This window comes from Thunnus thynnus, chromosome 6 (assembly GCF_963924715.1).
Source record: "Thunnus thynnus chromosome 6, fThuThy2.1, whole genome shotgun sequence".
Classification (NCBI taxonomy): domain Eukaryota; kingdom Metazoa; phylum Chordata; class Actinopteri; order Scombriformes; family Scombridae; genus Thunnus; species Thunnus thynnus.
The window spans coordinates 24,418,433-24,481,170 of NC_089522.1; the positions used below are offsets into that span (position 1 = coordinate 24,418,433).

General features: G+C 37.9%; 1 protein-coding gene across 1 annotated transcript; it reads left to right on the forward strand.

The window, feature by feature from the left end:
• The first annotated feature begins 12,544 nt into the window (after positions 1-12,544).
• Positions 12,545-59,176, forward strand: LOC137185274 (metabotropic glutamate receptor 4-like). The gene is made up of 10 exons (XM_067593621.1): positions 12,545-12,613; positions 12,724-12,814; positions 24,448-24,583; positions 27,518-27,672; positions 28,804-28,944; positions 38,972-39,172; positions 46,968-47,104; positions 48,792-49,727; positions 54,487-54,733; positions 58,039-59,176. The coding sequence occupies exons 1-10, from the start codon at positions 12,545-12,547 to the stop codon at positions 58,086-58,088; spliced, it is 2,163 nt and encodes a 720-aa protein (XP_067449722.1). The 3' UTR covers positions 58,089-59,176.
• Positions 59,177-62,738: the final 3,562 nt, after the last annotated feature.

The window sequence follows — 62,738 nt, forward strand, 5'->3', positions numbered from 1 at the left end:
TGTTGACATTTGATATGGTTTGTAGAAACTCTAGGGACACAACAGAAGAAGACGTTTTGGCCAAGCTCTTGTTTTTTTTTTTTTTTTTTTTAGCTGCTTCTCAAATTTCACTGTCACTTGGTTTAACTACATGACAGTAAAAGGCAGCATGTCAGGCTAAAACTGTCAACCACACAATAAAAATTTCATATTTTACAGACAAACACTGCACTCTTGTCACTGCCTCTCAACAATGAACAAGAATTGAGACAAAATATCTGTCAAATCAGCCCCTCTACAGCTCCTTTAAGTCAGACAACTGGAGTGTTTTTGGTCTTTTTTTTGCCAAACATGTACATGTATGTACTTGTCTGTTTTCCCCATGCTTAAGTATTGTTTGATTCCCATGTCCTTTCCTCCAATTCAGGCTTTGATTAATTATACACGAGAGACACCGTCGACAAGCAGGCAGCTCTGTCAAAATCAAAGCCACAGGTATTTGGCTGCTTAATGGGATCTGCAGTTGTCTGCTCACATAATAAAACAGCCAGATCAGAAATGGCCAAATGTTCTATCTCATTAACCAGCCAAAGGCCATACTGAGCAGCAGTCTCACCCACCTCATGTCACAGTGGCCCTATTTTCACTGTGGTGCTTTGTGTGGAGGAAAGCTGATTTTAGCTTTGCATGGCAGATTTGGGCCTATTGAAGTAGGCTGAAAATACAATAGATTCTCTGGCTTTATTGAACAAAATCACACATTTTTTTGCTTGAATATATTTATTGTTTTTTATATATATATATAGACAGTAAAAACATACAAAGTAAAACAAGACAGGGAAGACATAACAAAAACAGAGCATAAAAGAGCAAGCAAGAAAAAAAAAGAAAAATTAGGTCAGCATGTTATACATAAACTTCATTTCTTAATCAGTTCATCAGAAAGTACAAAGTTGGTGGGGTAACTTAGTCTCCAGATAGTGCATAAAGTGTCCCCATATTATTTGGAATGTTTGCAAGTGACCTTTTGCAGCATATGTCAGCTTTTCCATGGAGAGGCGGCATGAAAGGCTTTTTAGCCATTGAGTAACAGTTGGTGCTTCAGTTTTTTTCCATTGAAGTGCAATGCATTATTTTGCCTGTAGAGAACAGAGGCTGGTCATTTTTGCCTTAGATTTTGACAATTTCATATCATCAGGAAATCTCACTGTGTAAATATTATGTGAAAGCATCAATAGTCATCCCTACAATAATGTCGCAATATCGATAGAGGTATTTGGTCAAAGTTATTGTGATATTTGATTTTGTCCATATCGCCCAACCTTAATGCCAGCTATCCCCTCCACCAGTTCATTATGACGGTTTAAACACTCAGTCTTTAGGGATTTGATGGCTTTTAGTATCACTTCCTGGGTTTACTCAAAAACTGTGCAACATGTCTTGGTGGCTGTGTTGCTCAGGAGAAACGGTTTAAGATTTCATGCCAGCTACGTTACCACTATCCAGATACTGTTGCTAGGTTGCGCTGATCTTGTAACCAGTGGTGTGTCTAATTTCCCTCTTCTCAAAATCACACATTTATTTCTTTTGTGTTCAGCACTGCTGTAAAAACACTATGTGACAACAACTATGGTGCTTTCAGAGAGCGAGCTGTTGCCAAGCAGCTACCTCTGATCCTTCCAGCCTGGAGGTTATGCCACAAACTGCTGTTATTCACTTCGTATAATCTCATTATGCTGCTACATAGAGGGAAAATTAACAATATCACACGATTAATAAAGTAAGTTTTGCTTACTAGGTTGGTATCATAAACATTGTTTATTGTCCAAAACTGGATTATCTGACTTTGATGCTGATGTTGCTCCACTACCGTTCCTCTTCATAAGGAAACTCAGGCGCATGTAAAATCAGCTCCTGTATTGTGTTTTTTGTAGTAACGTTGGCTAAGAAAACAATTTATATACCTTGGTGTTTGTCTTTGATTTGTGTAGTTATCTACAAAGTTGTCATTTGATTGGTGAAACATCTGTGTTGACAGACACTGAAAGTAGTTTGTAATGTCACTTCACTTGCACAATAGCTGTAGTATCATTAGTTTCATCAGTTTATTTTTCTTTATGGCGACTTCCACAAAAAGCAAAGAGAAATCAGATTTTAGTTTAACTTAAATGACTATATTTGAGATGAGTACTATATTTGTTCTTGAGAAAGACCTTTTAGCCATGATGCTAGGACTAAAAAGAAAGAAATAGCTGTGTTGACCCTCAGATGTCCATCAACACACTGCAGTCGGTGTTTCTGTGATGAGATTCAGTTATATTTCCAGCATAGTCCACAGCTCATAAATGGATATAATAACATTTTTAATTTGGCCTTTTCTTCTCCGCGCTCCACAATTTAATGTTTTTGTTTAAGAGTAGCTGGAGGGCAAATGTTAAAAAAAATTCTCCCATAATGTGACGAAAAAGACAGAAAAATCCATCTACCAAAAGTATTCCGGCCATTCAAATATCCATTTAATTATACTATATGTCCCTTTGCTTCCTGGCAAAAGGAAATTGAACAAAATAAAGGCATGATGTTTGACATTAAACAGAGAGCAGACTCATAGCCTGGTTGTTTTTAATGTTCAATTTTAGAGAAAGAAACTTTTTCACCAAGTATGTTAGTATGTGTGCATGAGGAAGTGATTTTTTGGGGGAGCAGAAGTGTAGGTGTTAAGGTGTTGTGTTAGATGTTAGATGACACAAACTCCTGCTGGCAGGAGAATCTGATGTACTTGATCAAAGCTCACTGTGCTTTCAAGTGAAAGCAATATTAAACTGGAAACTCACACAGCATTTGATCAGACTATCACAAATGACAACAGGGCAGACAGATAGAGGACCCAAATGCAGACTCGGCAGACAGGTTGAATGAGGAAGTTTTAATGCTCAAAATACAAACGACAGGTTTATAGTTAGTCAGCGGGGAATGAGTCTGAGATCAGGTAAACAAAGTCCAAAGGGGGAAAAGGCAGGCAGGCAGGCAGGTCAAAAACAGGCTCAGGGACTAAACCACAGGGTCAGGCAGGAACAGGAAACAAAAGGAACAGGAACAGACGGGAACAGGATCAGGAACAGGCAAAATCAGAATGAGAATCAGGGTCAGGTTGGCAAGAATGAAAAAAAAACTGACAAACTGGCAGAGAATGGGTAATTGAGATTGGTATAAGTACTGAGGAGCTGATGAGGAAACGGGCAGCAGGTGCGGAAAAATTACTGCGTAGGAACAGGTGAGCAGGTGGGTGTAGTAAACAGGAAGGAACGTCTGGGGGCATCTGGTGGACAGGTGGAGAAATGGCAAAGACCAGAGAAAAAAATGATGAAGGACTGAAGGCAGGGACAGAGACAGAAAGGGAAACACACACACACAGGGCCTTAGCAGGAATCGTGACAGACTTGCTGGACATGAGTATCGGTACTGTGGAGTGGAAACAGTTTGACACCGGGGCAGTCGATATCTCAGAGGAGGGTTGCAAATAACCTTTACTGTTTGACAATAGGTCTTCACAGCCTACTACTGTACTGTAAGTAGAGGAATGTTGAATCGTTGAGTCACTCTCACTTGTTCAGTCACTTCATTCCTGACAACTGGTTACATAACGATGTGTGAGTCTCTTAAATACCACTGTAACCGCTTTTTCACAAATCTGTGCTTCAGCAGTGACAGATCAGAGGATAACAATGCACTTATATGAATCAACATATGTTGTTCTGAAATTAAATCATGATTCCATTTTATTTGCAAGCTTTTCACTGGATTTCTTTTTTGAATGTTGCCAATAACTTTCTTGAATCCCACTAACCTCAACATTTATCTTGAATAAGAAAGATTTTTTTTTTTTAATAAAACAGCATGACTCCTGTCGATATTTTGTCTGCAGGAAGTGAAGTGTTTGAAATTTAAACTCATGTAAGATGTGCATTCTGCAAAGATGAGAAAATAACTTAATTTGTACTGTGTGTGTTGCCATATTCAGCTGCCAACTAAAATCAAAACAAAATGCTGACAAGCTACTGCTCTTTTTCTCTTGTTTTATAGGAAGATTTGTCTCATTATTTGTGTTGTCTGTGAAGGTGATAGTGGTATCATTTTAGGGTATTATAGTATCGTACCTGATGGTATCACAGTGAGTACTTACATCATAGGTGATGTCAACCATAAAATGATAAATTGTAAAATAAGGTGTTGGCTTAAACTGCAATTCAATGGATTGAGTAGGTATAAGAACTAAGAGTCTATAGTGTTATGGTTCTGTCATAGTCTGGCTCTGTGTCCCTCCACCAGATGCCCTCAGACTTTTTCCATGATTGTTGAACTGGACTGAGTGGAGGGACAAATAAGATATGTTGCAGATTATATTAAAGGACCACCTGAGATCCTGCACTGATCCTTTGTCCAGACTTTTTGCTGCCTAGTTCATAATACATGTGCTCGACTGGAGGAGCATACGCAACTCGAGTGAAATCCGAAATACTTTTGCCTTCACCTGGTTCAGAATGAGTTTGTTTGTTTTACAACCAGTGAATGAGTTTTGGGCTAGTTTCTCTGAACTTCCAGGTTTAACGCTTTTCATGCAATTCACACTCTCTGTTTTTTGTTTGCATTTGGCCTGCTGACGTTTAAGGCTTTCTTCAGCCTACTTGTGTTTTTGGTTGTCTGTTTGCACTGTTTCCCTCCTGTGTTTCTGTGCTCCTCCCCAGCTTGCGTTTCTCTCACACTCTCCCTACACACCTGCCCTGCATTAGTTTTGTTAGCCCTGCCCTGTTCCCTGTGTCTCCCCCAGCCAATCACCTCCCAGCCTGCCTTTGTGCCCTGCCACCTGTTCCACGTTGTTTCATTAGTTCAGTTTGTATTCAAGTCCTGGTTTTCAGTTTTTTCAGTCTTTGTTGGATCTTTGGTATTGTTTAGTTAGTTCAGTTTGTTCTGCTCTGCGTTCAGTTCTGCTTTTGACCTGCTAGCTTTGATTTTGCCTGCACAAGCCTTTAATAAAGGAGTTTTTTTCTTCAGCCTCCCGTCTCCTGCTTTTGGGTCAGTCTCCTGCTACTCCCTCAGCTCTGTGAGGCTCTAATGCTTATTGTAAACCCAACTATTACATACATAAGCCAAAATATTGGACAAACAATGAGGGGATCACCAAAATTCACTAAACTACATGCAGTCCATCAAAAAGCTGTCAGCATAGTATATTTTACGAATGTCAACTTGCCGGTGTCGCTACATGAAGAGTCAGTGGATCACCAAAGCCAGTAGGCTTCATCCTCTGAAAACCATGAATATCTGTAGAAAATTTCATGGCAATGCAACCAATAGTTGTTGAGATAATTCAGTCTGGTCGAAGTGGTGGACCAACCAATCGACTGAGCCACAAGTCATACTGTCATAGTGGACCAGTGTCAAAATTGGCTAGTTGCCATGGTGATTTGAAAATGTATGTGCACAATTTCAAAATTGTGTGAACACATTTCTGAATTTCATTGCAATATAAAGCATCTAATTGGTTATTTTCTGAACAAAGTATTAAATATGATTCACAGCGTATACACCGGAAGTCATGCAGTTAATGTTTTTGTCATACCGAGGAAGAAAGCTTTTGCTTATTCACCAGTTTCACTGGAAGAGGAAAAAGTGGATCCAGTAAAAGAATTCTCCACAGTCGACATGCAGAAGAGAGAAGCATAAATGTTTAATGTTAGACCATACAAACTTCACAAAACCTGTTTGCATGGGTCTCCCAAGTGTGTCAGTTCCACAATTTAGGCTGAATAGTGTCACCATCAGCACACAGTGGCAGTTTTTCAAATGGTAATATGTCAGACATCATTTCATCTGCAGCTGCTGGATTGTTACTGAAACGTTCAACCGTCTTCAACATGCGGAACTGTTTTCAAAAAAACTGTATTTTCATTTGGGTGTTTCCCATTGTATCAATCAAATCCTCCCTTGGGATTAAAGCTTGAGTGTCATTATGGAAGATGATTATAAGAGACGAGGGATAAAACTGTTTTTCTGTATGATGCCTTGCTGTTGTCACCCTTGAAATGCAAGACTGTCCTTGATGCATAAGTCTTTGCTCCCTCAGTAGATTTCTTTCTGTTTGCGCTTCTCTCTGAAAAGCTGCTGTGCCTCCAGTGTCCTTATTAGAGTGTACGGTCCTCTGCAGTAATGGAGGCTGACACTCCATGTCATTTTATTCTCACCTGGTGAAATGTAGAGTGATTTTCTTCCAGTGGATATTGTACACCTTCCCATTATTTCCCTTTATGTAATCAAATTTAGTGGATTTTACGGTGTCAGGGGGTGACACTCGTTGAAATGAAAGTATTAGAAGAATTTCTCTCAGGTAGGCCTATAGAATGAAATTTCAAAATGTATGTATGCCAATCTTCAATTTTGTTTCTTGGTGTGTTTTTCATGATATTGTGATCCAAGATTAGGTGGGTAGATAATTTCAAATTGTAATTAATCAGATTTTGTTTCTTGAATGACAGTTGAAGTAGAGGAGGAGGGCAAAGATAGCACACAGCATCACAGGAATGACAGGGAGATTATGCAAATGTTAGAAATGAGGGATGCGCACTGCGCCCTTTGTCATGAGGGAAATGTCAAGAGGAATGATTTGAATACTCATTAACCTGAAACGCCTAGTGAAAAATATGCTCTGAAGAAGGATTTTCAGCAACATTTTTAAATGTTTTGTATGGACAATACAAACAGGATACTACTTACTATGTAAATGCACCTTATGAGAAAAAAATATTGTAGCTATTACAACAATCAAGAACTGATTTCATGTTTAAGGTCTTATTCTGCCATGATAAAAGTATTTACCACTGCCCAGCTATTCAATAAATTAGGTATTAGCATTATGTAAACATATGTGGGTTAGGAAGGAAGGAAGGAAAGAAGGAAGGAAGGAAGGAAGGAACAGGTTAATCTCCCCTTAGCTCAACATGTCAAACACAGGAAATCCCTGTCAGCTGCTCCTCCTGCTTCAGGCTTCATTGAGAACAGATGACTGCTGGGCTTTTGAGGGTTAAAAACGAGATTAGGTGAATTTACTTTCACCGTGCATCCACCAGTATCCTTGGAATTTCATGGTTACATTACTGGTACTACTATATGGCCATCCAGTGGGGGAAAAAACATCAGGTAGAGGGATGCGCAATGTGGGAAAATTGCTGTACATAAGTAGGCCACAGAGCAGCTTATATGAGCTGCTACATATCATTAAAGTGGCCAAAAAGGTAATAATTCAGACACTATACGTACACTTGGTATATGGTATACACTTACTTCAACAAATATAGAAGAGAAAGGGTCATTTACAAAATCCAACCACTAACATTTTGATTGAATATCCTCTATCTTTCCTGTATAACTTTAATTACCTTCAATTACATTCTTAAGCTGCTCTGCCCATTAGAACTTTTCTATTTTCCACTGTTCATTACCTTGTTTGATTAGCAGTTTGCAGCATTTCGCAAATGGTTTCAAGTCTTTAAAACTGTCACAGCTACACGTCCGAGAGTTGCTTTATGGTATTTTCAACCACCTGGAACTTGGTTCCTCAGACAGTTTGAAAACCAATGAAGGGTTTTAGCTGCAGGTGTGCAGAGAGAGAGCGAGCGATTGTCAAGACTCTCACAGAGCCTCTATTTGCATAATGTCAGAGACTTGCCAACAGTGCATGACAGAGTATCCAAAACTTTCCACTCAGAACACAAAACTCAAATCTGTGGATTTAGTTAATCTAGCTTCACGTTTCTCAGTTATCATATATAATCCTTTGTTTGTATTAAATATCCAGCTGACATTTTCACAACAAACTAAAGTCTAGTCTAGCTAGTCTGTCAGTCATGTCTCTGTAGTTAAACAATTAATATAATCATGTTTTAAATTTGCCATTTGTTCCTGGAAACACTTAACCTTGTCCACTGTGAGGCCAGGATAGTAACAATTCAACAAAATGGAGAATTAATTTGAGGATTATTCATTCATGTATCTTAGAGCCTATGCAGAAGGCTGTCCTGGGGTTTGCCAGAAGCAATACAAAAGGTGAAGACACTTTATCACAAAATGGATGAACCTTCAGGTAGCTGGATCTTGCTGCAACTTAGGGGGCATTTGTGAAACTCAGTGCAGCCTGATGGCGCAGCACATTTTGGAGAGAAGCAGGGATGAGCAGTGTTTCTGTCACACTTGAAACAAGTACTTGAAATACCAGTACAGAAACAACATTTTGATATCACTTTGCATTGGTGTACTTTTGGTGTTCCTGGTTAGAACGCTTTTGCACAAACCACTAGAAATCTAGTTTTCCACTGTTTAATATAATCCGTAGCATAAATTAAAGTGAAGTCTCTACATATTGGCTCTTAAGTCATCCAAAGACATCATCATACTTATAATATATCAGAGTTTTAGAGTAAAATCATTAAGATTAGTGTCACACTTCTTTGTGTTTTTAGAAAAAGAAAACTTAATTGCAAATATAAAACCCTGTTACTTGCACAAATTTAAAGTCTAATCTTTTAGTACCACTGTATACAATTAATTAATAGGACTTTCTGTGGCTCTTAACAAAAACATGATGAATGATGAATAAAGTCATATGCAGTAGTAGTAGTAATGATCATAACTGACTAGTAAGCATATTCACAAAGCATATTCACAAAACCAAAAAGGACCCCTGACCATTCATATTGCTGCAGCTCTTTGTCTGTGATCACACAGAGCTTGCTTCTGGCAGTATCAGCAGGTTACAATGAAGAATGCTTGCGATGCCAAAAAGCTATTTATCACATCTGAAGCACTGATAAAGAAACTATTGTGATCTGCCAGGAGATGGGTAAAAAAAGATTTAAATTCAGAATGTCAACCATTATTTTACTCATCTGATGTCAGAAATGTACGGTAACATAAGATAGAACCTGACAGTCTAACATAAAATGTAGTTGCAGGGAAGTTTTCAACAGCTCTTTGACAATGTGAGAATGTGCACCTCAAGGTCTGCTGCAGCTAGCTCTTCATCCGTGCCCACGCCTGATTAGACAGCACCATTAATGTTTGCTTTCCCTCATGAGAGGAGGCAGTACACACTTTAAACTCTTCAGTTAAGGTTTAACAACATTTTCATCATAAGAACCTTGCTATGTTGATTCTCCTTGGTAAGAGGGAAGTCCCATGGTTGTCAGGTGAGTCATTTTACCACAGTGCAGGAAAGCTCATTTCACAGTGCTTACGGGCCTGTCTTTGATTTATATATCATTTGCACTGAGAAGGAAAATGTCATTCAGTCATTTTGAAATCTAATTTATAGTTGCCCCAGACCCTGTTGTCATGTATTTATTTTAACATTCAGGTTCTGGGAACTGAATAAGACCACATGCTTTCCTGCAAAACTGCTCAATGGTTGACAATGACATGGAGTGAGTATTCTTTCCTGAAGACTACAAAATGCATCAAAATGCCTGTATATGAAGTGTATTGCCTCGGGTCAAATTGCAACATTGGTATAAAAACTTGAGAACTTAACAGCTGCTGAAAAATAGGACAGTGTTGGATTTCTCAAGCTTCTGCCGACGCAGACGAATCATTTTTGCTTACACCACTAAGTTGAAATAATCGTTTTTTTGATGTAACGTCATGGTAGTCAATAAAGTGTGCTCATCCCTGCTTTAGGCAGCAGCAATGTTTCAACGTTTATATGTGAAGACATAGTTGTACTGAGAACAACAATTCATATAAAGATGTGTATTTTACTCATGGTTTGACAGATTCTTTATATTAAAGTGCCAAACAGATAACATCTGGTGCTGAAATTCAGTGTTTTTATACTGAATTGTTACTTCTTTTAAAGGTGCAGTGTGTAGAATTTAGTGGCATTTAGCGGAACATACATGGCAGAAATTGAGTATAACATTCATAAGTATGTTTTAATTAGTGTATAATCACCTGAAAATAAGAATCATTGTGTTTGTTACCTTAGAATAAGCCCTTTATATCTACACAGGGAGTAGGTTCCCTTCCACAGAGCCTGCCATGTTTCTACAGTAGCCCAGAATGGACAAACCAAACACTGGCAACATCACCGCAAGATGCCACTAAATCCTACACACTGGTCCTTTAAATCTTAAAAGAGTGCCTAATTAATACAGATACATACATGTCTCTAAAAACACAATTTTAGACCATGGTACTTCATTTAATATTCACTGTAAAAACACGATAACAATATTCTGTAGTATCCATTCAGACTGTTGCAAGGGAATCCATTTTGGTTAAGGACCTCTCTCAAAATGATGTCAATCATTTATGCACAACAATGAACGCAATCAAGGTTCATCATATTAGTCATTCTGGAGGTTGAAAATATCTACTTTTTAAGAGTCAACATTCCCTTAACCATAATCTCAAACCTCCCTCACAATGATTATGTGCTTTCTGTAAAAATACATTGCAGTGAAGGCATTGCATGTTCATGCATGCACATGTGTGGGAACACTGTAGGATGAATAATATGTGCTAAATAACATGCTCTGTCACTGCTGCCCTCCTGCCCTCCATGAGCTTCCCAGGCACAGTGGGGATAAATAGTGAGTGGGTCCATTTCCCTCCGGGGCTTACAGCGTGCTGCTATCAGAGCAGAGTTGCTGACAGATGTAATACACGGACTGGTTACCATTTGGCTTTAGAAAATAGCCATGCCAACAAATACTTTCAGTTGATCCATCAACTTTGAGGCCAGAGTGTAACTACACTTTCACCTTGTTGTAGTCTCATATATACTTTCACAGATTGTTAGAGGAGTCATCAATACAAGCTTGAGTGGATTATTTTTTAGTTTCAGAGACCAAAGATTAGACCCAAGCAGTTCATAACACTCAATTTAAAACTAGTCCAGAGAGTACAGCACCTGTTGTAGCATTGCAATTGCTTTATTGCCCCCTTTCTTTATGTCAACTCCAATAAAGGTAAATTGTCAGTCAGTTGCCTCAGCTCTTGCATGCAGCTAGTATGCCATTAAATCACCAATCTGCAGTCAAAAATGTTCTAATTCTGCACATGCTGTAGTGGCATTAGCTTGTATTGCTGAATGAGCTAACAAACAAATGTTCACATAGCAAGTAATGAACTCCCTAATATTGTTAGGTTGGCTAGAAAATGGTGAGCTGTTGCAGTTTGAATATCTAAATCAACATCTAACAACAAGATCGCTCTTTTAAATGCTTAATGGTTTGGTAAAGTCACATCAGATAGGGTCACTTCTTTAGTATCACTAACACAAATCGTTATTTTTTAAATTAGTTTGTTAACATCCCAGGTTGTCTTTAGACCGACTTTAGCCCTGTGTTAAAAAATTCACCCTCCTCGCAGCTCATTTTCACATGTAAGCGCACATTCCTGTTAAGAATACTTTGTAACATGAACACCATTTTTCTACCGCTTACCTTATGATTGTAGCAACGCAACATAAAATGATTGCCGCCATGATAACTTTCTAGAACAGTAAAATCCTTCTTCATAATATTATAGATCTCAGTGCAATGTTTGCACTTTGTGCCTGAAGGAACACAACCCAACCAACACAGCCCCTTTTATTTGTTTAATGCAGGGTTTTATGGTTGTTTTAGGTCTATAAACCCGCTCAGTTCCCCTTGCAGCTCAGTTGAACATGTAAAACAGCCTGTCTTCAACGTTGTTTAAGAACACTATTTCTTTTGAACAGGAAAACTTTTTCCTAATATTACTTTTCCCAATTTCATCTAGACTAAAAGCAGATATAGTTTGTAAAAGATATCGACAGCTGAAATGAGTCATTGATCAGTTATTCATAACATTTTAGAATAATACCCCAAAATTAAGGGGCATTTGAAAGATGATAATGCAATAAGCATACGAATGAAAGAGTTTGTGTAACATGAATAAGACAGTCTGAAACCTAGTAAGCAGTTAGAGGTAGGGATGCACCAATTGCATTTTTCTTGGCCGATTCTGATTGCAGATCTTTTTAAAAGCCTGACCTGCCGATATCCCCACTAATAGATTATCTTTAGTTTGATATAATTAACAGCCTACAAAAAAAAAATAATTAAAAAAAATGTACCTGTTCTTTAATAAACAACTTAATGGTCTGCATATAAAACACTAAACAGGTTAAACAACCTTATGACATTTTCCTACTTTTTCAAATGAAAATGAAGTGCAGAAGTTTACAGAACATATGGCATTTTTTTCAACTATGTAGAATTCCCACACAGCAGACAATCTATTTCTGATCGGCTTCTTACAAGTGCACATGTGCAAAAGAACAGAGCGAATTAGGAAACTGACCTTGTAAATACAAGACAAAACACACTGTGAAACGCTAGAGAGAGTAAAAACTTCCTGTTCTACATGCTCATTGAAGAACGCTAAATTTTATGTTAAAATTATCTCTGATGAAAAAAAGAAGAGAAATTCACATTTTCATCTGAGATTATGTAAAGAGGCCGACTGACCTGTTCTCTTTGGCAGACAGATGCGCCGGCAGCAGTGTGGTGACCATCTGGGGGAGGTCACAGTGGGGGAGAAACACAACTATGGGCATGTACAGCTATACGGAGATTTTGAATATAACTGGTGTAGGGTAACATAACCTGGTTACTCTCAGTAATCGGGTTTCTTGTCTGCATGTTAACGTACTGATATTCCTGCTAGTCAGCACAGCTGCAGCGTGACGCCAGACTGTCTAATACAATCGGCTTCATAGTCACAGAGACCTGCCGGTTCCAGTCTGAGCCCATCAGGCGTAAAATCAGCCGGTTTCAATCGGTGGCCGATCGATCGGTGCACCCCTATTTAAGACCAGATGACAACAAACATCTGTTATAGTCATATGATTATTGATGAAGCCAATAATGTAAATAATGGTAGAACATGCTTTTATTTGAGGTATTTTCTTAATCAAAATGGTGGCATACTTCTCTTACAGAGAACGTATAGGAAGATACATCACGATAATTAAAGTCTTCTTTAATCTAATTTCACACATCACCATGCAGATGTCTTTCTTATTTACATCAGAGCATGTGCCCATGACAACATTTAAAACCAATTATGAAAGACTACATAGAAAGCTGGAAAATCATTTTGTTTGATCTTCTGCTCCTTTGATATCCAAATATTCAGCTATACTCAAATATCCTCTGCTTTCTGCATCAATTACTGGTAACCTTATATGTTAAACAAAATTTACTGAGAGATGAGACACTTATCAGCCTGAACTACTGAGAAATATATAGATTTCCTTTTATTATTCTGAAACATACTGTAGCGAGACGTTTTGTAGATTTTGTACGCTGTATTCATTATAATTAATTATTATTTAGACATTTGGAAGAATAATATTTGTCTTAAAAGGAAGAAACAGACATTAAATAGTGTTAAATTTGTGAAATTACAGTATTAATTCTAAAAAATTATTTTAGCTGTACATTTTGAAACTGACTCAGCTGGTCTTTTGCTAAGTGACTAACCATTATTTTGAGTAATTACATTGTTGTTTTAGCCTCTATAGTGGCATCTGTTGTCTGCACCATTGTTCTGTCTATTTGTCCAACACATTGGTCAAGTGTCCATGCATTATATTCTAAGATGTTTCTAATATTTTTCTCTCCTGATTATTTATGAATGACGTGGCCAAATATACCATTATATATAATACAAATATATAATGCAATACACCATAGTATGCAGCCCTAAAATGTACCACAGAATAGATTTGAAACATGAATTCTTGAAAAGTCTGAACATTATGAATACTGTGCAATTCATCGCAATGTTATATTAGAGCTACAACAATAAGTTCATTAATCGCTTAGTTGATTCACAAAAAAATTTATCAGCAAGTATTTTGATAATCGAATAATCATGAAATAAAAGTAAAAATGCCAAATATTTGCTGGTTGCAGCTTCTCAAATGTGTCATACATGATAGTAAACTTGATATCTTTGGATTTTGGACAATTGGTCAGACAAAATAAGACATTTGAAGACATAACTTCTGACTCTTTATATAAATTATATCGGACATTTTTCACTATTTTCTGACATTGTATAGAATATTAAGAAAATAATCAGCACATTAATTGATAATGAAAATAATCATTTGTTGCAGCCTTCCACGGATTTTCTATTTTTCTGGTCTCTCTATATAAATCCTATCAGTATATATTTATATATTTATTTACACAAGCAGAGCAGAGCTAGACTGAGAGCATGTGTTTGTAGACTCAGCAAGTCCCTGATAAGTTGCCTAGGCTGTGCAGAAAATGAATTCAGACACATCCATGTGTTTCAAATGAATTTTAAATGAAGACACACTATATGCACACACATACGGTGCATATACTATTTACACACAGTTGCTCCTTTATGGCAACACTGTTTAATCAAATGGGGTAGATAAGGGTTATAGATGTGAAAAAATGATACAGATTGGGGCCATTCATCTTCTCCTATTGAACATGAAATAGTAGTTCAAATAAAACGCAATCTCTGACAAATTTGATGTAAGTACTCAGTAGTTCTTTCATACATGTTTTTGTTCATTTGTGTTGTTTTTCTCATGTAGCAGGCAGGAGCAGGTCAGTTACTGTGTTTTAATTCAACTGAGCCATCCTCATAATGTTGTAGAGATGGATGAAATTTGGTAGTGCAAGGTATCTTTAAGGCTCAGCAGTCTATAATAATTATAATGGGATATTATACTGTAATTGATCCCCAGAGGAGGAATTCATTTCTTTTTATCCCTTCAGCCCTGCACAGTGAGGGGAGAGCAAAGTGTCAGCTACAGAACAGCGCCTCGGGGACTGTGGGGGATTTAGTGTCTTGCTCCAGGACACTTAAGCAGGGTGGTTGCTGGAACAGGGGGCTGAACCTGAGCCTTTTCAGCTCAGGGTCACATTCCCTAATGATTTCAGTCCGCTCTTTCACTCCCTCCCCTCAGTATTTCCCTCCCACTCACTCTCAGTTGTATTTACAATAATAGGGAAAAAACACAATCTGTTATATACACATAGATAATTAGATAATACATACTAGTCAAATAATAAATATGTAATGTACCAATATTAAAACACAGCACACTTCACACAGTTTATCTAGGGTAACATTTTGCTACCAGGAATGGTCGGGATTTTGCCTGGACTGTTGTTTTTCTTGCCTAAAATCAATTCTGTCCATCCATCCATTTTCTTTCCCACTCAGGGGCCTGAGCCTGTCCCAGCATGCATTGGATGAAAGGCAAGAAAACATTGGACAGGTTGCCAGTTCATCACAGGCCTCTGATCAACTGATTTGCATGAATAATTCGGGATACAGTTTACTAAATCAGAGAGGGATATTGTTTATCTCCCTTTTTAGTGCTATTCACATCACCTCATTTTGGTTCCCAATATTTTTTAATTACTCTTATCTAATTTTAGTGTACTTGTATAATGTGAGCCACTGTGATCACACCACTGAGGCTGAGCATTGTTGTTCTATATATTGGACTGCTGGTCAGCAGCCACACAGTATACGCAGGACTATCAGTGGATTGATGGAACAACACTGCTGTTTAAAGCAGATGGGAATTCAAAGCTGTGTGCAGCTCAAACAGGCTTTCTACTTATTAACTGATTGTGTCTGTTGCCTAATAAATCATTTGCTGCCACACGACAGAAGTAGAAGCTATGGTGTTTATGTTCTCATTCAGTGTTGAGGGAAGTGACAATTTTTCAAGCCTGTAGCAATTGAAAATTATTGACCATCAATAAGTAGAAGAAACACTGGTCTAGTTTTAGTCCCCCAGCTGTAAATTAAGCTGGCTTGTGTCGGTACTGTATTTCCACTAAGGGCATCCCAATAAACAGTCTATTTATATACCTACACCTGCACCACACCACCCACCTGGGTGTATTTTGTCTGTTTATGCACAACTGTTCACCAAGTACAGGAGCTGTGCTGCAATCAGCATGAGTGCCAAGAAATATTTAATGTTTGCGGCAGCACTGTCTCTCCCACGGGTGTCAAATGAGAAGGAATATTAGTGTTCTGAGCTATTAGGAGAGCAGGGACTGGGGCTGACAATGGAAGACATGAGAGAGGAGGCTCGCAGTCTCCTCAGCAACGGATATTTTTAGAGGTGGTTTTTAGACGTGGCTCAGATGTTAAGAGTATAGGATGAGTGTTGGAATAGAAATACACGGTTCATGAAAGTTTCAGCAGTGGCTGCTTCACTTTGTCAGTTGATTTGACTCGAATTGTATTTATTGTTTACTTTTATGCACAGATAATTTGTTAGGGTTTGCAAATGCTGCAGGTCATCAGGAAAATTGCCAAAATAGCTATTTATTAAGAGAGTACTGAATGTTTTGAGATGATTTAATTTTTCACTTTGCAAAGTCTAAAGCACAACCCAGTTGTTCAGTTTGATTTTACACAAGCCACTGATTGTTAATCTGCAGAGATAATTTTCAGGCAATTTTAATATATAACTATAATTAATCAACAGATGATCCTGCATTTCTCTGGAGACATAAACAATAAAGGGCCACTACATATTTGTTATTAATTGCTTTGTAATTGTCCGTGTCTGTGTATGCTGTTGTGTTTACAAGGCAACATTAGGTGGAGATGGTGGTCTGGTTCACTCTGAGGGAAGTCTGATGAGAAGTGGTGTGAAGACGAGAGGAGGGGGAGTCTTAAAGTGGTCCTCCCTAATTACACGCAGACCAACGGCCGACTGGAATCTAGCAATGTGTTCTATTGAAAATCTGATTCCTGTAAAGATACTTGTTTCATTATCTAAACTTAATATAAAATATGTAATGAACAAGACCTATAATTAGACCAATTAAAAGCCACTTAAGTTGTATGAAAGCTTCATTTTGAAGCAGCCTGGCAAAGCTGAATTAACGTGAGAAAGACATTTCAGCATGCAAACGTTTGACTGAAAGAAAATAATATTTACAATATTGTAAGAGGGATGTTACATTTTAGTAAACCTTGTTGGGGAAGAGGTATTGGATTAGCTGCAGATCATAAAAACACCAATTCATACTTGGACTGAGTGAGTCTTGTTTAGTGGCTGCTCCCTGTCACAAGGTCTGGAGGAGTCCTTGAGTCAAGGGACCATCTTTTTAACTATCCTATACTTAGAAAGGAATGGATGGACGGATGAATGGATGGATGCTTGGATGAATGGATGGTGTTAGCAATAAAACAAATTGCCGTGTCTACCCTACAGCTAACAGAGTTACAACACTGGCCCCGTTGAGGGCCCTGTTCAGTGTGTCTCAACTCCCAGTGGCTGGATTCTTATCCCCTGGTCTTCCCCAGTATTCTCTCCAGAGGTTAACCAGTGTGGCTGCCTGCTGCCAGCGATGTGAGAAGAGAAGAAAGGGAAGGGATGAGTGCTCTGCTTCCACATGGCAGATGTTGGGGGAATGGGGGACTGAAGTACCAGTGAGGCAAAGACATAGAATCCAATGATTGATAGAGTGTCTGAGAGCAGAGAGCTGCTGCTATGCTGCTGCTAAATTTCCCATGTGCTTGCCTGGGTAGGGTAAATATAATGACATAGAGAGGAAGCCAGATAACCCTCTTCAGTTAAATCAAGGCCTCAGAAAAATGCATATGTGAATTGTGAAATACACATTTGAATAGTAATTTCAGCATTCGATTAGTATTAATTTAATATTCAATTTATATTCGACTTCTGAAATTCGTTCCAACAGCCCTAGTAGATTGTAGAAATGCGCACAACTACTGTGAACTGTGAAATGCTTTATTTACCTACAGTTTCTTACATACTCTTGTACATTTAGGCGCACTTATTCATTATTCAGTGACACTTGCAGATTCATGTTACTCTGTGTAAGATCACCACTAAAAGAGAAGTATGTGTATGCACAGAGACAGAAATATGCACATATTCTTATAGTCAGATTGAAAAGCCTGTGTGTACACATGGTTCTGTTTCATAAATCTCAAACATTGTGGAACTGGGTGCATGTGCATAAGCCTCATTTCCTCCCTAAATGAACATAGACACACTATTAATCTATCATTAGATTTGATCCAATGATTATGTTTACAGCGCTCATATTGAAACAGACTTTACACAGTGCTTCCCAATAAAGGATCAAATCATGATAATGATAATGATGATAATGCACACAGGGGGAAAAAAAGATGCTTTCAATGTAAATTAAGAGTGAGCACACAAAAGTAAATAATCAAAATTAACACACAATCAGCGAAATGGATAACAACCTAAACAATGTTTTATTATTACATACATACATATCACTGTCAGGCCACAGAAAAACACATGTGCCTGGTCTAATGTATGTATGAGGTGTAAGGTTTTTGTGCATATGGATCTGGACCTAGGTCATTAAGTACAGTATAATATCTCTTGTTGAACCTTTGAATTTTCAGATTTTTGAATGTTGAAATCTGTTAATTTTGATATTCATGCTCTGTGTTAATTGTGATATTCAAGTTAGGTTTTAGAAGTACAAAAATAAATGAAGGGTTTGCCGTGGCTGTGCTAAAAATGAGTCTTGCCTGAGTGCAGAGGGAAACATCCCCCAACAACAGACATGGGCCAGTACACACAAAGGAAAGAGTCTATTCTCATCCAATGAAGGAACTGCTAATCCATTAACCAGCCAAGTGAATGTATAAGCCAGAACTGTTGTGTTCTAGCTGTGACAAGCATGACCACAGGAAACACACAGCCATTCTGGAAAAACAGCCCCAGTGGAATAGCGAAACCTCGGATTTGAAGAAAAAGAAAACATCATTAAATTGAACCGCAGTGTACAATCAGAGCAATAGTGCAGGCCACTGACAGAAGCCCCTCACTGACTGAACCGAAAGTGACTTTTGTACCCATGAGCAAAGCAGCCTGACATCATTGTTAATTTAATGGCATCCCCTGTTCTTTAGTCATATTTCCAGTTTCCCAACCTATTAGTATCTGAGCTGGGGCCAGGCTTTGTTTTATGGTGTGAACTGAACTAGAGGGTGTTATTGTGCATTGATTGTTCACTCTGCTGGCTTTGTACAGGGTCACGAAAGGGAAATTCATTAGCATGCACATACTCTCTGTGGCATTTTGGCATGGCGACAAAACAGTTATCCTGAAATGCTCCACTGTGAATTAAAAAGCCTTAGCTTTTGGTAACCAGCGGACGTCCCCCTGCTGTCTTTAGACATGTGTTCAATTGCAGATCATCTCTAAGAGGCTGAGGACTCTCTTTAAACCGATCTGTGGGGAATTACTATAGGTGTCCGCATTGAAATATGTTACATTTCATTTAGTTATGTCAACCAGTCCCACATAATTAAGTTGAACAAGTGAGACAAGGGATAGAGAATTGATCATTACTAAATACTGTCAAGCAAATATCACCACACTGTATTAATTACTACATCATTCAGTTATGTGGAATTAACTTAACACACTAATGTTGACTTTACCTGACACATTTAAGCTGATTTGATCAAATAGCCATTTTTGTGCATTCAAACATCAGCCAATGCTCACAACTGAAAAACTAGAAAGTTATTTTTTCTGTCAAGCCAGAAGTCCAAAATGCACATGTGCTCAGTTTACAGTGATATGATAACAGGAAACTGCAATGAGTAACAAATTACAGCAAATGTTTGGCAGTTTTGGTTGACAGATGACAAACATCATAAAAAAAAGATCAATATTTTGTGTTTAGAGATCTTCTATCTAGCCAGCAGTCCAAAATGCAGAAATGCACAGTTAACATTTATATAATATAAATACCAGAAAATACTACTAAATTAGAAACTGCACATTTTTAGCAGTGAGGGCTCAGATGATTTAAATGGTGACAAGTGATTAATATTCTGTCCAGTGTTTCCATTCAGAAATCAATATTCATTTGCGTTCGGGAGCCTCTGTGCAGCAGCTGTTCCGAAACGTGAGTTAACCTCTGTGGTGTTGCTTGGGAAACTCTTGATGCAGACACCTCCCCTGTCTTCCAATATCTTTTTTGTCAAGCCAGCTGTCCCAAATGCTCAGTTTACAGTGATATGAAAACAGGCAGCAGCAAGCACGAACAAATTACAAACAGCAAACATTTGGCAGTTTTGGTTGAGGGATGACAAATATGATAAAAACTCATCAATATTCTGTCTTTAGACATCTTCTTTCATCTAGAAAACAGTCCAAAATCCGCAGATGTTCAGCTTGCTGTGACATAACATCATCAAACCCTTAAAAACTGAGAAACTGGAAACAAGTGTCACAACTATTGAAATTGCTTTTTTGGTCCAACGAAGAATTGGACCAAAAAAAGATACTCAGTTCACAATTGTTCACTGAACCTAACCCAAGGTTCACAGTCTCAGCAATTGCAGGTGAGATTATTCATGTAGTCTGTTTTTGAGGACATGCACCTTTGTAGAAAGCTTGTTGCCATCCAACTCCATCAACAAGATAGAGAACAAAATTTTGAAGAAATTCAAATGTGTATTTCAGATCCTTGGGGTAGCTCAAGTTTAGGCTGTAGATCAGGCCAAGCAGGAATGCACACTCATTTGCCACATCTCTAACATTGTTCACCACCTCCACCTTCTGAATTATGACGCCTCACGGGATCTGTCGGCTCTCCTCTATCGTGCCGAATGACATAGATTTCGAAGACCATATCCTCCATTTCTCTCCTTGCAACAGGATGATTAATATCCTCAAAGTGGAAGAAAAACAAAGTATGAATTAGAATCTGTTTATAAGAACTAGGAGTGCAGCTGTCATTTCAATATCAGGCATGTGATTTGCAAAGGACAAAAAAGCAGGAAAATATACTGAGCGCTGAGCACGAAGCGGCAGCCTCCCCGCTATCTTCAAATGTGACATTTGAAGACATCACATTAATTATAACCAACTATAACTATTTTCAGTGTGTTCATTACTTGTTTCTGCTTATTTCACAGGAGGACAAAACATCAGGTTAATGCAGGTTTAATGTTTTGTGCCACTGTGCTTGGAGATATCAGTTGAGCTAAAATTAAAAAAAAGGACTATTTAATTGGATTTACTGAGACTTCCAGGATGTCACTGAACATGCTGTCAGCTCAGAGGCAGTGAAGCCTGTCAGTCACAGCGGATACCCGGGCAGTGGCTGGTGTGAGTAGCTGAAAAACCAACCACACTGGGCAGCGGCAGAGGAGGCTACACCGCCGTCCGGTTCAAAATTAGTCCAGCCGACTTCACTGCACTCAGCGAAGAGGCAGAGCACGGAAAGAGAAATGAGCCGTATGTTTACAATACAGCTAGTTTTGTTCTTAGATAACATTAAGATAAGACTTTAATGTTTATTGTCGGTCATGCTGTTGTTCTGCGTTGCAAACAGACACTTAAAAACAGACAATGGTTAGATTAGCATGCCTATAGGTAGTAGCAGCTGCTAGTAGCTAAAGCTGTATTTAACCTGCATGCAGCCACAGCGGGGCTCTGGTGTTGGCAGCTGAGTGAAAACACACCTGAATCATTTCACATAAACAGCCTGCCTTTAGACAAAACTGACAATAAAATCGCAAGCTTCAACATTTCACAAAACACAACGTTAGAGATCTTTTATGTTATTATGAGAAGTGTAAAAATATTTTTCGGTTCATAATGAAACTGGCGGCTTTGGTAATTAATAGGAAACTCTGCACACACACACACACACACAGTCACATTTCATACCTCTGCATGATCTGCATGCTTCACGTGGGTCACATTTTGAGGTCAGAAAATCTGGAAATCACATCCTTGAATTACTCTAATTGATTTCTCAAATGTCTATAAATTGTCAGACTATAATAGAAATGGCCATAAGAATTTCCCAAAGCTCAGTGAAACATTTGGATAAAACAAAAAATTGAAGACAACGGTCCAAAATCCAAAGATGTTGAAAAAAAAAAATGTTTATGTTGAAGCTATAAACAAGGAAAGTTTTGTATTTCTGCTTGCAAATGACTTACAAACAATATTGTTAAAATAGTTGCCAATTGCTTTGGTCAACTGACTAATCCAAAGAATCAACTTACTGTTTCATCTCTGACTAGAACATGGAAGATCTGGACTTGCACTGTCAGCATTGTCCAAATCAATTGAGCATAACCCATATAATACCATGTACACATGGACAAATAGTAACAGGTCTTACAAGATGCTATCTAAAGAGGTGCCCAGCTGATATAACAGTAAGAAAGAGGAGTGCAGAAATTCAGTGCAGACGACGTGTTTGAGCTGTAGGCAGCGAATAAGAATCAACATTTGCAAAGAGGTAGGAGCACTTTGACAGCAGCACAGACCTAATTCCACAAGCTGACATGTCAGCACACCTACAGTTATTCAAGACTTATCATGCAGTAGAGCACACCTCCTTGCAAGTGTGAGCAGCTACACAATGATGTATGAGCTACTTCAGAAAAACTGATATGTACGTGATTATGTGGACTGTCAAACAGAAACAAGTTAATTTTCACATTGTAAAATGTCCCATTCAGTACATATCTATGTTGTGATGATTCTCATCAAAAATGTTAGGTTAGGCTATGGTTCATATTCTATGATTCAACTTACTAAGTACTCCTTTATGAGGGTGTCAGGCTTTTCATTGATGTCGCAGCAAAACCCTTTTAGAATACATTCCCGATGACTGTCAGCGCTGGGATTCTGTGGAGATTAACAAACCTTCACAATCTCCACACAACTACACAGACTATACCATGTTCACATCACAGATGGTCTTGACAATTTTATTCAGCCGAATGTCAGGGACCGATCACATGGAACCGTATTATGAAATTGCTGAGTTGCAGAGTCGCTGAGTGTAGTTTCCAAAGAAATGGATGTTCAGCTCTGTGGCTCATCTGTAATGTAACATAGTACATGAAGAATGAGCTGGGGCTAAGCTAGCTAATACATTCACCAAGCACTTTATTAGGAACACCTGTGCAATATAATGCGATCCAATGCAACAGCTCTGCCATAAATTCTACTTTTATCAAGCCTATACACCTTCAGTTTTTGTTGACATTGTGATAATTCAGTACACCACCACCACCCACTACGACCTCAATACATAAACATAAAGTATCACCTTTCTGACACTGTCAACAAAAACTAAAAGTGTATAAGCTTCGTAAAAGTAGAATTTATGGCAGAGCTGTTTGTTAAATACAGTAGTATTCAAACACCTCAGGGTAATATATTATCATATTTTGCTCTTACAAGACAAACATTAGCAGAGGAACATCATTTAACGGTGTGAGTTAAGCTAGCAACAACGGGCTTTTCAAATCTAACGTCAAAGTATACGACCAATCATAAAAGTCAAAAATATGCATCACTTGTTGTTGTTAATGCACCAATAAAGTATATTGTTGAATAATTCACATACTTACCAACAAAATTGTGGGATGGCTGTAGATTGCAATAAAAACTTTCAACCAACAGTCGCTGTGGACACATGGTCTAGTTGCAGAAGCAAGAGAAAATGGCTGCTAACCTCCATATACTGCACATGCGCTGAGAAGTATGGGAAGCACGTTGGTACACTTTTTATTCAGTCCAACGCCGGCAGTATGTTTTCAATAATATGATTACATAGCTTCAAATCAACACAATTACATATTCCTGAAACCTTATATTATTATGTTAATGCAATTAAACTTTCTTGTTTAGATGTTCAAAACTGCAATTATTTAGTCGTTTCACCATAAAACAACTATGTGATGCAAACAATATGCAAGTTTCATTTCTTCAGTGTAGTGCCTAACAAGCTGAACTTAAGTAATCCATTTCACTGAACAATACTGCGGGTTTTCTAGCATGTGATTAATTGACTGATTAAATTGAAAATTGAAGTCATAAATGGCTCCATCTTCAGCCAAGAACCAGAATAAGAAAAGTGTTATCAGTAGTAAGCTGAACAAAATTAAACGTTTACAAAGAAAAATCACTCGGAACAAATCCAACCAGTTTTCTATTACAAATTATATGTTCTTTGCCTGGTCTCACCGGTAGAACCATAAATTGAATTGATGATGATGTCTCAAAGTTGCCCCTTGTGGTCCAAGGAAAAGATTTTTTAATACCTTGCATCCCTTGTGCTGTGAAATACTGCACCTGTACACATTTAATAGTGCATCTATCATAAAAAGTCTAGTAGATTGAAGAAGATGTGTGGGTTTAGAGAAAAAAGAAGCTTTTTTCATGGCGACAGATCATCTGACATTTCTGGGTGACCAAGAGAATTCTTTTACACTGCAATAAGTCCTGTCAAGACATTTTACAGAAGAAAATGTTTTTTCCTTAAACCTGTTTAATTTAGAAACTGTTCTCTTTTGTCTTCCAATTAGGTGGCCTGTGCATTTCACAGTCGGTGAAAATACCACGTGAGCCAAGAGCTGGAGAGTTTGACAAGATCATTCGCAGGCTTAGCGAGAACCCTAATGCCCGAGTGGTCATTATATTTGCCAATGAGGATGACATCAGGTGAGTGCAGTGGAATCTTACTTGCTGCCAATTAATATAAGTTTTAACTTAACTTATCTCAACCACTTTCCACCACTTGGTTTTTACTTAAATGAAAGTTGAGGTAAAGACATTTAGGAGTTTGCTAAATCTGCTAACATCTAAAGTGATAAATGTTGTTCAGCAATGTTGTGTCTTTACCTGAGGCTGCCTCTGCAGCTGGAACTAAAATATCACAAATGTCTCCTGTGTGTACAGAGAAATTAAATAGCTCTTTGAAAATACAGTCTGCCACCCGCGTGTTAATATTCATGAGTTATAAATGGCAAATTTGGGTGCAGCCACATTTCTTTAAGCCTTGTCAGTAACGATGTTGTCAAAAGGTATATCACAAGCAAGTGAAGCAGTTTTAAATGCTGAGATACCAGAAAAAACAGAACACCTGAATGATCTAATGCTACCCAGTGGAACAACCCTGCAAGAAATACTACCTGGTGATGCAAAGTAATAAAGCATGCTTACTCAAGTACTGTACTTCAGTACAATTTTGAGGTACTTTACTTGAGGATTTCTATTTTATACTACTTTAGACTTTAACTCTACTATATTTCGGAGGGAAATGTACTTTACTTCACCACTATCTGTTTGACATCTTTAGCTACCAGTTACTTTGTGGGTCAAGAGTTTAGATACAAAAGATATGATTGACAAATAAATAAATATGCATTAAACTATCCAACAGATGCAACATACATACACATATATAAAACACTGAAATAGTTTAATGAATAGTTTTACTTTGTACTTGTTCTGAAGGCAAGACCTTCATTTTTATTCAAGTAAAGGATCTTAGTACTTCTTTCGCCACCTTTGTGAAAATGACTACATATCTTTTCAAGGAGAGATTGACTGCACTCCATAGCAATTTTTGAGACCTTATTTCATAATGGTGTTGTATTGAGCTGCATTATACTGAAAGGTGTTTCTCAATTTTTGTTTAGTTCCCTATAAATAATGCTCTATCTATGAGACTAATAGCTTTGTCATCTAAACTGACATGTAGTCTGCTGTACCCATCCATGAGAATCTGATTATACCACACAAAGCTGCAGTTAAAGTGCCCCTACTTTCCTTGTGGGGACGGAAATGTATCAATTTAAATTCATTATCTGCTATTAAGACCAATAGTCTCTATTAAGAATGAATTAATTAGCTGTAGGCTGAATCAACACACATAACACTGCTGTGGCTCTGAAGGAAAATGCTTCCCAGCAACCAGTTAGTGGGCCAGTGTATTCCTAGTGGAAGTGGGCTGTGATTTGGGGCGGTCTCTTGATGATGACCAGGGCAAAAGTCCCAGTGCTCATTGACTTAAGCCGGTCCTGATAACGGGTAATAGTCTGGATATATAGTAATTACAGAAAGCCAGGGGGATTTCAGCTCTGCATGCCTGCTCTATCCTTGAACCCAGTCGGTGTGAGCTGGCAGCAGCCTAATAAGAATCCAAAATTGTCTACATAGAAATTATAAGATACCTGAGCTGTTTTGATGGAGCCAATAGTGTGATACTTAACCAATCATTCAGTGTAAATATACTGCCTAGTCTCAGGGTTAAGAATACAAGAAATAATGTTTGTGGGTTAGCCCCATCATTTTGACAGGTAGGTAGGTTTGTCTCTATACTGTAATGTGTTTGTTCTGCTGAAAATAACAACAGACTCTTAACATATAGAGAGATAAGTGCAAACTCAGAAAAATAAATGATCTTGAAATGTAATTATGTCATCTGTTTTGTACTTTAAAAATGGAAAATACAGAAACACATTTCATTTTCATCTAATTGTCACCTGAAAATATGCTTAGGAAAGGTAAAATGTCAGGTAAAACATAAGGTTAAGTGCGGTATTTAAGTAAGGCAACTTTGGTTAAGTTTGGTTTAATTACTCACATTAGAAAATTGCATGTGGGTTGGGAACTGAACCTGGCCTGTCAAAGTTGAAGGAAGATTCATACGCCCAATTCACCCCCAACACCTTTGCTTCTCACTATGTTATTTTTATATCAGGCTTGTCAGCCTGTCTAGTCATGTCTCTGTTATGTAACGTCTAGATGGTGATAAAATGTATTTCTCTCATTTTTCGTGCATGGAGCACATAATTGCATCTTAAGACATGCTCATTTCACTATATACTGGAGACCAGATTCAGGAAAATATCATTACCGATCAAACATAAATCCTTGTGGTCATAAAACTAAGGTAAAGAGACATAAAGTTAGTTGGATGACTCACTGCTCCCCCACTCCACATTTTACAAAAAATTTAATTATTTTACAAGGTTATACTGTCCTTCTATGCAACTACAAACTCTTACATGAGATATTCAAACAGCATGTGCCATGTAAAAAAGCTGATGTTGTCTACAACACAATAGGATGCTTAATATTAACTTTTTGCTTTCTTGCCAGCATCTTTGTGGCAATATGAGTGCTGGTAATGCTTCAAATGCCAGGTGGCTTAAATTTTATGTTGCTGTATTCCAGCTTTCTTGATGCAACTCTGCTGCTACAGCAGAACTTGCTGGCAGTTTTTACAGCTTCCCAAACTTACTTCCATTGGCAACAAGCCTGGACAAATGTGGCGAGGGTCTGATTCTGCTACAGCAAAGAAGAACTCTGCAGCACTGGGGATAGATACAGTGTCTGTGGTGGATTTTCAATTCTACTGCCTAAGTGACTCTGTGCAACTTTGTTCAGACTCAGCATAGAATACTTAGATGATGGAATCACCTGTACGACAGCTACGCTGCCTCTTTAGGGTGCATTTAAATAAGAAACGTTTTTCATAGGTGATATATCACTGGATGTGCATTAAATATATCATAAAACAAATGGAAACACTGACAACACAACATTATATGGTACAGTTATATATTGCTCTCTTCCTCTGTCTCAAAGGCGACTTCTTCAAGCAGCTAAGAAGGCCAATCAAACAGGCCATTTCATCTGGGTAGGTTCAGACAGCTGGGGCTCCAAAATTTCCCCGATACTGAACCAGGAAGAAATGGCAGAAGGCGCTGTCACCATCCTCCCCAAACGACAGTCAATCAAAGGTATTCACCAACCTTACCTTACACTTTACTTTAAGAAAAATGTTTTATTTTGCATGAAATTGAATGTTGATATTTTTGCCCCTTTACTGCTTATTGATAGTGTATGTTTGCCTCCTCTAATCATATCTCCGTTCTTCATTCAACATAGCACTATCCATCATTAACACTATCCATCTGGTACACACTAGACAGCACTTTAAAAATTAATTAATTGATAACTCTTGGTCATTTTCAATCTTAAACCTTTCAACTTCTGTTTGTACCTGGTTTAATTGATTTTGTTGTTACTTTATTTATTAATTGTATTTATATGTTTGTTTTAATTAAGTGTCTTCTTTCTTGCTCGATGTCATTGTTAATGAGGGCTTCACCTTCAATGATTTTCTGGTTTAAATAAACACAAATAAACAGAGGATTTTAAACTGAAGTGCTTCAGATGGCCATAATGAGTCTGTTTCCCTCCACTTACAGCCACATTGGACATAAAGTGTTGTGTCATCACTACAATTTATCTTTCATATTGATTAAATCATTAAATATTACAAGTACAATATCAAGTATGTTTATTTTATGTTATAATTATAGATTTAAGGCAATTTGTTTTTTAACACTGTTGGTAAAGTGTGAATAAAGTTGTGTGTGGGTGACAGAATATGCATAATGTAGTGATGTGAAAATAACAAATACAATAGATTCTATTGCATGTTTCAATGCCATTAAATAATTACATACTTCCCTATTTTCATCTTCCACTTCATATTCATCACCACAGTGGAAGAGTTATTCTTTATATTTGCTTTCATAGATCCAATAATATTCTGACAATGTGACTGAATGTGAACTGTTTTCACTGTTTTAGCTAAGACCAAACCAAAATCATGTGGATTGCTGATATTTTTTATTGCAGAGACTCTGCTCTAGTAAATCTTAAATTGGGATTTGAGTAAACCATTGGCTCATTTGGAATCATCACCAAAGCCATCCACCAGGACCAGGCTCCAAAAGAGTTTTCATTTTGCAAATATAGCTTTAAAACCGAGAATGACCTTATCTTGACACAAAGAGCCTATTAAAATGTAAATAAAAGGGAGAGCTTTAACTGCAACAGCATCTGTCGCTGACTTCTTTCAGGTTTTGATCGCTACTTCATCAGCCGAACACTGGAGAACAACAGAAGGAATATCTGGTTTGCAGAGTTCTGGGAGAATAACTTCCAATGCAAGCTCAGTCGGCACGCAGTGAAGAAAGGATCTGGCATCAAGAAATGCACAAGTGAGTCTGCACCTAATAGCAGAGAAGGTACTCGGTCAATCAATGGAAAGCACACAGTCAATGACAGAGTATATTGATTGGGTCTGCTGTGAATACTTTATGTGTGTGTACTTGGTATGCACAGGTAAACTTATTTGTCATCAGGGAGAAAACAATCATACTCTTTTAATTTAGGTTAAATGTAATGGGTGTAGATAAGTGAATGGGAATCTCTAATTCTGTCCGAGAGAAATTAATGTTCCCATTACTCTTGCGTTAGTTTAATTTGCAGTGGGCAACAACAGCAATCACAAAACTATGCCAATGCATGCACTGAAAACATAATCAATAGTAAATCCAATCAGCCCATTAGAAACAAGCTTTCAGGTCATTAAAATCTCTAGGCTCTCCAGCGCTGTCTCCCAACCCAACTGTAGTGCAACGCTGCATTTCAAGTAGTCCAGACTGACTGATTTAAAGCTGGCACCTGTAATGTTTCTAGACAATAAATTCCTAATAGATCCGTCTGTGTGTTGGAGTATTGTACATCACAAAAGAAACGGTGCTGGAGAGGCTGTCTGTTCTCGTTGCACCTGTCCTTCAACTGTTAAGTCTTTGTAACTAATAATGCTTGTACATCCAGTTCATACTGACTGTGTGCTGCTTACAGACATGTACAGTGAAACACTTTGTCTGTTCAAATGTCCAACAGAGTATATTTCCAGTATACAAGGTACTAGTGCAGTAGTACCTCAAACAATAAATACCAAAGCTTTCATGAACTATTGTTTACTTATATTAAAATGTTGCAGATTATTATTTTAACTCCTTTAAAGTATCACCACAATTAACATTTAACGTATCAACTGCAGTGACTTGGCAACTAATGTTAAGCAATATCAGACTGTTAGAGTGACTTTTATTACTGTCTGCTGCAGCTTGAAAAATAAGATCATAATAATTTGAAGAGTGATTATGAAGATGTAAAGCAGTGCTGACATTATTAAATTGTGTGGTTGCTCAATGCAGCATCTTGAATTAAAACCAAATCTAGTAATGTGTAGGTGTATTGGAGTATATCACATTTCAGGCACATTGTAATGATTTTAATTTATTTATTGGTTATTTACTCGAGGAATAATGTGTACTGTACATGTCTTGCTCATGCAAAGAAAATTAACTGAATAAAGTAGAAAGTCATCTTAGCTAGTAGCTTCAAAAAATACCAATTTTAACTTTAAAAATAACAAATACTGACAGTTGTTGCGTCAACCAATATTTTCTGCCACCCATCTGCAATCGTTTAGTTTGGCTGACAGCACAGCCAGAAATCACAAGTTGCTGTTCAAGCCTCCTGGAGATATTGTGGCACTGTCATATTAAGATGTCAGTAGCAGTGTTATGTGCAGAACAGATGCCATAGTAGCTCTATAGACAAAATGTCATTTTTTTCTGAATTGACAGTTGTTTTTATTAGAATTATTAGATTTGACAGTTAATTTTCATTTGAGGACATTGCACAAGAAACACAATATTTCATTGTTTATTCTCACTCGCCCAATGTACCATATATAATTCTTTTGGCTTTCTAATCCAGCTGATATAGGACACTGTGACCTCAAAATGTCACCAAATACTATCAGTGACAAATTGAATTGCTACAATACATGAACAGGCAATTAAGGAGATACTTAATTGTCAGCTCTCTTAACAACACTGTGTCCCTTGGCAAAAGACAGAGATGCTTCCAATAATCAACACTTCCGGGATTCGGGAGAACAAGTAATCGTAAATGATTTCTGTATTTATCAGTTGTCATGGTGGCTGCTCTTGGGCTAAATTGCTGCAGCCCCTTTTTCTTCCTCTGACTAGCCTCCAGGGCACAGTGAATTTTTACAGGCAAGAGGTACAATCATTTCACTCAGAGCTTTTTGCAAGTACTATCTAGATCCTCCCCATTGTTTCTTTTGTAACCATAATCATCTCCTGTCCCCACTTATGTTGCTGGATAGTTAGTACAATACTGTACTATATACACTGTGCATAATACACCAAGTAACATGGTAAAAGGAAAACTTTAAACCTTAAAATCCTATCAAAATCACTTTTTAAATACACACTCAATAAGTAGGGAAGATTATTTGTGGAAGACTGCAATCAACCGCCAGGGACTGGGAAATTATATTCTTGAAGTACTAACATGATTAGATGGGCATGTAATTATTCTATTTGTGTGATATCAAAGCTTTTAATCGCACAATACAAGTCAATGGAAACTGCTTTATGTACCATAGCAGCAGGGTAGTAACAGGTCATGTTCCAGGACTGAGACATTAAAGTGTATCTGACTTTGAGTGCGGGGAAAATAACACAGATTGCAGATGTATAATTCACATGCTATTACTGCTCTCTTTCCCAGTGTTCTTGTATCTGCTGCCCCAGAGGCCAAGGATTACTTTGTAGCTTCAGATCTACATTGTCACCCCAACCCACGGGTCATTGTGCAACTCTGAGGAGCCAAATACTATCAAGAATAAACTGATTTCTACTTTAATGCTCCAAATATGTGCTAGAATATATGCTAGGAATGTTGTTTACTACTACTACTACATTAATGCACAAACTACAATACTAATTATAACTTCACTGCACACTTCACAACAACTGAGTTATTTTTATAAACGATTAATCTGCAAGTTACTTTTACAATTAATCAATTAATCATTTGGCCAATAAAACATCAGAAAATGGTGGTGGGCCATCACAACATCCTGGAGTCCATGGTGACGTCCTCAAGTGTCTTATTCTGTCCAATGGTCTAAAACCCCCAAATATTTAATTTACAGTAATGAAAAGCAACAAATTTTAATATTTGAGATCCTCGAACCAGCAAATGTTTAGCAGTTTTGCTTGAAAAATTATTTGATTATCAAAATAGTTGCTAATTACTTTTCTGTTGATCAACTAATTGATTAATCAACTAATCATTGCAGCTCTAAATCAATTTGCCAATTGACCATTCGCTACGCTTTGTCCCCTTTAGGGACTGTGAAGCTTTCTATTCTCTTAGTAATCTTTGAAACAATGAGTCCTTGATTTCAAACAGAGGTAGATAAAACTTCAAACGGCAGATTTTATCCGCTGTTGCTACTAAGCTAATTAAGCTAACATTAGCTCAATGAATTAGTTGAAAACAGTCTTCAGTTGAATTTTTAATGTTTCCAGCTGACTAATTTAAAACGACAACCCTGTAAAAAAGGATCTTAAATATGTACATGATTGCTACATTTATGATGAGGCTAAAGCTGCATGTCACAGCTAAAAAGTCAGTATCCTCATCATTTAAACAGTGAGTAACATTTAGGTAAAGAAACAGCATTGCTCTTGTATTTCACTGTGGAGCTTGTTAGTCCTTTAAGTACAGTATAAGGAAATATAAAAGATCAGTTATAATAGGATCTATTATAACCCCAGTTGGCTTCTTAGATTATAGACTTGTTTGTATTTTCTCACTTTTAAGGTTACAAGAGAAAAGGCTTTGAGGATGAAGACTAATCAATGTGTTTACCAAATGTAATGTTATCTCAAGTAACATTAGCTGGGGATTGCTGGAGTTTAATCTTCGCCAAATCCAACAAAGTACAGGGCAGAGGTGCTAATATTACCTGAAACTATAATAGCATCCTGGACCCACACAGTACGGAAATACTACACAGTGGATGTGTTTGTCATCAACTGGACTTTTCTTAACACAAATTGTACCCACACAAACAGCTGAACTTAGCTAATAATGTGCTAACTCTTGGCCTTGGAAGTAACACTCTGTTACTACTGTATTTAGCTAGGCATGCTAACGACTGCTGGTTTTGGAGAGGCCAAAAAAGCCCCTCGTCCAAAGTTTGACAGCCCTGCCGTATCTCATTACAACTGCTAAGCTATGATTGGCCATTCTCTTTTCGGGGGAGGGATTCCAAAATACCATTTTATTTCACTGTATTTGTGATATAAGAATAAATATATTTTAAATATATTTTTGTTTGCAAATGTGAAAGTGTAAGAAATTCTCAGCATTAATTAGAAAACTATGCTGTCATCCAGCTTTTACAGGTGGTGCTTCAGAAAGTGGAACTTCAGAAACACTGGTTTGGAGGAAGTAATTAGACATGGTATATTCATAGGAAATTCAAAGAGAAGTTTACATTCTCAAAGGTTCAAATGTGAAATGTTTGTTGTGTAGAATCCAATTATTTTCAAATCTGCTCAGGCCATTCACTGTATATCACACTATTTCACACTACTGAAGCATAAAACATGATCCTGTTCTGCATAGAGGAATGAACAAGAATTGGATGATACAAAGCTGAACTTGTCAAAAGAGAGACAAATTGGTAATAATAGAAAGACATTGCACAGTATCATAGCATGAGTTTCTCCTTCTCATCCCAGTTGCATTGGTCAGTAATAAGCAGGCTGACAAATCAATCATAATGACTGTGGAGTAAACAGACAAACTGTGGTCTTCAAATGTGCTTTGTCAAAAATACTGTTGCATAAAGGCTTAAGTTGTGTTCTTGTCTATCGTGTTCATTTTTCCAAAGCACATAATATCATCATTTAAATGTCTACACCCTAAAATATGGATATATTCAAAAGAGGAATATAGAGTAGAGCAATTTGCCAACAGTCCTGCCATTTCATGCAGTATTTCCTAGGTAAAGTTTCCTCTCTTACTTGGCTGTTGGCCAAGTCGACAGCCTCTGCAGGTGTGATGCTTCTTGCTGACGTCACTTCAGTGCACATGAAGGGTTCACAGTTTGAGTGAAGCAAACTGAGTCACTCCGTTGCTTTGCATCCCTGCAGACATGAGTCAATAAGGCTAACAGACAGGAGTACATGCCTGCATGCCTGCTCAATTGTTATCCATCGCTCACTGAAAATATCAAGGACACCATGTGCAACTACACAGTGTTGGACACCTCTTTGATTCTCGCTTGATCCTCTGTGATACGACACAAATGTCAAGGTTCAAATAAAAGATAAAGCCAGACAACAACAAAGAGATGTCTTCTTCACTGTGGAGAAATTATGTTACACCTGCAGTGATTTAGAATAATTACACTGTATGATCAATGGGTTGGGGACTCCGGAAAAGATATCTCATTTGAAAGTAATTTGTTATCCTCAATTTCTCGTATCTATTTTTTAATAATTAATTCTTGTTTAATGGCAGTTAGAGCAAGACAAACTAATTTGCTATCCATCGCTTGTAGCTGCAACAATGACTTCACTTCATTTGACCGACCGTGTCTTTGGAAGCAGGGATGACAAGCACTGTCAAGCACTGCGGTCTATTTTTATCCCTTGATGATGGCCAATCTTCTTAATTAGAATAAGAAAATGGGAGAGGTTTGCAATGGTTGTCAACCAAATTTTGTCAAACTCTTTGCTAAGGCAACAATCGGGAGATACTTTTAACTATTATTTCAGAAGTTGTCGTGCCAAAAACAAACGTGTCAGGTAGACATCACCCAGAGCTCGCCTTAAAGCACTGAGGCTGACTGCACTACATAATTATGCTACATTTTACATACATCTTCACATCAGCGTAATTTGACTTCAGTGAGTAAAGAGGCCATACTTGTAAACATGACAATGTAGCACAATATGAGGGAACACCAAAAAATAGAAAGTTAGTGGTGGTAAGTGGAAAGTGGTGGTAAAATAAGAATAGGAAATATTATTATTCAGGGCTGACTCTAATGATTACTTTCATTATCGATTAATCTGTCGATTATTTTCTCAATTTATCGATTTATTGTTTGGTGTATACAAATTCAGAAAATAGTGAAAAATATCCATCACATCACATTTTCCAGAGTCAAAGATGACATCTTCAAATGTTTCAAAACCCATTTACATATTTTATTCCATTTATATATTCCATTTACAATGATTTAAAACAGAAAAAAGCTGCAAATCCTCACAAAGGAGAAGCTGAAGCTTTTTGCTTAACGAAAAACTATTATGAATACTAATAATGGTGCAACTACTGTGATAGATTTTCTGCCACTTAAAATATTGTGAATATATTGAATTGTGGAAACTGTATCGTGCATCATTCTGAACCGTGGGCAGATTGTATCATTACCCTCACTAGAGTGACCCACTGGGTCAAAATGAACTGAGCCCTTCCAAGAAAGAACGATCCTGCCTGCTCTATCATCTAAGCAAATCTGTTGGGCAAATAGCCTGTAATTTTCAAGAACACAAAAGGAATAAATCAGTGTGCACATGTAATACAATGAACTTTTTGTGCCCTGCTACCTGGACTGAGAGAGAGGTAAAAAAGAAACAATTTGCCTCCATTCAAAGGAATATTGTGAGCAAGAGCATACAGTGTGACCTTGAGCTTTCTGGATCATCGTGTTCTTTCAGAATCTCAAGGTTCGCCTTGATGAAAACTCCTAAAGCGCTGATAAATACATACAGTAGCAAAGTTTCATCTTCATTCACATCAATACTTGTTTTTCGCTGGAGACTGACTTTCTAGCAGCACATCTCAATATCCAGTTAATGTCCTTTTCCTCCATCTGTCAGCCAATGAAGCCAAGTTTGACAAAAATAAACCATTTAACTTTACAGTATGTGTCTAAACAGAATGTGTTCTGGTATTACTTCAAATTCTGAGAGGATGATGTCTGTTAAAGTTAAACATCAAAGACAATACTTCATTAAAGATTTATTAATCCATGGGGAAAGGAAAAGGGAAAACAGATACAAAAACATATTTTTATTTTACTATGTCTTTAAGGCTGGTCTACCTGACGCCCAGTGGCGTGTAGGGAAACAAAAGTTACGTTTACATTGGTGTTATTGTGTTTAGCCTTGAGATCAAACAAAAGTGCATTTCCTTCCTCCATAAAACATAGTTACCAACAAAGTCATTTTTTCCCATTTTTTTAAATCCTGCATTGTTTACATCCATGTTTACTAGCTTTCAGTCTTCTTTTTGCTGTGTTTCTTGGCACATTACTGCCACCTGTAGATCACTGGAGTAGTGAGAAACCATTGGCAGGACTGTGTATTGCATCTACCACATGCGTGTGAATCTTTGTGCACGTGCACTAGACAAACAAAATGGGGACTCAATCATAAAAAACTGCTCCATAGTGCCACTAGAGGTAAGAAACCCCACAGGGTGCCTTTAAAGGAAACAAAATATACAAACTCTCAACAAAACCTTCTGACCTCATGCCATTACTGAGCCAAATGTCTGTTATGTGAAAAAGAGAGAAAGAAGGACATAAAGTGGTTCAAAGACAAAAATGAGAGAGACTGTGACAGAGAGACACACTATCCAAGCTTCACTTTAACTGTAGCACACATTCATAGAATAACTGGCGATATTCAAGCTCCTTAAACATTCAGCGCCTTGTCCCTGATGTTAAATTGCCTCCTCTAAGCGAGCAAATACTGGGGAGGCATATATAGATAATAACAACAAGACAAACAAAAGCTATTCATCTGTTTAAAGCTAGCACTTGTTAAAATGAAGTGTATCTGTTGAGATAAAAAAATGGATGCCAAAGACATCTTAGAAGGCTTACAAACAAAACATGATTCCACTTTATCAACTGCTTCATGTGGCTTTTTTTTGTTATCCGATCATGATGGGCTGTTTACATTGTCCTGTATTGTGCTTGTCTTGCCACAAACTTGTGAATGAGACGGTGAAAAGGTCAGCAACGTAGTGAAAGTTAACCTTAATTGAAAGAAATGATGCAAAGAACCCAAATACTGCTCCCTCGATGACAGTAAGCAGATCATTTAAATTATATATTTATATATTATTATTACCAAATGTCAGAGCAATTACAACTCTTCACTAATTAGCAAACAGCATGTAAAAGCACAGTGGGGCCAATTTTCACCAGAGCTTACCCATTAGCACACCAAATTGATTATGGCCACTTTTTCCACTTTTCCACATTATGTGTTATTGACGTGAGCTATTATTCAGAATTACTCTTTCAAATCTTTCTTTGATAGTACAGATAAAATGAGATGCTGTAATACAAATTACTCCATTTCCAAGCTTTTTTTCCCACCTCTCAAGCTGAGTAGAGGTCAAAAAATCATTGGATTTAATTATTCCAAAACAGTATCACCCTTCAAAGCTCAAGGAAACAGACTGACATAGACCATCTACTGAGCCGCTGCAGATGAACCTCAGGGTTACAGTGTTTTTCAGTTTAAAATTAATAAAGTCATACAAAATTGCCACAAAGAATGAAAAAAAGCATTTAAATGTTATCTGTAACTTCAACGATCACTTGTCTTCCCCCGTCTCTGATTACAAAATATATCATATTTCCTAGGGGGGATTCATTTGCAATGCTTTGTAATTCACATGCCGTTAAAAGTTTGCAATGTGCCTCTCAAAAGACTTTTCTGTCACATTAAGTGCAATAACACTGCAGACAAGTGATTTCAGATTGTAATCCTCCTGCGTTCATTGAGACAGAAGGAAATGAGCAGCACACTAGAAGGACAGAATGGCAGTGTTCAAATGGGTTGTACATAAAAGACGACGTTAAAGCAATGCTCATGTGGAGTGTCTGTGTTTACTCACCCCTCCTGATCGCAGCTGTATCAGCACTACAATCTGTGATAGAACAAAGTGTGACCATTGCTATCCTTGCTTATCTGTGACTGTTTGTCTTGTTCCTAATTCTCTCGCCATGTTGTTATTTTGAACTTAAAAATCAAATAATGAAAAAAAGCAAAGCAACAAAGCAAAAATCAAACAATCTCAGTGCATTTTTTTTATTGAAGATGCAGATAGCTTTATTTGCAAGTAAGTAAAGCTAAAAAAAAGGTTGCTATGATGACACAAGGAAAATTATATAATTATAAAAGGTCATTTTACATCTCAGATTTTCAATTAGCTTTGAAAAAAACTACAAACAAGCAAATCTGCTGCAGTAGATATTTAACAGCATTCAAACGTATGCAGCAAAGCAACTCTGATGTGCGTGTAAACTATATTTGTGCTCAAGCTATCTTTAAAGGTTGGGACTTTCCAAACTAACAGATCCATTCCAATCAGTTTCTTGCTGCTGATGTAGATTACTTAAAGCAGTAACAGTGTCCTACTGTCACTTTTTCTGCTCAGGCTATCTGGCAGGGCAATGGCTAATAAAAGTATTTATCTGCTAATTGAAACCTTGCTTGGCGATTAACACATTTTCAAAGCATTAGAACAACCCCAGCTATGATTAATACACACCTGTCATAAGTAATTACATTAATACTGAAGAATGATTAGGCCTGCCTTGCTCTGTCTTCCACTCCCCCTCTACCACTCTATCACACTTGGTGCTCTTGATTAATGGATGCGAGGTAGCACGTGACTTTGTGGGGATAAACAATATGAGATCTTATAAACAAGACCCGAGAATGCTTCAAGAATGATCCCGAGCACATTTCCACTTTATGTTTGTATTGACTAACCTTTGCTCAGTTTAAAAGTTTCATCTGCTTGAATTATCTTAAAATAACTCGGTTGGTAAGGTTGTTGGTTGCATTGACAAATTAAGAAGAGCCAAAAGAGCCTTGTTAAATAATCTCGACCGGGACTAATCAGTGATCGACAGACCATAATGAAAGAGGCTGCACACGAGACCGGTTTGGATTTTATGAGAGGGGATTCTGTGATTGATATCTAGAAGAAATAGCACAAATTAGGAGCTAACATGCACAATTCAACACCAATCTCTAAATAAATTAAATATGGTTCATAATTGAGTAGTCAGGACTCTTAAGGCTATCATTCGCTTGATTTTACACATGTAGCAGTCATTGTTTAGTTCTTACAGTGTTTGATTGATTGTGGGGCAGCTTTTTTGTTCTGAATTCTATGTCATATCCAATAGTCTAGTCCTGATTGTCTGTCATGATTGTAATGACTAAGCCAGTAGAACTCAGTACTCCTCCTTTCACGAGTTGTCAGTTTTGTTTTGTTAATGTTTTTTTTTGTTTTTTTCAGATCACGAGCGGATCGGTAAAGATTCATCTTACGAACAGGAGGGGAAGGTCCAGTTTGTGATTGATGCGGTTTATGCTATGGCTCATGCGCTACATAACATGCACAAAGATCTCTGCCCTGGAAAAGTCGGCCTCTGCTCCAAGATGGATACCATCAATGGCACACTGCTGCTCAAGTATATTCGCAATGTAAACTTCACAGGTGTGTATTCCTAATTCCACCAGAAGTACATATACTGTACAAGAAAGTTCCAGAAAATACCTGTATCACCAATTTCATTAAGTGTTGTGAGATATCTACATGGTATCAGAAGAAATCAGTTCATGTGTATCACTCTGAAGCATTTTCTGTGGTGGTTTCCTAAGCAACTTGTATGTACTATTTTTGAGTTCACCAACCTGTTCATGCCGAGGCTTTGTGAGTATACAGTGGTCTCCAATTATCAGGCTACTGAATGTAAATTACTCCCAGCAAGAATAAGAGGCTGAGATCTGTAGGAGGGTTGACAATCAGCAGCAGAACAGCGTGTTTTATCATAGCTGATGATGCGCACGAATTGCTTTGTGAGATTTCCCGCCTTATCTTGTCAACATTGAACTGCCCACGCAAGACATCTCCTGCTTGAAGTGCACTAGCTGCAGAGTTAAAATTATACATAAATGAGAGGGAGAAGAGAGACACAAGGAGCTTTCTCAGTGGTTGTCCTATTGTATGTAAACTTCTACTCAGTTTTTTTATTGATATCCAAGTACAGCAAGTAGTATCTCTGGAGACAAAAATTGGTATTTTTGGTATGTTTAACACAGTTCATTGTACAGTTACTCTCTATAAAAGCAGCTAAACATCTAAAATGTAATACACTTAAGCAGTCTGGACAACTTAAATGTGTCTTCTGCATAAACTGCTGTTGCGTTACAGTAATGGCGGCTGTGGCTCAGGAGGTAGAGCAGATCGTCCACTAATCAGAAGATCAGCAGTTCAATCCCTGGCTCCTCCAGTTTGCATGCTGAAGTGTCCCAAGATACTGAACCCCAAATTGCTCCCAAAGGCTGTGCCATTGGTGTGTGAGTGCATGTGTGTGTGTGTGTGTGCCATCATCAGTGTATGAATGTGTGGGTGAATGGGTGAATGCTAGCATATAGTGTAAAGCGCTTTGAGTGGTCGGAGGGCTTGAAAGGCGCTACACAAATGCAGCCCAATTAATGCAACGACACTTAAAAGAGGACATATTATGCACATTTGCAGGTCTATATTTTTAATCTGGGGCTTTACTGAAATATCTTTGCATGATTTACAGTTCAAAAAATTCCTTATTTATCTTATACCCTTATTTGTATATGACCCTTTACATAGACACTCAGTTCAGCCTCTGTCTGAAACAGGCTGTTTTGGCTCCTGTCTCTTTAAGGCCCCCCTCCCAAGAAGCCCACTCTTCTCTGATTGGTTAGCTTCCAGAAGCTGCGTCTCAGCAGACTTCTGGGCGACTCAGGAGGCCACGTAAACAAACTATGAAACAAACTATTATTGTAGTAGTAGTAGTAGTAGTAGTAGTAGTAGTAGTAGTAGTAGTAGTAGTAGTCGCTACTTTTTCTCATTCTTTACTCAAAATGCATACATCTCAAATAGATCCGTAAATATTCAAGCAATTCTCATCCAAAATATGGGAATGGACAATACAAAAACCTTAGCAACAACCTTTATAGCAACAAAGGCTACGGAACAGATGGCCATTTGTGGGCATGTGCAAAGAGCCGATGGCAACTCGTCAGCAAGGTAGGCTAAAACGTTGCAAACTAAGTGTTCAGAGCAGGTTGACTTGCAGAGAGTATTTCTATATATGTTAACCTCAAGTTTTGAAACTTTGACCATGTTTAACATAGATATCCAACATCAGCACAGTATATGAATAACAGGAAAAGCATAATATGTCCCCTTTAAGTATGATAACTCAATAATATACTGTATCATTTGACTGCTGTGTCTGTGTTAGCTGAGAAATTTAAAACTGTACCTTATTTTGTCTCTGTACTGTCTGTTACACATTGTCCTAGATAAGAACAACTAGAACAAAAATTGACAGGACTTGCTCTCTTCCTTTAGCCTCTGAAGCGGCTAAATGGTTTACATATTCTGAAAAGTCTCTTCAGCTCATATACTTTTGTGCAATTTGCACAGGAATGGCTTTGTTAGTTGATTGTTTCAGACAGTGACAGGTAGCTATTCTGCTATCCATCTTTGTTAACTGCTTTTGGAAATCATATCAAAGATGACAGGTGCTGAGGAGGATGAATATAAAATATTCAGCTAAAAAGTCCAAACTGTTATTTTAAAATGTGGAAAATTAGGTTTTAGGTAAGGTAAGATGTACTTTGAAACTGAAAAGGAATTATAAGCTTACAAGCTTACAAGAAAAGATACATACATTAGAAGGTCATGTAAGCAGTCTATGCACGAATTTAACCTGCTGGCTTGTAGAGACATAATAAAAATGTATGCAGAATGGGGTCAAACTTAGGTCCACGTAAGTGGTTATAACAACTTGAGAAAATTATATGTCAGATGAGTAAAAGGTTAAAGTTTTCATGCAATCAAGCAGAATGCAACATGAGCAGGTTGACGCAGTCTCAAACCTGCTCCACCCTCACAGATAATTATACAGTAATGGATACATTTATTTGTATGACAATTACAGAGTGCACTTTTTGGGTGAGGGGCACTTACACCACTGAAAGTACATGACAGGAATAATTTTACAATAAATGAAAATAAAGGAACTTCTGCTTGGTACAAAAGCAAACTACTGCTGCTGAATCCAAAGTTGGATTCATGGCATCAGTGCCTGCAGCTTGGTCGGGTGCTCCAAAGAACACAACTGGAAGGTGGGAAGGGCAACTGTTTTCCAGGAGATAGCACAAATCTCTACTAGGCCCCCCTGGTCAATATTCTCCTCGTTCGGGAAATTAAGCAATTAGTGACTCTGAAGTCAACAACTTTTATAATTTGCTCAAATGCCTGATATGACCAATGTTTATGTTACCGGACAAGGACATCTAGCAGCCATGTGAACTATGACTCTAGTCTGTCAGGAACAAAAGCAGAATTAGTGTGACATTGTTATTAGAGTGGCAAAACTTCTTAGGGAGAAGGTTGCGGTGGATGGATAAGTCCACCATAACAGCAATATTTTCCTAACCTCGACCAAGTAATTCTTCTTCTAACCACAATGAGAATCTGTAACCTCAAACCTGTATAAACTGATTTTTTGGCCACTTGGGGGCAGCAGAAACAAGTTGTGAATACAACACTGACATATCATCACCTTTTAAGTTGATATGCTAAAACTGTTAGCAAAGAGTTGCTTATTTACACATGCAGCAGTTACAGAACAACCTTATCGTTCATTTGGAGTCGTGTTTCTGTCCACCTGATTAATATAAATATTCACTCTCTTTTAGCTCTGCTTTTGGTCTCTACCAACTCCTATGAGAAATATCGGGCTCTTTAGCAGCTACAGGCTCCACTATGTTCACCAACTCTTAGCTTTGTTTGCCATTTGGTGCTGAGCTGGTAGTATACAGTGGGTTTATAGAGCTGAAAGTGACACAATGAGAATTGTGAGAATGAACCAAAACAGTAAAGTTGTAGCCAGACAGCCAAACAACAAGCTGAAACTCGCTATAAAGCTCTGTAAAGCAGAGACAAGCTGCAGAGTTGGGTGATAATTCTATGTAGGTTCATCATTACTAGCAATGTCAACACATTGCCATTTGATACACTGTTATTATAAAAAATATTGATCATAGCCACTTTAACCAAGTAGCTTTAGTGCCTAAACCTATAAAACCTGTACAGGGCGAGTCCGTGTTTAACGGCCATATGTAATGATACTGACAGGGATCTGATTGGAATAATTAAAACAATGTATTTTGCCGCCTTGTTTGGAAGACTAAATGTTGATATATGGTGGTATACACAGAGCAACAAGGGGTTGGCAGCAACAGGGATCCATTTTACTGGTAACTAAATTCAGGAGAAAAATGGGAAAAAATGCAAATAACTGGTTAAATAAAATGCACAGTATGGCATTTGTCACACTTGGTTTGGTTTATGGATGTATGTAAGAAACAGAGCAGATAAAACAAGAACATGAATTAGGTATGACTGAACATGTTTTTTTTAATGTAGTCAACATAACCTTTATTGTTTGGGATAATAAAGGTTAACTTGATACTGCTGTTTTCAGCAGTTAATTTTCATCCCTAATGGATAGTGAAAGGAAACTCTACAGCTCTCACCAGTGTTTTACTCTAGGCCCCATCTTCAAAGTCAAAATATTGTTTACCTGTGCCTGGGTGTGCTTATTACTATGTAAGCAGGTCAGCCCTCATTTGTGTAAAATTAAAAAAAGAAATAGTTTGTAGTTGTGTCCTGAAGTCATATTTGTTTAGTTTTATGAGATGGATAATTTCTCCCAGCATTTGAGTAAAGCTAAAATACTGCATAACAGGGATGTGTTATAGAATTAAACTTTAATTGCCAATGCATTCTTTTATTCATGGTGTTGAATTACTGGAAGGCTTGTCAGCACTGAGGCCATTCAGGTTACAACAGGGATGGCTAGAAAATCAATGCTGCACATTACCAGAATACTACCTTGCTTTTAAGACTCTTTCGGCACAGAGGAATAGAGAATTTAAAAGGTTTGTAGGAAAACAACAGGAAAGTCCACATGATCCCTGTACATTCGGGGAATTGTCTATAGACATCCATGCTGACTAAAGGAAAGAAGAAACCTAGCCACTACAGATATTGTAGATGAAGTTGATACTTATTGATGCATGGTGTACGATTGTAATCCATGTGAAGCTGAAGGGAATGGCTGCTGGTTATATTCAGAAATAGTACATACTCAGAGGTACTTGACATGCAATTTTTCCTGAGGACATTTTGTTTTACGAAGTAACCTTTCAAGGCATTAACCTGAAAGCAGAGTGGTGGTAAAAGTGTTGTGATTAAAAGTTGGCTGTAACATCGGGACTCAACATAATCATTTAAAGCTGCCTGTTTTAATGAGGCTTGATTACTAATTTAATTTGGGTGTAACTTAAGGAAGCACTCGGTCACAGGATCGTATATCACTACATGGCACAGTGATTTGCTCAGACATTACTAATAGTAATTAGTGCTAGTGTTAAAAAGGTTTTGCTGTGGATGTGTGGCTACACAAATAAGTCACTTTTCTGTATATCAGCATGAAGTAGTCTTCTTCTCCGCTTCAACTAATCCACATTAATAGAACAGCTTATAAAAGAATATTAAAGAGTGTGAATATGGCTTATCAATGGATCTTGCCTGTCCAGGAAACTAGAAATATTAAGCAGTACAGCAAATTGTGATGATATGATACAGTTCGAAACTGTTCCTGAGGTCAGTGTCATAAAAAAAGAGAACACTGGAAAGATAATCAACACCAGCCCTTAACTTTGCCCAACTGAATGACTAATAACTTTGTAAGGCTTGGCCTCCATTTAAAATAGAAATAAATTAGAGTATCTGACAGTTCTGGATTTTGGAATTTTTAAATTACTGCTTTGCATTCATGAAGAAAGCGTGGCAATTCTGTTTTCTTTTCTTTTCTGTATTAGATTTTTAGCACATGTCTTCATCAAAGAAACTGAGTTCAATGAAGCCACCTCCACACTTATTAAGTTCAACAGCAGAATCTGTATCTTAATTTGATCCCTTTTTATACAACATTTGTAAACACATTAGGATTCTTGTGGTCTTTGACTAATGGTTTTAATGGAGTGAAAAGTTCATTCATTTACATAAACTGTGACATCCTCAAAATGAATAGTTGGTTTCAATACAATGTTAGTGTTTCTTAAAAGGGGTAATGTAGAGCTTTAAATGTGTCTCTTTAAAAAAAATCAGCCTTAAAATCGATTAGGCCTAAAAATTTTAAGCAAGTTGGAGACCAGTCAGTACTGGAATGAGACATATTTAGATGAATTTAGACTCATTTGAATTTCAGAAATGCAAAAACGCAAAACTCAGTTTCACAGCCAATGTCATCACTGTAATGAGTAAATGTGAGTCATTTTTATATATATCCAATTGGATGTTAGTATTTATACAGTGCCTGCACACCGCTCCGTACACGTTTCCTCTTTCATCTCCATAGTACAGTAGTGTTAACCTGATGCGCCAGATGGTTTGTTACACAGAACCATCTGAGACGTCATCCTTGGAAACTGTTTGGAAAAGGGCAGGCACTTTCAGAAAATACTCAGCAGGTGACTGGATGAACCATCTGTCTATCACCGTCTATCACAGGCTAACTTCTCACTGTCGTCACACCTAAACCACGCCTGTAGCTGCCAGTAGTTCCTCATAGGATGCTGATTGGTCCAAACCTCTGTTGGTTCGGGCCACAAGTGCATAACTTGAAGCCTGACAAGTGATCTCGCAAATCCAGCTGCCTCGCAAGGTAACAGTTAACAGTTAATTTAGCTCTCAAAGCATTAGAATAGAGTCTGACACACACAGCGTTATGAATCCAGTTTAGCACATTTACAGTGCAATTCATTTTCAGTGCATTTGGGCTGAGCTGCACTTGATGGCAGTAGATGGCTTTTACTAGACTGCACGGCTTTCATTTCTAAGCATTATTTTGTGCACAGTTTCCACAGAAATCTGGCCAGGATATTAAACAAGCTGTTTATTAATATTTGCTGGCTGTGCATGAAAATCGCAATACCTTTTTGCAAGTTAAGAGGTGAAACTAATCGATTAAGGCAATCAAATTGGAAGAAACATTCTACTCAATTTCCTGTACTGCTGAGATGGGCAAGAAAATCTTCATCATTGCACATTACTGCCTGCTGTTGTCTTAGACATGTCCTCTAGATAATGCAGCAGCATGCTACTAATCAATTCAATCCTATGGGTTTTGATCAGACCTCTGACACACATAAGTTTGCAGAGGGTAGAAAACAAGTCTGCTCCCAAAGTCTGACTCACAGGTTCCAACAACAATCAACAATCAATACTGTGACCTATTAAAGGGAACAAAAAAATCAAATAAATAATTCCTCTTATTTTTATGACACAGGAAGAGAGTAGTCAATAGATGTGGAACATGAAAAACTCAGTCCTAAATGCATTGGGTTGAAAATACTAAGAGTGTCTGAACAGGTGTGTGTGAATTTTCTGTTGCAGAAAAAAGCAGCTACATCTATTTAAACTGAAGTAGCTCTTAGAATCTATTGTGCACAACATCCAAATATTGATAGTGGGCAATCCAAAATACATTTAAGCTGCAACTTAACTCAGTCATATTTTTGCACTTTCCTGTCCCCATTTCCACATATTTCAGAATTGCTGAATGTTAAAAGATTGCATTGAGAGAGAGAAAGCAAATTTGGTAGGAGCAAATTGACAGAGATGGGGATGCTATTAATGGTCCTTTCCCCAGAGACGCTCAGCGGTGGGCTCTCATCACTAAATCTGTGAATCCTTGCTCCCTCACACCACAATTTTATAACAAGTTGTGAAGCTGGAGAGGGGTTTGTAGGTTGGCTCAGAAACAAGGAGAAAGAGGAAACAGAAAGATGAGAGAGACCTCAAAGTGGTAATTAAAATCAGTGCTGTCATTCGTTAGCACTCTGAGGGGGACCTTGTGGATAACAAGCAATGGGGCAATAAGCAGAATGAGGGAGTGTGAAATGATATGGGAACATGAACAGACAGCAGCTCTGGCCCTCCTCAAAGGACCAGGACAACATGGCTGTCAACATCGATTTTGCTCCCATCATTAACACTATAACAGCATTGGCTTCAAGTCCCCCTTGCAGCCTCATTTCATCTAAGATCATAAGAGCATTATGAGAGGAAGAGCTTAAGTCTATACCATATTGTCCGACAATGGAATCCAGCATAGAGTTATAATCTGCACTTTAAAACAATAACAAATATTTTTCTTTATCATCCTCAGGAATTGCTGGCACCCCGGTGGTCTTCAATGTGAATGGAGATGCTCCTGGTCGCTACGAAATCTACCAATACCAGATAGCAAATAACACCACAGAATACAAGATCATTGGCCACTGGACAGATCAGCTGCACTTAGATGTATGAATATTTTAAATATTAGTTCAAATATGTCCACAAGATTGTATTCTTGTATGTTTTTTTCAAAGTATCACATATTTGTGCAGGTCATCATCCTCAATATCCACATAAGACTTTGACAAACAGACAAAATAATTCATGAGATATCCCATATTTGGCTGATTAGCATTTCATTACTAATTCAGCTCATTTAAATCTTGACAAGAAAATACAAGAAGTGCATGACAATAAAACTACCAACTGCAGCTTCTCTAAGTGGAAAGATGGGTGTTGTGACTATGAGTCCTGTGGAAATTAATTAAATGGAACAGTTAATTGGCATCAGGCATAAAAGAAAGCCAACGTGATCTAAAAATTCATGTATACTCTCTCATTTGAGTTTATTTTCCTCCCAACAGTCCCACAGCAGCCTCTATGCATCTTTACTTGTCACCCTATTATGTGACATTTAAAGCAACTGTAATATTCCCACACATAGTAGTTTCATTAATTCACATCCTCATAACTTACTGTTACCAAAGATTATGCTAAATGCATCTTGCTTTTGTCAGGTTTTATAGGGCAATAGTCAATGGATATAACAAATCATCCTCTTCCTGGTTGCATTTAGAATGTATGAACATACAAACAGATGCTTTGCAATGCAGAGTGTGTTGTACAGTATGTCCACAACATTTTCAATCATAATTATGCTCATAAAAGTAGTTCTATAATGCAGTGAAAAGACAAGGGCATATTTTTGCATCAACCTTATTTTGACATCTGCCATCAGATCTTAAGCTTAAGCTTATACACATGCATGGGCACAGAACCTGCAGTGTGACATATGTTTACACCACAACTGCTCTCCTTTAAATTCAAAACCATGAGAGGAGGATATGTGTATGCATCATTTTTGCGGTTATGCATCATTTATACATGAGCCCCCAGGCGTTCTTATTTTGTTGATGCACATACTGTAATGAAGGTATGGTATTAGATTACTGTAGCTATCAAGGTCCTGAGTTACTGCTGCACAGAGATCGACTTGCCAGCTTCAACTGGCAGAGACCTCCGAGGAAAAATCAACCGTACCGTATGGAGAATTTTTTTAGACACAAAACCAATCATCTAAACCATCCAGATGTTTATTTGAATAATTGAATATTCCCTATCCCTTCACACACCATATTTCACTCAATAAGATCTCTTAAGTCAACTGCATTAAAAATAAAATAAAGTAACGTCAACCCATTAGTGCAAGCGTGTGATACTGCATTGCACTGTGTTGAGACTGCAGTACCATGCAGCTACACTCCATTTACTTATCTTTCCTCAAGTAAGTGCAACATTCCTTGGAAGTAATTAAACAGCAGAGGCGTTTCCTGTTGAGTTATAATTTGATGAGTTTACACAATGCTGTCTTGATAAAAAAGACTCATGCATTATGTAATAAGCCAAACAATATGTAGTAAATTGTGCTAATGTTTTTTCTTTACTGGCCCTTGAGGGTTAGTTTAATCCTATTTTAAAACTGCCCTTTAATTCTGATTAGGAGCTGGTCCAAACGCAATAAACTGAGGAACTGCACAGTATTAGTTAAACTTGTTTGGGTTTTAGGGATGTGGGGATATAGTTTTAGTGTAGTGATGTGGAATCAATTGGTCATTTCTGCTAATTCTTCTCCTTTTCATACATGTCCTTCCAGATCAATGAGATGCAATGGCCTGGTGGAACACAAGAAGTCCCTTCCTCTATATGCAGCCAACCCTGCCGTCCTGGGCAGCGCAAGAAGACAGTGAAGGGAATTCCATGTTGTTGGCACTGCGAAAATTGTGATGGTTACCAGTATCAGGCAGACACTTACACCTGCAAGATGTGTCGCTTTGATTTGCGGCCAAATGAGAACCACACTGGCTGTGTTCCCATTCCCATTGTCAAGCTGGAGTGGAGCTCCCCATGGGCAGTCATCCCTGTCCTCATTGCAGTCCTGGGCATCATGGCTACTCTGTTTGTGGTCGTCACCTTTATACGCTACAATGACACACCCATTGTTAAGGCGTCAGGTCGAGAGCTGAGCTATGTGCTGCTGACTGGTATCTTTCTGTGCTATGCTACAACATTCCTCATGATCTCCACTCCTGATGTGGTCATTTGCTCGCTGCGGAGGATTTTCCTGGGCCTGGGTATGAGTATAAGCTATGCAGCACTGCTTACCAAGACAAATCGGATCTACAGAATTTTTGAGCAGGGCAAGATGTCTGTTAGTGCCCCTCGATTAATCTCCCCAGCCTCCCAGTTAGTCATCACATTCAGCCTGATATCAGTGCAGCTCCTTGGGGTGTGTATCTGGTTTGGCGTTGACCCATCGCAAGCCATCATCGACTATGAGGACCAGCGCACGGCCAATCCCGTCATGGCCCGTGGTGTTCTGAAATGTGATATATCAGATCTGTCCCTCATCTGTCTGCTGGGTTATAGCATGCTGCTGATGGTCACCTGCACAGTTTATGCCATCAAGACCAGAGGGGTTCCCGAGACGTTCAACGAGGCCAAACCTATCGGTTTCACCATGTACACCACCTGCATCGTATGGCTTGCCTTCATCCCCATCTTCTTTGGGACCTCACAATCAGCAGAAAAGGTAAATATTCCACTTGAAATGTGGCCAAAGTATAAAATAACCAACCAAGTTTTAGATCTGTGCACAGATGCCAACGCAGTAACTAAGCTTTTTCCAATTGTACTGTATTTACAGAGAGCACAATGGCAGCAAGTCGATCAAATTCACTTGTGCATGTTGGATATCAGTTTTCCATTTGGACTTCTTTTTTTATTTCCTGTGTGCCTGGTTGTGGAGAAAATGGCCACTTAAATTATATTTGTTGCATAGCATCAGCCTTGTGTTTGTGGATGCTGCCACTATTCATCATGAGATGATGGGCTTTGTGCTCCACTGTGGGGATTACAAGCCTTTTAGAGCCGACTTGTGAGGATAATTCATTCACCTCAAGTTTGCTTGGATATGTTTTCTTTAATTGTGTTTCTGTGTGTGTGTGTGTGTGTGTGTGTGTGTGTGCGCACGTGTGTTGATTCAGCTTCACTGGGTGGGAATGAGTAGTCAATCACTGCACATTCATGCACACAGAAATAGATAACGCGTGTTTGTGAAGTAGCATAAAATTACTGCGGCTGTTGATGTTTCTTGTCAGTTAAAAGTGAATCATAAATTACCTCTTACAAGTGCTAATTTTGAGGTTGCTCAACACAGATGTACATTTAAGAAGAAGCGACTCAGAGAGTCAAACTACCGATTTCAATAGAGGCATTACGGGAACACTATGGTGCTGCACAATAATAACAATAACAACTTTATAACAGCCTCTGGATTGCCAGTAATATAAAAGAGAGTTTGTTAAAAGGCAAGGTAGTGAGTAAGTGTTCATGGACATTTGGTACTAGTAAATTGGTGTAGAGTGAAATGCCTAAACACCTATTAAAACATAGAAAGTGTGTTTCTTGGACAAAGGCTGCGGAAGGGAAGTGCCCTTTTCGGGACACTTTTTTTCTACTCAGTTTGAAAACATGTATAGTTGTAGTAACCCAGTAATATTAAGAACATTACAGTTGCCTAAGAAAACATTTGGAATCTATTCTTCTTCCAAAGTACAATTTTTACATTAACATCTTTTGACAAATATTACTCGACTTATAATTGGAAAATTGTCTGGAACAGTCATCTACCTTTTTCTTGCATTCAGTACAAGCCTGCCAAGTTACACAGGAAGAAAAAAATTGTCAGTGAGATCAGAAAGAGAAAATTTGGAGAGCAAAACAGTAAGGCATTAGTCATCTTTCCTTTGCTCTGCGTCTGCCATGTTCAATAATATACAACAAACAGAGCAACAACTTAACACTCTGCATCAAATAATACAAGGAGAAATTTTGAATCAATTTGTGGTAGAAGAGTACATTAGGTGGTCTTTGCCAGATGTGTTTTTTGTAGATTTAGTCAAAGCCCTTTAATATCAACAGGCAGCAAGACTGTTGCCTAATGCTATGAGGTTGCTCGCCCAGTGATTTGCTATGATCTTTGCTGTACTTCGTTGCTGGTGGACTATATATATGTTCTGTCAACTGGTTTATAATACCATAGGGACATGGTTAGGGACCATGCACTTTTCCCCAGAGTGTGGCCAATAGCTAAGGTACTCCATGCAAGTAAACACAGCCAGTGATGAAAAAGGCAGCCAAGACACAAATAATCTCTGTTCATCACTTGTATCTCCGGGTGGATAAAACTGAGAGGGGAAATAATTCTCAGTCTAACAGGGTTTCAATCTAATCCAATTGGCACTTACACAACTCCAAGTCTTTTTATGTTATCACAAAGAATCATATTCATTTACACCATGAAATGAAACTAGAAAGACTGTATAACTATAAAAGAACATCACAAATATAAACTAATGTAGTAAATACAGTTCACTAGGGCTGTCAAAATTGACCCAAAAATTACATTTGATTATTATTTCTAAAAAAACACAAAGGTTTGATCCATTCGAATATCTATTTTTGCGCATTATGTCCATAAGAGAGCAAACCAATACATATATAGGTATATTTATTTCAACATAAACATGTCTTTTAAAAGATCTACATATCTACACATTACAAAATAAACAAATAAAATAATTTAAAGATCATAGACCCTGAGACAGAGAGAGAGCACTAGAGTGAGAACTGAGAACATTTTGACTGGTCATACTAGAAAAAGCACAGACATTAAGGTGGCTCTATACTCCTTCAGACATGCTTCTTGGACAGTGGAAAAGCCCATTAAACCCCATCCCCCCGCACCTTTCTAACAGCGGATAAGGGGTGGCTGTGCACTGCCATTTCTGGAAATTTCCAAAACAGACAAGCCAACATTCACACCTACTTCACACAGTGATTGGTCAGCTGCGTGGAGGTGAGTAAGGAGTCAGGGTTTCAACTTCTCTCTTTCCTTTTTCATTCATCACACAACTAAATGTCACTTTTGCTGAGTGCACCGCTATGACTGCTTTTCAGGAGAGACTGTCTGGAAATATGTGCCATTATCCTCGGATTTAAACGTATCTCCCCCTTCCTCTTCCCTCTCTGTGATGGTCGGCTTTTCTAAGTGCGGCCGTTGGGAACAACTATAAACATATTTCATTTCCAACATCGTAAACAAACGTTACATGACAGTGTGACAGTTAGCCAGCATGCACAATATCAGGATCCTGAGACAATAAATGGAATTCAGCCGTCAATCATTTAATTTTTTTTTTTTAAACTTTGTGATATATCAAAATGTCTTCTGTGAAAAATGTATATGGTTTGCCAGAGACTAATGAATATGACCGAATATAGATAATAGAATATTTTGCAAATAATTTCATGCAAATCTATTTTCAGAAAGCCTCAGCCAAAATATTTGGGTACAAGGACTTGGAAGACCTGTTCCGGTGTGTTCCTGTTAACATGCTTTGTGTATAGGTGTAGACAGCTCTGGCAGCTGGCTGTACAAGGAATTTGAAGCCTAATGACAAAAAAGAGCAATCCTGCTTCAAAGAAACTTTATAATGGCTCAGTTTCTGTCCCCAGCCTTGTTCCCTCGCTGTGCCGATGGAGCAGATTGGCAATCATATCGGCGTGTCAGGGAAAATTTATGTCACTAGGGCCGATGGAAGTGGACAAGGGTCTTGACTCCCCTCACAGAGTGACTCCACTCTGTACTCCAGAGGGGGAGCAATATTGTTCCGAACTCACCCCAGGCCACGTGTAATCTTCTCAGGAGATTACAACACTCCCCCTCTATCACCAAGGAATGCTCATGTGCTGCTTGCAGTATGATGGAACACAATGCCCTATCACTTCCATTTTGCACTGACATTTTTTTTCTAAACTGACATGGCTTTCGGGGCTTAATTTGTGCCAGGCTTCTTTATAGTTTTTGTCTTTTATTACATTAACTTATATCATAGTCACTGCATGACAGGCCAGGCTATTTATTTTATTTTGTAAACCTTGCCCTACAAAACTATGTCCTACTTGTAGTATGTGTGCAAAAAATATATATATTATGATGTGATTCGAAATATCATAAATCCCTATGGGATTAATACTAATTTATATGTACCTACAGCTTAGATTGTCATGGTGCTGTAAAGTTTGTAAAAATCTGAGAAGATGAATTTTGCACAAGCTCACATGCAAACAACATATGTCATAACCCCATGTTGGGAAACATCATTTGTAACTGTTGACATGCTAGTGGTGCAGAGCCCTGTGGGCTATTCTCATGCCAAACGACTCAGTCATTTGTGATGTCTGCAAATGTAATGTCAGACAAAACCTCAGGCAAATCTCTTTGAAGGATGTCTGCCAGCTGTGTTTCCACTGTACACTCTTTGCCTTTTGCTCATCAAGTTCACAGGACCTCTACAATTTTCACCCAAGAGGAAAAGTCAACTGTTCTCTTCTTCTTATTTTTTTTTATTAATGCTCTTTACACTGGAATACTGTGAAAAGTTGAAGTGGGATCACTGTGAAACAAATCTTCAAATTCAGATTTATTACTTTGATGGGTTTTAATGATGTTTCTTTAATGAAATTCAACGGAATTACAATTTTAAATTGTTTCTGTACAATGTTCTCTATTTGGTCCGTGCGCCTTCAATTGATATGTAAAAACTTTAACATTAATATGTCAATATCAAACATGATCATATTTTTACAGCCCCTGCACTGACCTACCACATTCTTGCATCAGAGATGGGACAGTGTATGAGCTTGGGGATGATTATCATCAATGAAAAATCACTTGCAGGCACTTTTAATATGCTGTAGGATGTTTCTCTCAGCTCCATATTTGTTGCCTGCAGCTATATATCTGCTACCCAGCTGTGGGTTGCAGCTGTCACTGGCTTCAGAGAGCATACAATCCTTATGCTGTTGTCTAAAACCTCAGGGCAAAAACATCTATACACAAACTACATAGACACCCATCAGGGGGGCACTTCTATTAGTTGTATATCATAAATAAACAAACACATTAATGAAAGGAGAGATCTCAGGGTGATGCATCCACACATGAAAATAAAAAAATAAGAATAACCTCTTATTATATGATTATGTGATACTACATGCTGTGCAAAGTTAGGTTCTTCTACACAAGAGGCTGTGATTTACATAAAAACATAATCATCTACTATCCACATATTACTTGAATAATGCAGTGTTTGTTTTACATGCAAGACTTTGAAAGCTTCAGTCTACTGAAAGCTCTAAAATTGAGCCTTCACTGATCATCACTAAGTGAAGCCTCAACAAATGATTCTGTTGTTTCTGTCTCCTCTGTCTCTTCCATAATACAGATGTATATTCAGACCACAACCCTGACCATCTCCGTAAGCCTTAGTGCATCTGTCTCTCTGGGAATGCTCTACATGCCTAAGGTCTACGTGGTTCTCTTCCATCCAGAGCAGAACGTACCCAAGCGCAAGCGCAGCCTGAAGGCTGTGGTCACTGCAGCTACCATGTCCAACAAGTTCAACCCCAAAGGCGGCCTGAGGCCCAATGGAGAGGCAAAGTCTGAACTCTGTGAAAGTCTTGAAACACAAGGTTGGTATTACTAATGCAGCAATAAAGACAACAAAAAAGAATGAGATGTGTTCCAGTGGACGTAAACCAGGAGCTGATTTTATGCTGGTCCAATGAGCAGTTTCTGTGTGCAGTTATAGCAGTTGTAGAATATGCATGTCTACTTGAACATTATGATCTCCTTTTAGGTGAACATAATTGACAGCAGTGTTATTTTTCACTTCAGCAGTTCGGGAAATTAGCGAGCGTTCCGTGAGCATATGAGAAATTAGGATGTAGTGTCTGTGCTGACAGAAGTAGTGTTATACTTTGTGTCATCTGAAATGGTTCATGATCCGAGAAGAAGACAAACAGAACTGTATGAATGATTAGGACTGGAGTGGTTTTAATTTAGCGTCTAGCTGGAATAGGATTAGGTTTCTTAATTCCACATTTTCAGCTTTTTATTGATCAATGACAGGCCAAATTAATGTTTATAGCCCAATATATTACTCTTCTTAGACTGAACAAGATCCAATAATATTTCAAATATCTTTTTGTATGTTCTACATAAGCTACAGAGTATACTGGAAAAACAAAAAAATGCAGGAAGTAACTTGTGTTTCACCAGGATAATCCTGCATTTTGAATACAAGGAACAGAAAAAAAAAAGGTTCCATTTTCACCAACTCTTACCACACTGGATTTGTGAATCAGGAGGTGTGACAGGGTGCCCACACTATTCTGATTTTGAAAAGGACAAAGGAGACGGGCAGCTTAGTGTTGGAAAAGAGGATATTTCAATCACCAAGATAAAGTGTATGAGTAGGCAGTCCCTGTGTGGGGGCAGGCTTAAATCCAATCAAGCAACCACACATGTTCTGATTACTGAAAGTCCTGATTTTATACTCTGACAAGCTGAACAGTATAGAATGGTGTGTATTAGGACTAAAAAGCCTGCGCCCACACTTGCATCCATGCCTCTTTTTTTTTTCTACCTCAGAATGGAGCTGTTATATCTTATCCTATTATAGAGCCCATATATACATGCTGATTCTCACCCTCTGGTTTGAACTGTGAATCTAACAACTGCTCTTTGTGCCTATGTGTCAGACTGTGTTGAGGGAGGGGACCCTTGTGAGGGACTTTAGACTCTCAGGTAACCTTATTAGATAATGATTTTGCCCTTCTATTATGTGTGACCACTTTCTTTCCTGTTAATTTCTGCTAATGTTCCCCACAACACTCGTGCCTGCCTTTACTATGCACAAAGCACCCCCGGCTGCCCCTGGCTAAAATACAGCACCCTGAATAATACAAGGCAGTAATCACGCACTCACAAATCCACCCTTGACCAACAAGACATTAACTTGGATAGACAACATTGGTGTGTGGTGCTGTAAAATGGCCAATCAGCATGGTAAAGCCTGTTAATGTGAGAAGATGACACCACTCTGCCTGAGTGCAGGAGACAAGCGATAGCCATGTGTCCCCTGTAATTTGTTTCCCTGTTGACAAAAGAAGGAATTTGTGGTAATAGGACAACAACAACAATAAGAGTGAAAAGGAAAAGACAGATGGGTCTGCCCGCTCCAATTCTTTCTGGACCATCTATTCTTTATCTTGGCCTCGCAGCACATAAATATTAAAATAAGGTTCATTTATCAATGCTTCTCTTGGAAGAGATGCTTTGGATGAAATGGCGAGAATACCGCCCCCATTCACACGCCCAACATGGCACTGACAAATATACAGAAATGCTTACCATTACACATCTCTCCTCTACAGCACTTTTGCCCCTGCTCTGGCTTTCAGCTGTCTTCTGATTGGATTCATCCCCTCTGACATATTTAATCAGCCAAGGCTGCTGTGGGCAGATTGGCAGATCGGTAGTGTGATTACCACCAGCAAGCATGCTCGCTGAGGACAGTTTTATTCAAAAAAAAAAAATGACACACATGTACGCGCTGACACTTGCACACAGACATATGTGTGCATACAAGCATGACTGCACACATACACACAGGTATGACAGTCACATTTAACCAGCAGTTTGGACTTGTCTATGGTCATTACCAGTTTTGCTCTGCCCTCCGGTCATATCTTGTGTGTTTTATTCACAGCTGATATAAAATTCCATGGAACAAGAAAAGCATGTTAAAGAATAATGAGCACTATTATCAAACATTGATGACAACACTTATAGTGCCAAGTCAGATCACATACTGTATTGTCTTAATAGTATTTTACATCTAATACGCTTTACAATTCAAAAATGTTAATACACTGACGGACTGCTGCATGCTTTGCTTTGTGCACATAGAAATCTCAGGTCTTTGCATGTGGTAGAAGACTTGCATTTGAATGGTTACTGTTGCATTTTATACCTCTACTGTGATCTGCTTGGTGACTCTATATAGTGCATTTTTTTATACAAATTATATAGTCAGCTGTGAGGAAAACATTATGACAGAGTTTTCCCTGATTTCATGAATGGTACTGTAATAGCAGGCACTTACACTGATATGATCATTGCCACAGCCAATGATCCTGACTGCATCTGCACCGCTGTCTTGACAAATATTTCAATGTGCAAACTGTGATTTGTTGTTAGAATGTCTGCAATGTACTATGACAATCAACAATTCTCCTGCAACAATCAACAGTAGTTTGTCAATGCAATAAGATTGTATTAAATCTATTTTAGAGCTGAAACAACTAGTCGATTAATCAAATAGTCGATAGGCAGAAAATGAATCTATTTTGTTATTGATTAATCACTTTCAGTCATCAATCATCAGTCATTTTTCGAGCAAATATACCAAATATTCTCTGGTTACACCTTCTCAAATGTAAGGGTATCATTGCAGACTGAATATCTTTGGGTTGGTCTGACAGAACAATCAGTCTGAAGTTATCATTTTTGAAATCTCCAAAATTATATTTATTTATTTATCATTTCATAGACAAAAAAATAATGAAGAACACAATCGGTAGATTAAGCCATAATGAAAATAATCATTAATTTCAGCCCTAATCAGTGTTATTTTTTAAAATTTTACATCACTGTAATAGTTTATTTTGAATCACACCGACATTCCTGCATCGCAAATTACACATTTAAATTCAAATGCAATATGCTGATGGAGGACATACCATTCCTGTAAATACAGTCTTTACATTACATTATCCTGCTATTATGATTGGTGAAGTCACCCATGAATAGAACCTCCCATCAATCTGGACTCCAACATGTGCTCTGCAAGATTACTGTTTTACGCCTATTTGCAGGTCACCCGATGGATTTTTAACCCTCTCGCTTCGTTCTCACACACCTTCTCTTGCAGTGTTGGCTTCCAAGCAGACATACATAAGCTACAGTAACCATGCCATCTAAGACAGAGACGAACCGTGGAAGCTGAGCAAGGGCCTGCCTGAGGAGAAATCACCTGATTCTGGGGAATACTGGAAAAATACTGGAGGACTTCCAAGCTACTACAGCAGAGAGGATTGGGGTGGAAAGATGGGAATTTGTTACTCCATAAATAGAGAGGATGTCACATTTTTCTAGAGAATCAGGTAAAGGCATGGATGCCAAATTTATGAGAAATTAGTAGATTGCAGGAGGGAGATGGGAGATGTAAGGGAGATTGGACAGTTAATTTTCCTCTTCCCACCCTTTCTGAGAAATGCGTGAGCATTGGGCAGTGAAGCTTCCAGATGCAGGCTGAGTGAACCACCTGGAGCCTACAGTATGTTTTCCTTCTGAAGTGTATAGCACACAATGTCAGTTCTCTCTGAGGCTGAGTCGTTTGTCTCATTTCAACAAAAACAGGAATGTGTTTCTGTTTTTGCTAAAGTCAAATGCAGTTGACAAGATCAAACAGTATAAAAATATAGTCAATATTTTTGGTAACTGGTATTATTGGAGTTGAAAGCTGCAGTATTCTTCAAACTGTACATGCCTTACTACAGCCCATTCAGTATTCCTATATGAACTAACCATATCTGAAACACCTGGAAAAAAAAAGCAGTGGGTCATTCCAGTTTTTTTATTAATGTTTCATGATAATGTTGATGACGCCATCATCTTGGCAGACCTAGTGTACAGTCCCAGAGCATGCTTGTGGGAGCATCACGTGTACTGTGCTGTGTTGTCAACGTCAATGGAATGCAACATTTGTCATGGTTGTCATTCACAGTGGAGATGTCATTTTGGATCATTACCCACTGGGTTACCCTCTGCTACATAAAGAGTAACTTCAAAACAGAAAATGAGCCAACTAAAAGCGAATTGCCATGGTATACCTTTATAGTTTACATCACATGCATAAATGTCAGCCAGGACCTGGAGACTTGACGATGCATACTTTAAACATCCCAGATTTATTGGCCCTTATTTATCATACGCTTGTTGAAACTTTCGCATATTCAAGCAGCTGGATGATTGTTAGAAGTTTCAAGGGGACCTATTAGGCTCATTTCCAGCTTTCTCTCTCTATGTATGTATGTATATATATATATATATATATATATATATATATATATATATATATATATATATATATATATCTCAAAAAACTCCTCTTTTATTTATACTTATACTGGCCCTTTATGCAGCCTTTCAGTTCAGCCTCTGTCTCAAACAGGCAGTCTTAGCTCCTGTCTCTTTAAGGCCTCCCTCCCGATGAGCCCACTCTGCTCTGATTGGTCAGCTTTCCAGAAGCCTCCTGAGGTGTAGCCGTATCAGAGTCATGTTAAGTTGCCACCAATGCAAACTCAACATTTCCTGCTTTGCTGCTTCATATTAAAAGCTATTAAATGACTAAATAACAGGGGACGTTTATTGTGAAGAATTTACAGGAATCGAAACGTGTTCCTCACCAAATTAGCAGAGCTTCATTAGCGGCGCTAAAAACCAGTCGAAACAACAACATATGGAGATATTTGGAGCTCTTTGTTCAGCGGATCAGTTAGAAATAATGCAGGGAGGAATATAACAAGCAGAAACAGCCACAGTGATGATGATGTTTGATGAAGAGCTGTAGACGACCAGCACACCTCCAACAGGTAAACTACTTATTTTACTTTGCTGTGCTGTGTAATGGAAAAACACAGCACAGCACAGCATGCCAGTTTGACTCGAGTCATGGCTCAGCGTGACTACCCCCCAAACAAAGGGGAAACGCCATAATGTTAGCGGAGCAGAGCAGTGAACTCAAGCACTGTGCGTGTAGAAGATGTCCTTATAAAGAAATCTGTCACGAGCCGGCTGGGCCTAAAAGTAGAAAAAAACATTGGAAACCAAGCGTTCAGAGAAGTCTGAAGCCGGTGCTTTTCTCTACATATGTTTACCTCATTATTTGACACTTTGGCCATGTTTAATATGAACATCCGACATTGTGACATTATATATAAGACTGAAAATAAGGAAATGCATAATAGGTCCCCTTTAACTTCCCTCATCTGTTTAACTTCCACCAGACCCAACATTAAAAATACATTCTTAACCCAAAAAATAACAGTACATTTGGCATACCCTCCAATAATTTACAGTTTAAACAGGTACATTCAATTATTCAGTGTTCCACATTATCCTGCGTTTTCTGTAATTGTGTATTTCTATGTTTAAATAACCCTTTGCAGTGAAGCTAGAATAGTTTAGCTGCTATGATGTGTTCTGTCTCTAAATGCAGGGTAGCTTGATGAAATACCTGATTTTTGAAGGAATAAACACCACATCAGTCTGTTGTCATACCAGATGTGTAATTTTTAATATTTCATGGTCTATGATAGACCTATTCACAAAGGACAGTATTACCTGGGAACCGCCTGTGATATGCAGTAACTGCAGAGATAATTTATTTCTTTTCTACAGACTTTTTCCTCTTCTGGTTCAAGGACTTTGAGGCTACAGTGGAAATGATTAATGATAGTTTTAATAGTATTTTGGGTGCACATGTAGCTACTCAGCATGAAGACCCATTTGGAGAAGGTGCAAGCTCATTTCCATTCAATGGACAATACTTCAAAGATAATTAGGTGGATGGCTTGCATAGTGCTTCCCAAGGAGTGATTTATCTTTCAAAAGATTCAACACAGTCTTTTTTATGGCTAATTCTATAGCCTGTATTATCCTATGTTTCATTATTCTCCACGGTCCTTTGTGTTTTGGTAATAGTGTTTTGGTAAGTGTTAGATTTTTACATAATAGCCATTTCATTTAGCCTTAACAGACTTTTATACAGTAAACCTGCATTAAGTGACAGTGCCGAACATCACTGAGAATTAAAACCCACCTCTATTCAGCTTTTAGCCTCTTTTAGCTTACAATTTTGTCTTTTGGCCAATATAGTCTTCAGGCTCTTACCAGCATCCTGATATGAAAAACTATAGACTCTCTAGCACTCAAATAACAAGATTGTCACCACCTGCCTGGCAGGAAACAGCGGATAACTGGTAAAGAAGGTTTATCATCTTGCAAGATACCCAGATATTTTTCACAGAAGTTGGTGGAAACAAAAACAGAGCTGAAGGCTAGTGAATAATAGACTAGCATTGGTCATGAGGTCACAAGTGTGACAAGGATGCCTATGTGATTCTGTGTATGAGCCAGTGGTATCTCAGGTTTGTGTTTCTCTGTTGGTTTTCTTTCTGCCCCCTAGAGATTAAAAATGCTTAATGTAGCTTTAAATTTCTACTGCAATGAGAATCACTTCTCTAATAATACATGGATTGATCTTTACAGTAACACTGACAACCATTCATTTTTAAATCTAAAAGAGGACATATCGCTGCTTGATAAATAAGGGCCAGTGCCTTCATTTTGTGCCTCATAACCATTAAACTCCTCCTGCCATTCTTTCCATGGATCCTTCATGGTGTTGTTTGCTTTGCATCTACATTACCTTTAAAGTGTATTCTGTTCAAACATAAGGAAGAAAGGATTTAATGTACAATTTCTAATTAAGTGTGTAAACTCCATTTCTGTCTCCAGTCTCTAAAGTATTCGTCAGAAACAGTGACTCTGGAATTTGTCTCATTAAATGTTATCCTCAGCAATGCAAAAATCTGTATGTTGCATGTCAAAACTCATAACAAGTCATGTAAACAATTTGAGAGAGAGGTGTAATGTCCAGAAGGAAAACTACTGCAGAGGATTATAAATAACTAATAATTTTGGTTTAATCAATGATTCTCTCAGCTTCAACAAAAGTCTAAGGTGTTGCTGCAAATGTTGTTTTTTCATCATTTGATAAAGTATTGTTTGTGGGATTGTTTGTGTTTGTGAATATGATAATTTAATGCTTTTTTGCCACAACCCCCCTCTTATTTTTCTAAAACACTTTGTCTGTGTTACAAAATAGAATATGTAAGTGCTGACTGAAATTAAATGGCAAGTTAATGTACGTTATTAAAATGGATTGATCATGTCTGCTTTCTGTACTGAATTATAAAAAAAAAGAAATATAAAAAAGAATTACAGTGCCTGGATATTTATGAATTATCTATAGAAAAAATAAAAATGTGTAGAGCATGTTCATTTTTATACAAGATATTTCTAATAAAATACTGTTTTGCTAATAAAGTGTTGCTGCTGCTTCTTCTTACCATGTTTTATTAATAATTCAATACAAAACATTACATTTCACCACAATCATCATCATCAGTAATCCCTATTACCATATTCTTCAAATTGAAATAATGTTTAAGATCAAGGAAAAGGCATGCTCTGTGCTTGCAAATGTCATGTACAGTGTGTGCGCAGAAATGTATTAAATTTGTCCTTGGACGGACATTTCAAGAGTACCTGAGAATAGGTTTTTGTCATTATCAGAGCTGCTATAATCAGCCCATTAATCGATTGACAGAAAATTAATCGGCAACTATTTTGTTGTTATCAAAGTTTCTCCAATGTGAGGATTTGCTGCTTTTCTCTCTTTTATATAATTGTATCTGAATTGTAACTGAATGTCTTTAGGGTATCTTTAGGGTAAAACAAGACATCTGAAGATGCAACCTTGCACTGTAGAAAACTTTAAAGGGC

What these genes read in the sequence shown, in the direction of transcription:
- LOC137185274 (XM_067593621.1), top strand. Translation starts at nt 12,545, where the DNA reads ATGCGCCGGCAGCAGTGTGGTGACCATCTGGGGGAGGTCACAGTGGGG. An exon ending in CAGATCAGCTGCACTTAGAT is followed by an intron (nt 47,105 to 48,791) that starts GTATGAATATTT and finishes ATGTCCTTCCAG; the next exon opens with ATCAATGAGATGCAATGGCC. An exon ending in CCTCACAATCAGCAGAAAAG is followed by an intron (nt 49,728 to 54,486) that starts GTAAATATTCCA and finishes TCCATAATACAG; the next exon opens with ATGTATATTCAGACCACAAC.